Here is a 70,354-nt window from a genome sequence, read left to right on the forward strand (position 1 = left end):
TTCATTCCAGACCTTGTTGTCCATCTTCAGACTGCGCACCTTTGACAAGTTGCTGCCCAGAGCTCGATGCTGACCTGAAAATTGATAATGTTTTCAAACCCATATAGCTCTGCTAGTGAAGTTAGCATCGCAGCATTACACAACTTTTAGGTGGTTAAGATAGCTGGTCATCTGAAGACATATAATTCTCAAGTTCCTGAAGGTTCAAGGTCAGCTTCCTTTGACCAACTCCTCTTTAGGCGAGTTCGGTTATGACAGAACATGTGAAGTCAATGTGTCATGTAACTGTACCTGCACAGGCCTGACAGATGACAAGCAGCAGGTTGACTGATGCCCACTCAGGATTAGCTGAGCCGCAGTCGCCGCACACTTTGTTGTCGGGGTTTTCCCAAAGACGCAGCAACACGTTGCTATTGGACAACGCGCTGCGAATGCTTAAGGAGAGGCCATCCAACCAGACAGCGAGCTCCTTTGACGAATCAACAGACAGGCTACAGGAGGGGGCGGGACAAAGAGGGAGAAGAAGCAATAAGGACGAATATTCAGTGCTCAGATAACAAACAGTTGGTCAGGTGGACAGGCAGTCACACAAACATGTGGTCAGACAGACAGGTAGTCAAATTCCATGTATGTCTGACATACTATGGCAATAAACGTTTCCTGATTCCTGACACAGGTGGTCAGAGAGACAGGCACCTACTTGAAACTCTTGTAAGGAGTGATGAGGGAGAACGAGTGCTTTCCTGTACACTTCACCAGGGCCACATTCAGGGGTACAGAGAAGGAGGCAATGCCCAGCTGGAAGCCCTCCTTGTTGGGGTAAATCCATAGGTCGTGACCCCAGACGGCGGCATAGACCCGGCTCCTTGGGTCCTTGATGGTGATTGGTCCATGGAGTTCCGGGGGGGCAGGGCTTGGTTGCCCTCTGGTAGCTAGCAGAGATGTTACCCAACCTCCTTGAACCTCTGAGAAAAAAATGAAGAAGAATGTATTATTTCATCATCGGTAGACCCAAACTCTGTCTGGAACCTACAGTAGGTCTCACTAGAGACCAGGAGAGACAAGTGGAAACACAGTGCTGTAGCTTGTTACCACAGAGCCAGAGATGGTCCAGTAGTGTTTATTAGAGACCATTAGAAACAGAGGGCCTCATGTACTTATGCTTCTGTGCTCACTTCAAGCATACATTTTCCAATGTGCAAATAAAAAAATCGCAAGGTGAGTGAGTGGCCTAAGAAAAGCACTGATTACCCGATGAACTGCAGGTTTGGCAGTATCACAGCATACGCTTTCTGCCGGTTGCCTGTGTCGCTGAGGACGCTACGGTTTTAAATGTATGTACATAAGAGCCAGAGTGCTGTAGCTTGGTGCCAAAGACCAACAGAGTTCAGAAGAGACTAGTAGCAGTAGCTTACCCTCATTGTGAGCCATGAAGTCATAATTCTTCTTCTTGATGTGAACTGAGAATCTGCCTTTGTCCTGTTTCTTCACATTAGTGATGCTAGAGACATGAAAGAGGACCTCGGAGAAGTGGTCCTGATCCAGAGAAAAACACAGTCACTAGAATGACAGACAGACAGTTAAGCAGGCAGAGTGACTGACAGGTTTATAAAGAGAAGGGTTGACGGACATACCGTGCGTTTTTTCCAAAGAGAAATCAGCTGTCCATCCAACGTCGCCCATAAAACATTGTGTCTGTTAGAGATTAAATAAGTTGTCTGTTTATATTTTCATTTATATCTATAAGCCATCACCCATGAACCATCCATCATGCATCAACCATCATGCATTAACCCACAACCATCTAGGTGAGAGAAGTGAGCTGGGGGGAGTGGAAGAAAAGGTAGTTGGGTTGGATTATTGATGGATAATGGATCATCCTTCAATCAACCATCAACAAATTTACTAACAGGGTATCCAGCCCTATGAAACATAGATATACCAGGGTAAAAACACATCTACATAATAGCGCCTTGTGTGGACAGTAATCATGGGAAGTGTTATGTTCATAGAGTAAAGATAAAGCCCTCTGAGGCAAATTTGTAATTTGCGATTTTGGGCTATACAAAATAAAATGAATTGAATTAAAGATTAGTAATCTAGGACAGGCTTTTGTGAAGGCCTCAGGACAGAGAAACCCAAGGAGGACTTGAGTAGAGGACTCAAAATCTGGGGTCGTGCAAGATGGATGCTGCATGTATTATAGTGCAAAAAGAGCATATTAATTTTTTTCAAAACAACAAAAATAGGTTTTACGTTCCAAGTCCTTCGTGATTTTTTACTCTCAATTCAGCAAGGTTTGTCTGAGAGAAATGTATCACTAGATTCACCGCCTTCTTGTCTAGCAACTTGCTGTGTCGTTTTTTTTGTTAGCTTTTAGATACAACTGAGGGTTGAACTTTTGCACTGCCGATTGTAATAATTATATTTTCTAACTGTTGTAATACTTGTTATGTGTTGAGCATTTTCAAATAGATTAGTGGGAATTTTAGCGTAAACTCAAACACGGGGTGAAGCATTCATATTTTTGTTTGTGATGAGCAAACAATATTCCTCTTCAAAGTTAGGTTAAACCATCAACCATCCGTCATCTACCAGCTACTATCCATTATCTATAAACCAGCATCAATCTTGCATCAACCATCCATGATCTATAAACTTCAACCATCATGCATCCACCATTATCCATCCTCCCTGATGATAAAGTTACCTGAAACCCTTCCAGACATCCAACCAGCTAGCTCTGACTACAGCATTCGGAGAAGTTAACATTGCACCTCCTCCTTTCTTCCTGGACACTCGAATAGTTGCCGCTCTTTGGGACAAAGACAAGGTTTTTCCTCAAGAAAAATAAGCCATTCTGGGAAAGTGAGCTTAGATAGAGGAAGACATCGCACAACAAAGTGAGAAAGTATACTATTCACTTACAGTTTTCTGATGTCCTCCCGTCGACTACAACTATTACAACATGTCTTGCTTTAATAATTACATCAATGAGAACTCACACTGTCCTGCACTGCTTCATCAAGATATCAAAGCCACAAAGATAATATGTTGGTCTACCTCGGAGTCTTCTGTTTCAGGGGCTTTCCCGAATGGCCAGAAGAACGAGGAGGGGCTGGGACCGGCCGAGTGGGGACCAGACAACCTGAAGGACTGGACGAGAGACTAAAGGGTATCAACAATCAGGAAGTGCCAACACACCTAGTAGTAGCTAGTACAACTACTACCAATAATGGTAGCACATAGTACACTGCTTCCAATACTGGTTGTAGCAGTACTAATCACAACAAGTAGTAATACTACTAGCATTTACTGTGATATACATACTCTTTGGTATTTGGGTGGGAAGAGGGAGTGGGGCCAACCACAGTATCTTCCTCCTCATTGGAAGAGTCTGTGTCAGCTTCATCTTGGCTTGCCCAGCAGGCCAAAACTGTGACGTAGGGACTTTGTTCTTTGATGGTGTGAGGAGAACGTTTACAAACTGCCAACAGAATACACAAAAAAGAATGAGGCATGCTGGTGGTGTGAAGAGCAGGAGGAGAAACACAATAAGAGGTTTAAATGCGTGAGTACCATCCTCTGTCAGCTCAGCAGCTTGCTCCAGTGGAGGCAAGGGTACTCCTGCACCCTGCTCCAAGGCTGACATCACCAACTGTGACAACCCTGCAACATCTGGACAAAAGTAGAGATCAGGTTCTCAGCCAATTAGGAGAGAGCTCATTAGTTTTTTTTATCCAACGAGAGCTGTATTCCCCAGACATGTTTAAAGATATCCCATAGTTGTGTAAGCAGAAGTCACAACCACAGTTTTTAAACCACCTGCATTTCCCCACCCACAATAAAACATGATAGTAGCGTAGAACCTTTAGTTTGACGAGGTACAGAAATACAGTTCACAGAAACAACAATGCCTCCATATGATTGGTTGGTAGACGTACCTGTGTGAGCGTCTCCGTTGCTTAGCACTGAGGGGGTTTGGTATTTATCAGCTGAGGGTGACGGGGTCATGGAGCATACAGCAGGATTGCTGGCGATTCCCACTAAACTCGGGATGTTATCTAATGACCTCATAATGCCATCTAAGCTAACAGTGTTAGCAGCAGGTACAGGTGTAGAATTGGAAGCAGGGTTTAACTCAGCGGCAGGAGGGTTTTCCACAGCGCTAGCTGTCCCTGCTAAGCCATATTTGTGGGTACTGTTCACCATGTTTTCTAAAGAGGGAGGGGGTAATGGAGTTGGCGGAGTATCGTTTCCAGCCAACAACGGAATGCTGGTGGTGATAATGTCACTGACGCCAACCAAAGTCGGGAAGACGGCGCCACAATCTGACCCAACGCAAGTAAGAAGAGGGGGAGCTCCTTCACCTGAAAAGTACAAGTGACATCATCACCTGACCAATCACAGACGGCTTTGTGTCTTGCTGCAGTTCCTCTATCGTCCACTAGAGGATGACCAGACAGTAATGCTGTGTTCACACCAAAATTGATGGGAATTATCGCAACGCTTTACTGGCCCGACTAGTTGTAGTTATTTCGCGTCCCACTTAATTCGCAAGACACCGTCAGGGCAATTTTTCAACTGAAAAGCAATTTAATCGTAACTTTCGCTTTTGTGCGTCCGCGCCTTTCGTCCTCCGCACCGTGTCTCCGTGTCTATGCATTGACTTTGCATGGAATCTACTTGTGCGAATAATTAAATTTGCTATTGGTGTGAACGCAGCATTAAGCAGTACAGATTTTTTTCTTTAATGTATTGGTTTATTCGAATAGGCTACGGTAAACATTAATAAAACGTTGCTGTAAATGTGCCAGTTAGCCAAAAGGCTATTTTTCATCTGCAGTCCCAAGTGGCAGACGTTAGAAAATAAACCTAAAAACAAATGTTAAACAATATCAATGCTTTACAATGCACAAACAATGAAAAAGAATAAAACTGCTATACATTGTCAAGTAAAAACAAGACATGCATGAGTGAGTCACACCTTCACAATACAAAACTAATTGAACCTGTTTGAACCTTATGCTTTCTCATGTAATATATGAAACTCAAGACACCTCTTTAAACTATACCTTGACTAAAACACTAACAAACTGTAGCACTAACAAATCGTAGCACTTAAATTGTACTTATAATGGCACGTATGCATATCCATAAGGATTTGAATGTATTGTACATCTTTTACATTATTGATTCTGTACACATGACATCCATTGCAGTCTGTCCATCCCGGGAGAGGGATCCTCCTCTGACCTTCTCCCTAAGGTTTCTTCCCTTTTTCCCCATTAAGGGTTTTTTCATATTTTGGGGAGTTTTTCCTGTGCCGATGTGAGGGTTTCGGGACAGAGGATGTTGCATGTGTACAGACTGTAAAGCCCTCTGAGGCTAATTTGTAATTTGCGATTTTGGGCTATACAAAATATTTTCTTTTTTTAAAAAGACCATGGTGACTTAGATCTGGACTTTTTAAATAAATGAAAACATGCCTCGTATATTACTTCTGATCTCTCTCTCTCTCTAAATTATTAAGTGGATTAGCTAAGGAAGTTCATGTGAGCTGTACTCCCTGGGACTCCATCTGCACCAAGTAGAAGACAAACTGGTTCCAGATTATCCGTCTCCTGATTCTACCAACAACAACAAAAGCTACAAACCAGTTTGCCTGCTGTTACTCGACTAAAAATAAACTGAGCCCGCTTCAGGATGACCTCAAATCCAAATTAGTTGTGAAAGATGCTTCATTTAAAGAGAGGTTGATTCAAATTTAGAATAGAATTAGAATTAGAATTTAGTGAGTTCATTGTTCCTGAAGTGAATTAAATTTTTTTCTTACTTTTGAATTTATCTATCTGCATTTAATACGTTCAACCATACAAATAAAACTTGCCAAAAGGGAAGTCTCCAGGTAATCAATGTAAATTCTCTAAAAGCCATGGAAACACAACCGTGTGATTGTGGGTGTGTATGTGTGTACCTGTGCTCAGGTGAATCCCATTAGAGACAACTGCTTGCAGAGTTTCACCATTCATGTCTCTGAAACACAAACTTTGTGTTTCAATCTGACTGTCCATGTTAAGTTCATGGGTGTTTGTTGTTTATTTGTGCATCTGTAGAAATATAAAAGTGGGCTCACTTGTCCAGAGGGGAGGTGGAACTCAGAATGTCCTTCATGTAACAAGCTCGAGGCTTCGGAACAGGATGTGGAGGAGGAGTCATCTGAAAAAGAACCACAACAGTCTAAAGATGAGAGAACCTGACCAATCAGACACCAGTCACAAAATGAGGCACTAAAATAACCTTACGCATAGACGTTTGATTCATTTCCCTTCTTTACATGGTTTTGTTGTTGTTTACTGTTTCTCTCTTAACTTCTGGAATTCTAAATAGCTGTTAGTCAAGAAAATGTGAATCAAGCTTGTAGTCAATCGATTATCACACAGCAGCTAAAGAGCTGATATTTTAATAATAAACCCATGGAACTAGTAAGGATCCAGGTGTTGTTAGGATTATTGGCTGACCTTCTAAATAGGAACTCTGTACTTTAAAAAAATCAGCTTTATTCACTAAGATGTATACGTTAATAGTTCAATATTTAATTATTCAGTAAGATGTTTACATGTATAACTTTAACAGTACATTTAAAGTTATACAAGTAAATGTACTTGGTAACTTGCTTCTGGAGGTGAACCACTTCTTAAAGAGAACAATAACAATAAACCTCATGATTAGAAGTTTCAGATAAACAGCTCTTACCTTGTTGTTATTTCCGTACACCAGAGATCCTTGCTGCGGTCGCTCTGCTCTCCTCTGTTTGTCTCTCAGCTGTCTCACTGTTTACCTGTCTAGTTTTCTGACTGTTTACCTGGTCACTTGTCTGACTGTTGACCTGGCTGCCTTTTCACCTATCTACCTGTTAACCTGTCTGTTTCCTCACCTGTTTTTCTGGTTACCTGTTTGCATGTTGCCTCGTGACTGAGCTCTGAACCGTCAGATAAACTCTCTACAGGTGTGTGTCTTTCTATCTCTGTTAAGACCCGAGTGACGTGATTACTTCCTGTGCATTGAAGGGTTAAGTCACATGCAGACAACTAGAGCTGTGATTGGTCAGCAGGTACACACCTGTACAGGAAGATCAGGAAGCTAATCAGTTCTTTTTACTGCCTTGTTTTTACAGTGATACCTTCAACAGGTTCAACCTGCTGAAGGAATGTAGGTGTGTGTGTGTGTGTGTTTGAACTTTTGACATGTCCTGTCAAGTTATTGTTTCTCTAACCTTGAAAAAAAACTGATGCAGACTTTGGTCAAAAGCCTTTGTTATTGTAAAACTTTCAGCTTCTAAAGTTAATTTCACTACTACTACTTTTAGTAACTTTAAGTATTATATTTTACTGACATTTAAATCTTAAAACGCCAACACACTTTTTTTTGTTTCATAGCTAATCATGTTGCAGTTGGTTAGATGGAGAGAGCGAGGCGGTAGCTGAAGATGCAGAGCTTTTCGCATTGGAAACAAACTGCATGCAGAGGAACTCCTCCACGTGTTAAACAGGAGGGGGACAAGTGGCAAATGGACCACTTTAAGACTGATAGTGCCCGAAATATATTGCTGGCTGCTAGGCTACGTTCATCCCAAGATCTACTTGCAGAGGACCACCACTGTGTCCCTAAAAGACTTCTTCTTCTACATCTTATTAAATAGTTATTAGAATATAAATATCAGTCATATTCTTTATTATCAATGACATTTTTATTATTTATATTATTATAATTGTGGTTGTCGCTGCAGTGGTCCTGGCGTACACCTGGCTTATTATTTGGAATATTTGAATCATTTCTGTCAATTAATGTGAATGAAATTAATGTATTGTACATCTTTTACATCGTTCATTCCATACACATGACATCCATTGTAGTATGTCCATCCAGGGAGAGGAATGGACATACTGCCTATGTAGTAGTATGTCCATTCCAGTCCAACCCAGTCTCCCTGACCACCTGAGGGCAGCACGGTAACTGGACTCTTAAAACTGCCCTGAAAATCTTGTTATTCAGGGTGTCAAGTTGTTTACTAGCATTTACTTTGTTTGATCTATGATGATGAGTGCTTTATAAATAAAACGAATTTTTATTGTTATTATAATTATTATAAAAATTCCAAAGGAAACATGATAAAAACTGAAATCCGATGATGAAGAGGATGTTCTATCTCATCAATAAGAGAAAACAATGCTATGTTGTTCTATAATCATTGAACCACAATTATAATTATAGAACAACATAGCATTGGTTATTACCATGGAACCTACATTTAATAAGTGTAATAATAATGTGTGTAACTTCTGATTGTGTAACTTTTCTTACTTCCTGTTAGAATCTGGAACAAAGAGAAGTTAAAAAAGTGCTGATTGTCGAAAAAGGATATGTCTAACAAGTTCTTCCTCTTTCATTCGAAAGTTTCAGAGACAGAGTTACAAAATACAATTAACATATTTGACATTACACTGTATTACATCTCAGAGGTACATTTAGTCTATTTTTGTAATAGGTCTCAGAGGTCCATGTAGTACAATAGTCAATACCGTACTACCCCTCAGAGGTTTATGTATTGCATTATACTGTACTACGTCTCAGAGATAGATATATTTAATTATACTGTACTACGTCTCAGAGATAGATATATTTAATTATACTGAACTACATCTCAGGGGTACATATATTTCTTGATACTGTACTACTTTTTAGAGGTACTTGTTTTGTCTCACAGCTTTCTAACGTTCCCTTTTATCTCCAGATGTTTTGATGTTGCTTGGTGTATCATGGTTAAGGGTGCTGGAGTACGGGGAGGAGTCTGCTATTGGGGCGGCGAGGAGCGTGCGGGGGGGGGGGTAGTTATGTATCGTGTCCCTCAGAGGAAGTCTCCCTTCTTCATTGTGTCTTGAGACCTTGAGAAGAAGAGAGATGAAGCTCAGTTCTCTGCTGCTGTCGATCGCCCTCAGCTGCTGCTCTGCCAAAGGTCAGATATACGTTCAATATAAATATGTAACTCTCTATTATATATAACTGTATTAAAAATACATAACTCATCTGTATTATAGACATAGGACTATTTCTTATGAATATTTAAGTATTTATCATACGTATATAATCCTTATTGCAAATGTATACCTCTTTATTATACATAAATAACTTTATTATTAACATATAGCTCTTTATTATTATTATATAACTATATTACCAATATATACTATTTATTTTAAATACATAACTCTTTATTTTGAATATACAATTCTTTATTACAAATATTAAACCGTCATACTTCAACTCAGTGGAGGCTGGCCAATACAAAGCAATGGGGCGTCGCCCCACAAGCTGCGCCTTCCTTGAACCCCATAAAAACCAAAAGACAGGAAAAGATAAAAAATGAAAAATGGCAATATTTGTGTTTTTAAAACATGAAATGTACCAGTAATATTTGTAAAATATGATATCAGCGCAGAATAACTGCTTTTCCTGCATGTCCTGCTGTCTGTGCGTTCTGGCTGCATGAGTTTAAGGTTGCCCGCAGCAGGTGGGTCTAAGAAGCAACTCAGCGAATTGCTGATTAATTAAAAACAGTTGATGTACAGTTCAGCCAATAGGAACCCCGCAACTTGGGGCAACTGTTTTGACCCATGCTTTCACGTTCTCGTCTGGTATCGACAGGCGGATGACATTCTGTAGGAAGTAACGAGCATGGGTAATAAAAATAAGATTGTCAAAGTGTTATTTGCTACTTTTTTATTCTGTAGGAAATAATACCTTAGTTGAAAGAATTGCCTTAATTTATTCACATGCCCTACCTACTAGTCTAGTCACACTTCCACTACTAGTACCATTTATACAAGTCATACTTCTGCCACTTGTTCATCTGAGCTACTACTACGGCCGTTTATAGAAGGTCTAATACTACTCATTGCACTAGCCTTAATACTACTGCTAGTAATATGCCTAATATGACTACTACTACTGCTTATAGGCAGTGTTGTGCCTGAACGCGTTCATTGAACGATAGTTCATGAACTTGTTCATATTTTGGGTGAACGTGAACTGAACGTACTGTATTAATGCCCGATGAACGTCACTGTGCACTCGTTCATTCTGGTGTCTGAACGGCGCGTTCTTTCAGGTTAACGTTGTTCAAATAGGTTACCAGATTTCTATAGAAAACACACCGTAAACGCGCCTTAATAAGTAGCGGAAAAAACACCCGATCTGGCAGCACCAGCCACCAGCCACCAGCCACCAGCCACCAGCGTCGCACTGTGCATGCGTGTAGCAAAGAGGCGGCGTATAATAATTTAAATGAGTTTTATGAAGTTACTGACAAGGTTGGTGAGGATGGGAGGAATCTGACCTTTCTTTGCAAACATTTGCACCTTAATGATAACTGTCGTGTTTTCATTCCTTATTTAAAAAAGACCATTCAAGCAGCATGTGTTTGAGAATGTACTGTAGGGGTGAACGCTGCAGCTGCTGCTAGTGTGGAGTGAATGGAGAGCAACATTAAAGCAACAATGTCCCCTCAATGCTAATGTAAACCCTGGTTGGATAAGAATTCAAAACTGGATATGAAGATGAAATCTGATGCATAGCTTCAGTGTTAAAACTGATCAAATAATTGCTGTCTGTGGTTCTGGGCTGTGGCATTAATTTTGAAAAATAATAGCTTGCAGCAACATATCGGAAAAAAAGAACTGAACTAGAACAAAATTGTGAACTTAGTTCACATTTTTAAGTTTGAACTATGAACTGAACTAGTTCATTTTAAAATTTGTGAACTGAACTTTGAACTAGTTCATGTAGAAAGTGAACTTTCCCAACACTGCTTATAGGTATACTACCACCAGTACTACCATTACTACTAGGCTTAATACAACCACTCACAGCGGTGGATGTGAACATGTTGGCATGGTAACCAGTTCCCTGACCACTCCTACAGTCCTCAACAAAGAAGAAGTGAAACAAGGAAGTGGGAGAAAGACACACACACACACACACACACACACATGGTATGATGAGTTTGTGTCCCGTGGTAGAAATGTGTTTCCTGACCCCCCCTCTCCCCCCTTCCTACCCTCCTGCCTCCAACTGTTGTACTTTAAAGTGACTAAACTCTAAACTATTCAATCAATCAATCAAACTTGTATTTCAGACTCACGGTCCAGATAGTACAAAGCCTTAAATAGAATAAAATACATACAATTCAAAATAGATGTGGTAGTTGGAACTGGTAGCCTGTAGTACCAAACTTTATGTTTGATGATTTCATTTCCAGAGATACTCCCCCAGCACTGCGCCATCTCGGTCACTTCAGTAATAACCTCATTGCATGAGTCTCTAAAGCCTTGCTTTTTTATTACTATCTTAATGTAGTTGGACTAGATATCAATGATGAAGAAAATAATAAAAAAATAATTTTAAATATTAACTTAAACATAACTTAATAAAATATTAGAAACATTTAAGTCATTGTTGTGAAACAAAACACAAATGCTTAACGTTTTATTTAGATCGTTATAGAAAAAAAGGTAACCCCTGCAAAGAAGAATAGATAAACTCACGCATCAAGACCTTCCACTTCCTGCCGCACAATGTGACAATCGTCAAGGTAAGAACAGACTCTTCCCTCTTGTGTTTAGGAATCATATCTAGCAATATTAAGTTGAGTGTTTATATATCTATAACTAGATAGATTACATTACATTACATTACATTACATGTTATTTAGCTGACGCTTTTATCCAAAGCGACTTACATTGCATTATAACCCATGCATTACATTTTTGCCTGGGGAGCAATTAGGGGTTAGGTGTCTTGCTCAGGGACACTTCGACATGGCAGATGCATGTTATAGAGGAATGTAAAATCACCTATGATCATCAACTATGAGAGCCTGTAAAATTTCTGGCTAAGCTATTCTAGAATTACTTTCAATAAATAAAGTAAATAAAATTAATCGAATGCAGTATTCAAGTTGCTGATATCATTCCTTGCAATTTGCTATTACTAGCTATCAACTAGCTACTATATTATAATTTTTTATACAACATTCATTATTATTTCTTTTTTATTTAGGTGCATAGGTAATCTTCGTAGTCAAGGTTTCGGAACAAATAACAGAGAAACACAGAAAGCTCTCTGGCATTACTCAAAGTATGGAAGTCTGAGTTTGACAACTGTAGCACCATCGTACTACAGTGCTACAGTAATACAGTATGTTGATGATCCGGAGTCAGCCAACCAAAGGCTGTATATGTGCAGGGTCAAACGTTCATTGAAGTTTATGGTTAATAGTTTGTGGAAGAAAATGTCCAATAATTCAAGGGGGTAAATGGTCTACAGCTCATGGAACTTAATGGTAAATAGTTCATAGAAGTTTATTCAAGTTAATGCTTAACAGTATACGGAGGTTATTAGTAAATTAAGAATGGAAGTTCTCTTAATAGTTCATTGAAGTTAATGATCAATATTTCATTGAAGTTAATGGTTAATAGTTCATGGAAGTAAAAGTTAGATAGTTCATGGGTGTTATTGGTCAATAGTTCATGAAAGGAAATGGAAAACAGTTCATGGTGAAGTTCATTATATTCATTCTAAGTTAATTATATATTATTTTATATCATTTGAGCCTCTGGCTTGTTTCTAAAGTTAGATTCATAACAGAAAAATCACTGTATGTTTTGAATTTTTGACTTGAATAAAGAAATATTCTGATTGTTCTTTGGTGTTTATTAATCATTTTTATGCTGTTCAAAAACTATAATTCAACATTGCTATCAGGATTAGCTATTTCAAAAGATAACAACTTGGTTGACTTAAAAAGATAAGTTAATACAACAAGATGCTTAGTTGAGCTAAAGGATGTTTACATCTTGTAAGTGAACATATGTTAACATAAGTGTTAAATAAAGTGTATACTTTATTTAACACTATATTCGTGTTTGTACAACTCAAGAAGTCAATACAAGTTTGTTGAGTAAACTACTTGTTTTAAGTTGTCTCAACTACAATTAAGGTTTTTACATTTTGAAATGTTTTACAGGTATCAATAAAAACTAAAATACCGTAGTCACCTCAACTATTCATTCTAAGTTAAAGGAACTAAATTTCTTAATTTACCTAACTTAACATTTTCATTTACTGATTATTTTAATCAGAACTAAGCTCAATATTTTTTAAAGTGAGTCTATAACACATGCTTAAAAGAATAAATACATGGTTGCAGTGTCACACATTGGTTTAGACACCTGTCAATCAAAGTAAACACACATCTCTGTTGTGTAAGAAGTTCTAACTTCAGAGAAGTTCTAACTTCAGTCTTCACTGCAGGTGATCACCATGACAACCCGCCCGCTGCTATGATGATGGGCGCCGCCCAGTCTACCGACCAAGCTAATGTCAGCCCCGCCCCCCGGCTGTCGGAGCTGGTTCAGGATCAACAGTTGGACACGCTGTGGAGGAAGGAGGTCCTGGACCTGCTCACACAACTGGTCCTGGTCCAAAAGGAGATGGCCCAGCAGCAGGTCCAAGTGGTGCAGCTGCTCAACGTGCTGGGAACTCAGGTGCATTTACTTCAGTTTAGTTTAAATTGAGACCGATTTTAGTTTACTTTATAATTGCTTGAGATAGAGAGTACTTCATCTCAGGTCTAGTTTAGTAGAATTTGGATAAAGTTTAGTATGTTTAGTAAGTTTTGATAAGGTATAGTTTAATAGAGTTGAGATGAATTTGAATTTTTCTCACGTCTAGTTAAGTTTAATTTAGTTTAGTTTGATTTATCTCCGGTTTAGTTAAGTAAAGTTTAGTATACCAGAATTTAGTAGAGTTTAGTTAAGTAGATCTAAGATGAGGTTAAGTAATGTAGTTTAGTTAAGTATAGTTTATCTTAGCATAGCACAGTATAGTTAAATAGAGTTCAGATAATGCTAAGTGAGTTCAAAGTGAAGTTTGAAGTAGATTGTAGATAGTTGAATTAAGTAGCGTATAGATGAAGTTTAGTTTAGACACATTTTTAAGATTATGTTGCCTCTACCTTGATGCTGTCTTTAACATTAAACTAACATCTTTTTCTCAGGGCTCTCAGCAGATCCTGGACCTGCAGAAAATGGCTCGTCTTCAGAGTCTGCTGGTTGAGAACCATCAAGCTTTACTTCTGCAAACGTCTCGCATCTCTACTCAACTGCAGGAGATCAACAGGAGACCTGCCTCCTGCCAATGAAATGCGCTGGTTCTTGACTTGCAGGCAATGGGATCCTCAGGTTCTCCACTAGCAGCCAATGGGATTCTCTAGTTCTTTACAGCTCCTCTGCTTATGCACTCTAATCATTACTAATGATTTACAGTATGATGATAGATACGAACTTTAACGAAACATTTAATCAAAACTAATTACAACATCTAAGAATAAAATAATTGATTTCAATGTTTCATTAAATAAAAGTGAACATGTGTATTCTCTTTGTCTTTTCACCTGTTAGGGACATCAGAGGACCCTGACAGACAGGCTGGCAATCAGCTTCTTTTTTTATGATGTGTTAGTTATGTTCTGTTGGTTCCATTAATAAATTAAATCTGGTTTGATTATATTTATGGTGGTTATTTGTCTGTCTACTGGAGTACATCAAGTTCTGTGATGGATCTCTGAGACCCACGGGCCTATTCTGGTTCTGTACAGCCTCCTGTGGTACTGTTTGGTGTTAGTCGCTGTGAGTGTGCTAAGAGGCTAAAGAAGACATGATGCTAGGCAGGTGATACAAGGTTGTTTGATCATATATTATTATGAAAGCTCAAAAAAAAAAGACTAACTCTCAATCGGGTATGAAGGTAAACACCCTCCCGTCTGTTTTTAGGTGGTGCTCAGGTGTGCAGCTAGTAATTGTAACCACACCCACCATCACAGGTTTTGTAATCAGTGCTGCAGAGATAGACTGATTTACCATTTGTTTGTTTCAGACGATCCAGATCCTCCGTCCATCCGCCTAAACTCCGCCTTCCTGGCAAACCAAACGGAGGTGCGTCTGACAGCCGGCTCTGCCTTCAATCTCAGCTGTCATGGCAAGCGTTCGATGCGTTTGACCAGCACTTCGTTCCGTTTGTCCTACCGGGACAGACCACAGGACCCAGTGGTGGTCAGCAGGTCGGACCCCAGACACACCGGGACCTACTACTGTAGATACATCAACCAGAACCTGGAACACCTAGACACTTGGATACACCTCTATGTCACAAGTAAGAGTAGCTGTGTCCACTCCCCAAACTAGTCCTGGATACACACTTATGGGCCAGAATGACCTGGAAATAGTGTTAGTGGCTGCCATGTTAAGAGCTGTTTGAATTCCCTAAATGCTAAGGAAATAGCTCCTTTAGCATACGAAAGGAAAGCAGATAATTCTGATTGCGGAACAATTCCTTGCGGCGGCAATATTTAAATAGTTACGCATCATTTGGCCGTTCACAAGAACTAATGATCATGACATAGAAATGCAGATCACGTGAATAATGGTTTAACTCATGATTAGTTGCAGCTTTGATAATAAAGTAATACCAGTAATAGCTGGTTGTTTATGTCGTCTGAATGACTCAACACTGTAACAACTCATGAAGGCATCTAAGATGCTTCTTTGTAGCCGCTACAGACTGACGTCACCAACATGCGTCTCCGTCCATCAACTATGTAGCTTAGTGGAAGCGGAGTCAGATTCCCTAAACAGCGTGGTTGTCTTTTCCTAACTCCTCATGAATTCTCCTAACCATCTTTCCTTGACCCGATTATGTTTTCCACAGAGGTCAAGGAATAGTGGTTAGGAATAGACGTTAGGAGGTCATTTTTATTAAACTATTCGAATCCAGCCAAGGAGTAGGAGGACTAGACTTAAGTCTTAGCAACTCAATTGTCATGGACCCCTGCTACTATCAATTGTTTTTTCAGCATTAGTCATCATCTGTTAAAAATTACCTTGGAATCACACAATGTTTGTCTCTCTCGCAGACTCAGCCGACCCTTCCAGCGTGTTTGTCACACCTTTCATCCTTAGTCCCTCTGTTGAGGAGGGCAAGGACTTCCTCTTCAGGTGTCTGCTCACCGACCCGTCCGTCACGAACCTGACACTGCAATCAGCAGGCAGTGAAGGGAAAAACGGCTGGGGCCTGCCTCGGGGAATGAATGTGACCTTTGACCTTAGGAGAGGAGCTCTGATTCGAGACCTCCACAGGTCGTTCAGTGGACGCTACGTTTGTTTGGGCTGGAGGGACCAAAAGCAGTTCAGGTCCAAACCTGTCGATCTGTTTGTGATCCCAAGTAAGACCTTTCTATCAGCCTCCCTCTGATCCCCTTTTATATATGTCCCCAATAACTTGTCCGTCTTTCTTTCTGTCTGCAGAGCTCCGTCACCCTCCCACACTGTCTGTCAGTCAGCATCAAACGGTCCGCCTGGAAGGAGAGAGATTTGAGGTCACCTGTGTGACCAGCAACCCCTCCCACTTCTACAACCTCACTTGGACAGACCCAAACACAAAGGTCAGGGGTCTCCTGCTCATCTCTAAACGCGTCACACTATCTGTCTTGATGTTCATTGGTTCCTTCCAGATTCTGAACGTAAGCCTCAGCCGTTGCTATGGCAACGGCCGCCTCCACATCAATAGCACGGTGACAGTGTCTGCTGTCAGCCAGACGCACAGCGGGACCTACACCTGCACTGCTGTCAACGAGGCCGGGCTCGCCATGGCCACCGCTCAGCTTAAAGTTCTGGGTAATGTAAGATATTTTTGGCGTGTTCAAGGATTGGAAGCCCGGTCGGGGATAATTTAGCACAAATCAGCCAAAACAACTTCTCTCGTTCTGGTAAATTTATTCATCAGATCACAGGTCAAGTAAAAGCGCTGCGTTTGCAAAGGCAGGAGCAGTTCAGGCAGCACGCAGGCTGTAGGAACAACTAACTAACATCAGCAAAAACATCATGTTTTATAACCCAAAAGACAAAGAAAAAGTTTCTATTGGCCCTAAGCTGGAATGTAGGAGGATCTGTCACCCCCCTGCATCCAAAGATCTGGTCACATTCAATGTGCAGACCACCTTGCCTAACGTAAACAATGAACACAGTATGAGTGTTGTATGAAGTGTGGTGTGGCCCTCCCCCCTTATCTTACACATCTGCTGCTAGTTGACCCGCAGACCTTGCTTCCTAAATCAGGACAGAAACAGTTCCCATATATGTAACACAAAAGCCTCTGTCTATAAGTATGTTATCTAGTTCTTAACGACATTAGTTAGAGCATCCCTCCTTCCTCCAGATGTCTGGCCTTGCTAACACATCCTGTTCGCCCCCCGACCTTGAATTCTTCAGCAGAACAGGAAAACAATTTTCTATCTTAAAACTAAGAAAAAAGCTTTTGATTATCAATCCCCCTTTTTACATAATTCATTATGTAAACCAAAAAGAAAATCAAAAGAAACTACTAAACTAAATCTAATCTAATAATCTATATCAGTAGGTAATGGGTGAATGCAGCAGTTATGGAAATCCCTAAACATTAAAAAACACTAGAACCTATATCAGTGTAGAGGGTGTATGCAGCAGTTGTGGAAATCCCTAAACATTAAAAATCACTAGAACCTATATCAGTGTAGAGGGTGTATGCAGCAGTTGTGGAAATTTCTACACATCATAAGAAATACTAGAAAATCTCTATCACATCTAAACCGAGTATAATAGACACAGAAATACATCCTAGCCCCAAAAAACTATCACACCACCTACGTGTATACGACCACTATATGATGTGTGCAACAGTTAGCAGATCACGCAGACAGGAATGTTGAACCTAAAAGGGTCTCTTCTTCAGGTCCCTCGAAGTCGGTTCTCCTCATTCCTATCTCCTCTCCAATCTCCTCCGGACCTAACAATTGGATCCTTTCATGTATCAAAGCCATCTGGTATGGCAGGGGCATTTTAGAATCTATAGCCGTGGTGATGACCTTGAGACTTAGTTGTTTGATACAGGGGATGCAGTAGCATCCACAAAGGACAAATACCACTATTGCGATTACTAAAGTCAGAAAAACTGACAGGAAGAAGCCCTTCCAGTGTCCGAAGTGTCTACTAAACCAATCTCCGATAGCGCTGTCTATGCCAGAGTGTTCAGCTAACTCGACAGACATGGCTCTTAGTCCATGTAATGCTCTAGTAAAGGATCCATCTGGGGCGGTGTTATTGGGGATAAAAGTGCAGCACGCTTGGCCAAACATCGCACACACTCCTCCTTTTTCAGCTAATAACATGTCCAAAGCCATTCGGTTCTGGTAAGTCATCAATGAGGTGGCCGATAGTTGGCTGTGCACCCCGTCCAGAGCATCTCTAGTCATATTAGTGAGGCGCTGGATATTGAAATGTACATAATTTAGTCGATCTACGTTTTTGTTTACAGTTACAAAAGGGGCCAATGACTCCCATCCGGCCACTATTTGATTCGTTAATTTGTATTGATCAGGTACCCCTCTCGGCACCCCAATAGCATCGAAATAAATTGGGGATCCTTCTGTTAGGCTAAATTCTCTTTTACTGCGACTGAGTGAGTTACGCCTTTTTGCCTCGTTATTCAATGTTTCAGCGGTCATTGGAATTATTTTAAGCGGAACGATGAGAGAAACTGAGGTGCATTTCCCCTGCCACTCAGTTGACAGTACATTAAATAATCGCCTTCCGCCGCAGTACCAGTAGATATCAGAGCGGGCTAGGGTCAATTTGGTCATATTGGTCCAGGTGGTTACATCAATTGTCACATTGCACCATGAATCAGTTAAAGAACCTACGTCTAGTCCCCCTTTTAGATGCTTAGTGAAACAGATATAATCGCCAATTATGGGAGTGAACATGGGAGGGATCGCTTGTGGTGGTGATCCTGGATAAATAGTTACCCACGACTTGCAACCTTCACTTGGATTCTCTTTAGTGTGTAATTCTATCAGGCAGTCAATGTTATCGGCCTGGCTAAGAACCGAGGGCACTGTCCACAGGCTGGGTCTCGCACCTGCACAGGCCACACAGTCAGCGGAGTCCATCTGCTGGGACGCAGTTGTGATCCAGTCCACCCAGTAATTTGTCTGGGAGAACCCCGTCTCTGCAGAAAGTTTGTCATGGATTACAGCTAGATCTTTTGTTATATTTTGGCCTTTTGGGTTTTCGGTGACTTCTTCAGTCTCAGCAATAGCGGGTTTCCCCTGAATGTCAGGTGTGACGTATTTGAATTTAATCAGAGCCAATGGATCTTTATGAGCTACATCTACTCCTATAACCATGTACCACTGAGTAGGATCACTCTTCTCTTGCGCCATACTGTAATAGGTGCCCACTTCTCGTGGTGCAAATGGTGACTCTATTAATCCGCTCACAGAGATCATTAAAGGATTGTACCCCTTATCACTAGCCCCCGATTGATCTCGAATCAGGGTAATTGCTTTTTGTAAATCCACCCCCGGAGTTCTACTACCCCATTGTGTCTTAAAAGAAGGCGATGAATAGCCATATGGGCCTGTGTTCCATCCTACCATGTCCCAGGTTGTACACCAATGATCTATGAGCCTCCCCCAGGGGAACAGACACATGTATACATCATATCCCCTCCACTTCTGTTCATCTGGTCCACATCCAATCAGTGAGCATAGATCTACTCGGAACACTTGGGTTCTGTAGGTCTTTTTCAATTCTAATGTCACAACCCCGTCCTCCATGCGGTGTGTACCCACGGCTCTAACCCTCCTATGAAGTCCCCTGCTAGTTTGGTCTTCTGCTTTTAACTGAGGCACGGTCAGATTGTTAACATTTTGTTCTAGGTTCTTCAGCTGTAATTCCCACCAGAGATAAGGCAGAAACACTACCAGAGCGATGAAAAGGAGCACTAGTCCTGTGTGAGCCCTAGTACATCCTAGAGGAGTCCTCATGATCTCGGAGCTTGATTAATTTTTAGGATGCTTCTAAATGGATGTCAATTATTATTACGGCAATGTTTATTAAAGAGATGCTTTCTTCCACCTCAAGGGATTATTTCCTTATGGGAAACCGGAAAACGACTCCCCCTTTTAACAACGAAAAACGGAGTAGCGGCTCCTTAGTTTACGGATACCAACATTCTGAGTCTCATTTACTCTATATTCCTTGATCTTAACCGATATCTGGGCTCGTCTTCCTCCTCGGGCTCTTCTTCTGGAGGGACAATGGGTTTGACACAATCCGACTGTACTTCTTTTGACAGCAGGGACAAGTCTCTCCTGACTTCGGCCAGGGTCCTTTCTGTTGGCGGGAGAGAGCGAGTACAGTGCGTTTTGTGTATCCAATTACTTAATTTGTCCTCTTTTAACCACACCTTCACACAGTGTGTGGTTACTTCTGCAACCTTGTATGGACCTTCCCAGCGGGGATCAGTCCAACTGAATCTGGCTACTTTCCGTAGTACCCAGTCATCCACCTCCACCGGTGCACACTCTCCTTCTTCTTCTCCAGAAAGGATCTCTGTCACCTGTTGAGAGACACTCATCACAGTATTATTCAATATTCTCATGTAGTCAGATATTTCCACATGTTGGTACTGCAATGGGCTGACAGTGGTAGGCAATGTGGTTGTTAATGGACAAGGCATCTTTCTTCCTGTTAATACCTCATGGGGGCTTATCCCCAACTTAGAGTTAGGACATGATCTTATCCCATACAGCACTATTGGCAGGGCTGCCACCCACGTCAGCTTCGTTTCAGCACAGACTTTAGCCAAACCCTCTTTTATGGTTCTGTTAGCTCTCTCAACTAGCCCTTGAGACTGAGGATGATAAACTGCCCCGAATTTATGTTTGATCCCAAACGTTTCCTCTATTTCATGTAGTTCAGCGTTGGAGAAGTGGGAACCATTATCCGATCGTATAACTTCTGGAATGCCAAATCTGGGTATTAGTTCTCTGGTCAGCCATTTTACCACATCTGCTGCTCTTTCTGATTTTGTGGGGATCGCCTCCACCCACCTAGAAAAAGGATCAACGCATACCAACAAATACCTCTTGCCCTCAACTCGATTCTTCATTCCCATGTCTGTGAAATCAATTACCACCTCTTTCCATGGTGCCATAGGGGCAGGGAAACTTCCAAGTCCAGCCTTCAACGCCGCCTTCGGGTTGTGTTTACAACAGATCTCACATGTTTGGACATAATATTTAGCTATGTCGGTCAGGAACGGATGCCACCACTGTTGGGAGATTAACGTTATCATACGTCCACTGGCACCATGTCCACGACTATGGGCCTCCTGGCACAACATATTCAACAATACTGCCGGGGCCACTACCTTCCCCTCGTGGCTTCTCCACAAACCTTCACTGTCTTTGCTGGCTCCCTTGTTTAGCCAGGCTTGCTTCTCTGTAGGTGCAGCTTGTTCCTGTAACTTCACAACATGTTGCAAGTCTAGCTTAGCACTTTCTGGATCCTCCGTTTTTTGCATCATTTGGTTTCTCGACGTGTATCCTGCTGTGCGCTTAGCCGCCTGGTCTGCAGCATTATTACCTCTAGCTAACTCCGAGGCTTCTGTCTGATGTCCCCTGCATTTCATGACTGCTACCTGCTTTGGTTTCTTTAGTGCATGGTATAAATCTAGTAGTGGCTGCAGGTGTTTGACAGGAGTTCCATTACTAGTTACAAAACCTTTTCTCCTCCAGTGGCATAAATCGATGTGGACTGCTTGTATAGTGTAGGCAGAGTCAGAATAGATATTCACTCTTTTGCCTTCTGCTGCTTTGCACGCCTCAGTCAGAGCCATCAACTCTGCGGTTTGTGCTGAAGCAGGCTGAGGAACTATGCCTGTTTTGATTGTTTCCCATCCCCTGTTGGATCTGTGTACTACAGCATATGAAGCAACAAGTTCTCTGTCTGGTGTCTGGTGACTATGGCCGTCGCAGTAGTAAGTGTCATCAGGGTCAGTCAGCGGCTCCTTTTCTAGCGTCGCATGAAGTCTCATTTCCTGGTCTGCTATTTCTGCACACACATGCTCCTCCCCATTTCCCATCTGAGCTGCCATGTTCCTGGTTGTGGCCTCATAATGTATGTGTGTTTTGGTCAATAGGCTTTGCAGAGCTGATTGTCTTGCCGCGGAGAGTGTGAATGCGTTTGACTGTAAGAATGCAACTATTCCATGTGATGTGTGCACGATAGTCTGGTGTTCCATTGTTATATGGGCCGTTTTAATCAATGCTCTTCCAATAGCAGCTATGTGTCTGACACACGTGGGATGCCCTATTTCCACGTTATCCAGCTTACCACTATAGTACATCAAAACCTTACGATCTGTGTTATCCCCCCCCTTTTGAAACAGAACGGAATTCACAAATCCGTTCTTTTCATCAACATCCAGATGAAAGGGTTTTGAGTAGTCAGGGGGGTGCAACGTGGCTGCGCTGGCCATGGCCTGCTTAGTGGCGATAAATGCAGCCTCTGCCTCCTGAGTCCACTCCAAAGGCTTTGAGTAGTTTCTATAGCCTGCACCCAATATCAACGCCCTCAAGGGGGCCACCTGCACCGAGAAATCAGGTATAAAATTCTTGCTCCATGTTACAAGCCCTAAGAATTTCATCATTTCCCTAACCGTCGTGGGCCGAGGATGTTGTAAAATGGACGATTTTTGCGTTTCAGTCATAGCTTGCCCTGATGGGGACACAATTCTCCCCAGAAAAGTCACCTTCTGTCTCCCGATCTGCAATTTCGATTTAGACACTTTGAAGCCGTTCCTCTGTAACCACTGCAGCACTGTTCTGGTGGCGGACATAATTGTTTCTGAGCTAGGCCCTGCTAGCAGGATGTCATCCACATATTGTAGTAAAACCACTCCTTCTGGTAGTTCTAAATCGGCCAAGATTGTCTTCAGAACATGGTTAAAAATTGATGGAGAGTCTACATAACCCTGTGGTAACCGCGTATAAGTATATTGGCGCCCCTTATACGTAAATGCAAACATCTGTCTCGAGCCCACAGCCAGAGGGACACAGAAAAAAGCATTTGCCAGGTCAATGCAGGTGAACCATCTTTTATCAGGGCCTATTGCATTTAACATTGTATAAGGATTCGGAGTGTCATAGTGAGTCGGTACTACAACTTTGTTTATGAGCCTCAAATCATGCACCATTCTATAGTCAGGCTTCCCAGGTTTAGGGACCGGATTAATCGGGGTATTCCAGGGGGACCCCGTCCTCTCCAATACACCTGCCTGCAGCAACCCTTCAATTGTTCTTTCTATCCCTGCCGTTTGTTCCTCCCTTAAGGGGTACTGGGGACGGTAAATTGGGACCGTTCCGGGTTTTAATTCAATTACCACTGGGGCCATTGGAATCAATCCCACATCAGCTCCCCCTTTTGTCCAGAATGTATCAGGAAAATCATCTAGCATGAGCTGTGTGTTCTCATGGTCAGTATTTTCCCTACCATGTGTGCGGCTTAGTAGGTGTTTCTCTGGTATTAGTTTTACTTCTGAGGTATGTGCAATACGATACATGTCATTAGCCTGAGAGTAATGTAAGTTAATATTTTGGGTGGGCACCCAGTCCGTGGCATCAACCCCTGCTTTAACCATCGGCCCCATGTTCTTAGCTTCTCCTCCGCTTTGGATGAGCAAGGTGATGTGAGGAGCAGAGGTCTCTTGTAGCGCATACAGAACTTGTAACTCAGAGGTAAGTTCCACCGCAGCTGCCACACCTTGTTTCCCCACATAAATCTCTCGGACCTTCACAGCAGGATGTCCATGGACCTCGCTTTCAAACTCAAGTCCACTCCACAGGGTGTCATAGTTCTCATCAGGAGACAGCGAATAGTTCATCGTGCAATGAGGAGGATCCACAGGTGGTTCATTCTGGTGTAATACCTTGAACCATGGGCCCCAACGGTGGACAGTCTCATGCAGAACAGTTTGATCATAATCCTCCACTCTCCCCCACCAGACCTCTGCCTCGTCATTCAGCGTCTGTTGAACTTCAGCTTGCAGCAACTGGTGGCCATAAGAGTGGGGTGTGGCACATCGTTGTCGTGTCCCATCCGGGAATGTTACAGTGATACATCCCTTCGTCATTTGCATGACAATATTTTGGGAACACAAAATGTCTCTTCCCACCAGGTTAATCGGGCAGGCAGTGGAAATCAAAAAGGATTGGTCAAAACAGAGCGATTTCCATTTGCACGGGACTTGAATAGAAAGTGGCCACTCCTCTGATTGACCCGAAAATCCGATAACTGGCACAGTATTCCTTGATGGTGGCAGTGGCGTGTTTATTGTGGAATACCTAGCACCCGAGTCCAGCATACATCTGTAATCTCTTCCGTTGATTGTCAGAGACACCATGGGTTCTGGAAACAGGTTACCGTCAGCCGTCGGATCTGGGCACCCCTATGGCATTTGCTGATGACCTGGGGCCTGATGCCGCAGGCTATTACTCTGTTTTTGTGTATGTGGTGCTTGTGGTGGATAGATATCATAAGGGTATTGAGCTGAGTTGGACTGAGGCCTCTGACCCTGAGGTGCTTGGGGGCATGCTTCAGACCAATGTCCGGGCTGCCCACAGATAAAACAATTTCCCTGTCGTTTGAAGCGCCCTCCATTAGTTAAAGCTCGGCCACGATTTCCCCCTCCCCACTGTCTTCTCGATTGCCTAAAGTCACCGTACAGTGGGGCCCCCATCATGTGTTGTGGTTGTGGGGCATAAGGCTGGGGATAGTAAGCCTGTGGAGGAGTGTACGCAGCCTGTTGTGGCTGCTGGTAGTCTGGTGCACATGGGAAAGGAGGGGGGTCTGGATAAGGGCCATATTGAGGTGGCCCCTCCCCCTGAGCTGGTGCTGTTGTTTGGGACATCTGTTTGGCTTCAATCTTGCCCTGGTTCACCTTTTCTCTGCCTTCCTTCAGCTGTGTTTTTGCCAATTGTAACTGGATATTATATAATTCACCCTTTTCCTTATCATATTTTTCTTTGCTCCGGTCCACATAGTGTCTAATCTGTGAGGACCAAGCATCAAAGCTCATGTCAGACAACCCCACTATTCCTCTAAGCTGGGTCTTTATTGTCTCCGAGACAGATGACTCTATGGCGCCGCGAAAAAGAAGCTCAGTTCTGTGATCTTCCATGGCATCTTCCCCTAACTTGTTGTCCCATAATTCTCTGACTCTCCTTAAGTAACTGTTTCCACCCTCACTGTCGTGTGGGGGAACATATGTGAGTTCAGTAGTAGCCACCTTCACAGGATATTGGAGTCTGAGCTTTGGCCAGAGCACTGACACCCAGTCTGCCAGAGGCTCCCCGTCAGGGAGGTCAGAGGTCCCAGCTTCCCCCTCCAACTTCTGGAGTTCAGCCAGTGAGGCACAAGCCACAAAAATTCTTCTAAGATCCCCCAGGCCGGGAACACTACCCGCACACTGAGCAAGGAACCCACGAATCCACGCTGCACCACCCTTCTCTATTTTAGGTAATTTAAGCTTCATCATGCTTATGTCTGACAATGCAAGTGGCGCATATGTTGTTTTTTGACTTCCGTCTCTACAAATAGCTGTTAACAGTGGCAATTGATGAGAGGTCGGCGCATTCCGTCTGATTTTTAGCTTAGGTTTCAAATCGTTGCATTGATGCACATTCGCTCCGGCTGCATTCCCCTGATAATATCGGTTCCTATTACCTCTTAAACCCCCTGTCTCATGACGCTCCATCGGAGTAGATGACTGTGGCTTTTGTGATTCTAATGCTGCTTCATGCTCCTGAAATTCCTCGTCCCAATCATCTTCCTCTGACTCAACCTGCCTCCCCTTCTCATCCTGTCCACGCCGGGTGATTGATTGCCGCTCAGCCCGAGCTATGACTTCTAGCAGAGTTTCCTCTCCTGCAACCCGACGTCCGTCTACATTAAATGAGGTCATAGGTCGGTGCTCTTGCCGCTTTCTTATGACTGTTGAATGACCCTGTGTTGTGTTAGGATCACTCCTATCGTCTGGCTCCAGCTGGGGCCTGTCCTCCAAATATTGTACCGTCTCTGAGAGAAAAGCAGAAACCTTGTCTGCCCCTTCATCCTCTTCATGTGGGTATGGAGTCACTTGTAACAAACCTTTCTGAACTACCAAAACCTGAGATTCTCCTGGATTAGTAGCTTTCCCTTGCCTCAGTGGCATCTGGTGTGTTTCATTTAACAACCGATTAGCCTCTGCATATGGGCCTGTGGTGTAGGGAGGAGGTGCACTAGGTTTACAAACAGTCTCTTGCTCCTTTTTCTCTCCTGCTTTGGTTTGCGGCAACTGCATTGCCGTCTTACTCACAAATACCGCATTTATTTCTCCCAGAAAAGTTCTACAGTCCACTAAGAACTCATCTGCCTTTTCTGCACTTTTCTTCTCTTTTCTACAAAATTTCCCTTTAACAGCAAGGAGCGCATGCGCTTGGTCTTTTCCTCTTCTCGCCATCCTAAGATGGATCTGCAGCTGCTCGCCTGTTGGTTGAGAATCTGTCTCCCTTCCAAACATTCCTCTTTCCTGCATCTGTGCAACCCACTTCACATATTTTTTTGTTACGCTTTTCCTATCTTTTTCTAGGGTTTTATCCATATGTCTCTTGTAAGTCTTAAATAGGGCGAAACCCAGAGTGCCTTCTTTACACCCCTCCCATATCGTTATGGTTTCCTCCATTTTCATCACAGGTTATTTTATTTGTTCACACGTGGCTTTTGAACACAAGAGAAAGGACGCAATGCCCAATACTGTGAACCCAATCAAGAAACTTCTACTGTATTAGAGGAATACAGCGCTCGATTGTTGAGGCTTATAACACCAGTTCACCTGTATTGTTTTATTTCTCTCGTGTTTATACCACCATCATTTAACTATGATTTTCCCTTTTACCCTTTAATACATATCCCCACAGATGTGTAATCCGGTCAAACACTTTTCACTGTCAGATTCTCAGTCCTTTTCAAGTCCTGATCCACACAGCTTCCAGGTTTGGTAAAACACCAGGAGTTACACCAACCACCCACACATTTCCCAGTATGAAAAATAACAAATCTTTCCCTGTGTCCTTATTTCGTCATCTAATATTCTAACCTGCCAGTCCCCATATCACACTAATGGGGCTGCAGGACCAGAGGTACCTTTCAACTTGGGTTTTCTTCTGACTAATGATTAACATAAATTTAAAAAAACCCTGCTCTAATCTAAACTGCCAGTCCACGACATACATACGTGCAACTGCAATCACCAAAGGGACCGTTTCAACTCTGGATTTCTACCGACTAAGAGTCGACCTCAGGGAACTCAAGTGAGCCCCGTCATTCCTTTTTAAACTCTATATAATTACCTAAAGTTCCCTACCCGCTGGGTCCCTACTCTTACACTGAATCGCCAGTCTTTACTGCATGCGAACGTAACGATCTGCGATCACCAGAGGGACGCAAACTTCAACTCTGGATTTCTAATGACTGAGGGTCGACCTTCGATAGCTCAAATGAGCACCGTCGTTCCTTTTTAAACCCCCTTATTTTTAATTAACTAAATCCCTACCCGCTGAGTCCCTACACTTACACTGAATCGCCAGTCTTTACTGCATGCGAACGTAACGATCTGCGATCACCAGAGGGACGCAAACTTCAACTCTGGATTTCTAATGAGTTGACTTCAGGCAAACTCCTTATATATATAAAACTAAAATCCCTACCCTATGGACACTCATTTACCTTCCCTAATGTTGAATTCAGTGTGAGTATGTGCTTATACTTTACATGTGATCAACAGAAAATTTCCAAATTTAGTTTTAAAATTTAGTGGTCTTATAACGACCTTTTTCAGTCAATGGACAGAGACGAATTCTGCAGTTGACAACAATTTTTTAGATGTGTCCAATCACAGACATTCTATTCATTTAGAACAAAAGGTTGTCTGCTCACCTCTTTCCGCTGTGGGCGCCCTTGTTGTCAACGCTGAACCACGCCGTCGTTCCTTCAGCTTGGTCCGGAAAACGGACACCCCCGTCTCTCTTTGTCCAGGTCAGCCAATCACGTCGGGACGTCACCAAAATTGTAAGATATTTTTGGCGTGTTCAAGGATTGGAAGCCCGGTCGGGGATAATTTAGCACAAATCAGCCAAAACAACTTCTCTCGTTCTGGTAAATTTATTCATCAGATCACAGGTCAAGTAAAAGCGCTGCGTTTGCAAAGGCAGGAGCAGTTCAGGCAGCACGCAGGCTGTAGGAACAACTAACTAACATCAGCAAAAACATCATGTTTTATAACCCAAAAGACAAAGAAAAAGTTTCTATTGGCCCTAAGCTGGAATGTAGGAGGATCTGTCACCCCCCTGCATCCAAAGATCTGGTCACATTCAATGTGCAGACCACCTTGCCTAACGTAAACAATGAACACAGTATGAGTGTTGTATGAAGTGTGGTGTGGCCCTCCCCCCTTATCTTACACATCTGCTGCTAGTTGACCCGCAGACCTTGCTTCCTAAATCAGGACAGAAACAGTTCCCATATATGTAACACAAAAGCCTCTGTCTATAAGTATGTTATCTAGTTCTTAACGACATTAGTTAGAGCATCCCTCCTTCCTCCAGATGTCTGGCCTTGCTAACACATCCTGTTCGCCCCCCGACCTTGAATTCTTCAGCAGAACAGGAAAACAATTTTCTATCTTAAAACTAAGAAAAAAGCTTTTGATTATCAGTAATAACACAAGGATGAGAATGTGATTTTCTCACAACACCCAGATCCAAAGATCTTATTTAACTATATTTAACTACAGGTTTTTTAAATATGTTTGTGTTGTTATAACTGAATAAATAGTATTTATCATGCTTGTGTTCATAATAAAAGAGGGACAGAGATAATGTTCACAGTTCAAACTGGTCCTTGTTAAATTTAGTAAAATACCGAAAAAAAACTAAAAATTAAGATTTAGTTTTGGATTTATTTCAATTTATTGTACCAATATGCCAGTTTCAGAGAACAATTGAGAAACAACAAGATATCCTGTGGGCATAAGAAAAGAAACAATAGATACATAAGGAAGAAGAAAATAATCTGTTGGAACAGATTAAAACTACAGCCATGTAATAAATCGATCCAGAAGCTGCGATGAAAAAATACAGTGAAAAGAGAATGATATTAACTCTCTCCTCTTCTTCCTCCTCCTCCTGATCCTTCTCCCCAGACGGTCCCTACCTGAGGATCTACCTGCAGCTAAGTGAATCTGACACTCACACCAGAGGGCTTACCAAGGCCCTAGCTGCTAATGTTAGCAGCATGCTACAAGCAGAGCTAAAAGCTAACATTAGCATCCATCAGCTGGGTGTGAAGGGGGATAGCAGTAGCAACGTTAGCGGCACCAGCAAGCTGGAGGTGCATGAAGGTCGAGATGTGACATTGACATTCGTGATCGAAGCGTATCCTCCAATCAGGAGCAAGCACTGGACAACAACAACAGGCGTCAATAAGGACAACAACAACATGATGTACCGGGAGAGCTACACCGCCAACGGCTACAGGTTTGCATGCTAACAGAGACAGGCCCGCCCCACCAGTAGGTTCGCCACCCGTCCCTTAAAATACGGAATCGTCCTGTATTTGAGCATGAAATAGCGACCGTACAAAAGGTGGCAACCCTACTCACCAGTGAGGAGGTGCAAATGTGATGGTGTATTTGCTACAGGTCGGAGGCAAGCTTGTTGCTGAGGAGAGTTCGTCAGGAGGATCGAGGTCAATACTCGTTCCACTTTGACAACTCCTTCTTTGATGGATCGCAGAACATCGATCTCCGTATCTACAGTAGGAAGCATTTTCTCTTCTTCTTGTTCCTGCTCTTCTTCGGCTTTTTCTTATTCTTCCTCCCTGAACCTCTTCTTTCTCCTTGTCCTCTTTCCCTTCCTATTCCTATTTTTCCTATTCCTATTTTACAGGTACTAAAACTTTTATCTGTAAGTGATTTTCACCAGAAATATGTTTTTTGCATTAACTTTGTTGTTATTCCTATTTTGTGTTTACGTCACTTCTTGTCTGGTGAGGTTAGCCCCGCCCCTTATTGAAACCCTCTGTGCCTGATCACCTCATATAGTGTTTCAGTAGTTATGTTAATCCAAATAGTTTCTTCAGATTCTCCAGAAGCAGTTGTCAGTCTGGAGAACGACACGCTGACCTGCAGCAGTTCGGGATACCCATTACCCACAATCCTCTGGTTCACCTGCCCCGGTTTGAAGGATACGTATGTACCAACCAGCCGCACACATATTACATTTTCAACCCTTTTTTTTACATTTTGCTTGGGGAGCAGTTAGGGGTTGGGTGTGTTGCTCAGGGACACTTCGACATGGAGCATGGAGCAGTCACAGTTCAAGCCACCGACCTTGCGGTTCCCAGCACACCCTGTCTGCTCCATGCGCCACCGCCGCCACACGTTATTGATTCTGCATAAATAGAAGAGAAACATTCGAAGCAGTTCATGTGTTCTACTGAGTATTTATATACCAATATATGGATGAAGGGTTTTGATTCATGTCAAGTACCAATATTCATCCTTTCTATGTGTATTCCTAATATATCAAATAAAGATTCAGATAAGCATAATAAATTAGAAGCCAACAATGATCAAATAAAGAAGCACTAAACATTTCACTCTTCTACTCTTCTGAAGGTGTGGAGTCATCACCAACTATCAGATTACTCCTGCTAATGTGACCTCACAGGAAGAGGAAGTGAGGTCACACCTGACCCTCCCTCTGTCCCATGGGGATTTCACCGTGGAGTGTGTAGCCTTCAACCACGTGGGAGAGTCTCGAGAGCGCTTTCACCATCGTAGGTGTCTCAGGGGAAACTTATCAGAAGAAGATCGATGCGATGATAAATGCGCTTCTGGGTTTCAGGCTCGGCAGGAGAAGATCAACGGTTCTTCTCTCCAGCTCTGATTGGGGCTCTGAGTGCCACTTTGCTCCTCCTCCTCCTCCTATTGGTCGTGTTCTACAAGTGGAGACAGGTGTGTTTGTTAGTCAATCCCAGGCAACATTGGGAAAGAGATGGGGTACACCATGGAATGGTTAGGCGAAGTGAGATAAAGGGAAGACTTACAGACAGGGAAACATAACACTATATACATATAAGTATATTTGAAAGTGTCCTAATGGGTTTTAACTTTACTCAGCGGTTCCACAATCGCTGAATATTTGCTTGTTTTTATCAATTTGTCTTTTGGATAATGATCCTGACACCCGTCTAGTAAAAAGTTATCAAAATCAAGAGGTTTTGTGCAACTACCTGCGCGTGGCCTGGCATCCATTTTGGTCAATTTCGCATGAAAGTTAAAGCAGTTATCGGTGCCTAGGCAAACTCAAAACCCTTGAAAGGTTCTGTCATTGTCTTGGCTAATGACATTAAAGAGCTGATGTGGAGTTTTGGCTCAAAAGTGGTAAACTGCCTCCATAGCGCCCCCTGGCAGTTTAACGAAGCATGTATGAATATATTTGGACACAACAGGAAGACTTTAAAAACAGTCTCCTAGGACAGTGGTTCTCAACTTGTCTGGCTCCGGGTCCCACCTTTACCCCTTAATGACGAGCCGCGACCCAATTCGATCAGTCGACGGGCGGGGGGGTGCGCTAGCGGTGTCGCCGGGGGGGGGAGGTGCTTCCGCGTTCTAATTGCCGCGCTGACTGAAAACATGGACGGACGAGCTGCATTAGAGAAAGTCCCTTCAAAATAAAATCCCAGGATGAAATTTTTTTTTTTTACTTATTTTTGGCCCGCGACCCACTACAAACGGGTCCGCGACCCACTAGTGGGCCGGGACCCACCAGTTGAGAAACACTGTCCTAGGACCATGCTCTAAAAAAGTCTGATAATATATTTTTTGTGTGAATATTTGCTCTATTTTTTGCACTTACTATACGCTATACTTTAACAAACTCTTGGGACTTCATCACAGCCACTTCAAATTTTGCCTCAACAATCCAATGGCCTTGGTATTTAAAAGTCTTGTAATTGGTTGAAAATGAGGGATTCGCTAACCCCTGTGCATTGGAATGTTTTTGTAAACTACACAATACTTCTCTGTGGAGCAGAAGTTGTGTGATTATCTCCCATTATATATTTTAGTGACTTTCTTAGTGGTTTAGTACTGTAGCCTAGTGGTACGGTGTTTTGAATCCCACATCACTCTATTTTTTTCTTTTTGACCGAGTGTCTACTTCTACTCAATCCAATGGTTTTTACTTCACATGAGTTGAGAATTCTCCCTAGAGGAGCAGCACACTTTTCTCCGCAGCAGAAGATATGTGTAATCAGCTCTTATTCTCTGCCATGACTCTATGGAGTACATCTTAAATGATTTAAACTCTTTCTGGATTTGTCCCAGTACAGCAAGGTCATAGTGTAGTGGGTTTATCTGGGATTATTGGTGGAGGTCCTGGGTTCAAATCCCAACACGGACTAATGCACGTCAGGCAGCCAACCAGACACGCAAGTGGAGTCCCGTTCATTGCTGCTGGCAGCTTTAATTATTATTGATATCAACACCATAAATAAACAAAGAGATAGAGCAGAGATATTGATCCTCATTATTCTTGAGATAAATATTTTCAATTATTATGTCAGGATTGGGAATTAGGACTCAAACGCAGACTTGTCACTTTTCCTAAACAAAAACACTTTGGCGAGAGCGAAAAACCCAGGGATATACATGTAGCGACTCACCAATAATAATGAAGAACTATCAATGAGAAGAGGGACACACCTGGTAAGGTGCAGGTGATTGGACACAGGTGGAAACAATCAGGGACACTGCAGACAGTCACACTCATAGAGGAAAACACCAGGAAGTGAAGTCACGCCAGAGACACAAGAGGCAGGAAACTACAAAAGGAAACAGGACTTGAACCCACACTGTGACAAATTAGTTTGATAAGAATATGTCAACGGGAGATCTGTCAGTTCACACAATAGAATACTGTGTATTCAAATAATCAAAACCATATGACGACATCATCAAAAATGTGATGATGTCATCAAACAATATGTATGGCGATGTCATCCAGCAATGTAACATTTTTAATGAAAGAAAAATCTAACAAATTGAATATGCTTTGTTTCACCGGATGCACTTATTTTAGGTTTATTGATGAATATCTCATCAGATTTTGTTGCATATCTGATCAAATTATGTATTATAACTGATCAACACAGATAATGACCCTAACCTGTAATTGCTTTTTGGTTTTCATCAGATTATAACACCATAATAAAGTGTTATAAGAAATTCGTTAGAATTCAATTTTGAGTGTGACACTAAATAAAAAATAGATGTGAAAATATTTGCAGTGAAAAGATAGATTGACGACAGCCAATTTGAATCGTGAATAGTGACTTTATTTTATGACTTTAAAACCACCAAAAATGCTCATCTTTGAAATGTTTAAGGAATATGAAGTTTCACAATTTTGTAAACATCTCTTATCTTCAAGAACTAAAATCCGTTACTTTTGTCACAAAAGTTTCACATTTTTCCACTTTCCTTTAGAAACCCAAATATGAAATTCGCTGGAAGATTATTGAGTGCACGGACGGGAACAGCTACACCTTTATCGACCCCAGCCAGCTGCCCTACGAACAGAAGTGGGAGTTTCCCCGAGACAAACTCCGCCTCGGTACGTTTACCAATATTTTACCTATTATACTCGATTGTGATCAGAATAGAAATCCATTATTAATGAGGTGAAAGATTGATCATTAAGTTTGATCATGAATAGTCATGAATAGTCTTTCGAACCAACCTCAGCTGAGAAGATAAACTTTGCCCTCCTCTCTGTCTGTCAGGTGCTGTCGTGGGTTCGGGGGCGTTTGGAAAGGTCGTTGAGGCGACCGCCTACGGTCTTGGAACCGGCGATGCCACACGTGTCGCAGTGAAGATGCTCAAACGTCAGTCCTCAAATCTTCACCTTCATTATTGATGAAACATTGTTGTGTTGATTAACATATAATCCATACACACACAGCGAGCGCTCACTCAGAGGAACGAGAAGCTCTGATGTCAGAGCTGAAGATCCTCGGCCACCTTGGTTACCACGACAACATTGTCAACCTGCTGGGAGCCTGCACTCAAGGAGGTCCGCTGATCTGAAAATTATAAGAGATAACTGATAAACCCATCAGGTGAACCCTCTGACCTTTGACCCCCCCACCCTCAGGTCCCATGTTGATGATCACAGAGTACTGCAGCCATGGGGACCTGCTCAACTTTCTGCGAGCTCATGCTCAGGACTTCATGGCGTCTGTTTTGAGTGTGGATAAAGTGGAGGAGGAGGTCCTCTATAAAAACATGGCCACCCAAAACCCTCGACTGAGGAGGTCAGAATCAATATGTCTATCAATCGCTTAGTTGATATTATTATTGTGGTTGTGATCAAAAGGTTTCACTTTTTCTATCAATGAATGTGAAAAAAAGATCCTTTACATTTTCGATGGTTCTGTGTTTTCCCTTATCACCTGTGATGATGTCACTGTGTGTGTGCTTGTCTGTGTGTAGTGACAGCGGGATATCATGCTGTTCAGATTATCAGGAGATGCAGCAGGGTAAGAGCCCAGGTAAAATTTACTTTACTTTACCTGTAGTTTTTGTCTCTGTTGGCCATCTTCTGTCTGACTGACTGTCAGACTCTCTCTGTCATGTGTGTCTGGTTTGACTTTCTATCTAATCATCTGTCTGTCTGTCAGCCTGTTGGACTGACTGTCGCATTGTCTCTCTTTCAGGTTTGTCTGTTGAAGACCTCATGAGGTTTTCCCACCAAGTGGCTCAGGGCCTGGACTTCTTGTCCACCAGGAATGTAAGAACCCAAAAGACACATTTTGCCTTTCTAGACTTGTTATGACCATCAACTTCATAAAGCAGACTAAATGTCCTCACTAAAATCGGTCTGTCTGTCTTCCTGCCTGTTCGCCACCCAGTGTATCCACAGAGACGTAGCAGCTAGAAACGTCTTGCTGACAGACCGTCGGGTGGCAAAGATCTGTGACTTCGGTTTGGCGAGAGATATCCGCAATGACGACAGTTACATTGTACAGGGAAACGTCAGTGTTCGAACTCTGCTTCACCTGTTAAAACAAAGAGAAATACACACAACTAACCATCAAAACATTTTTTATGTATTAATCATGTTTCTGGCCGGAGCATATGTCTTTTATTTTGAAATGTTGCTGTATTTGTTTTGAAAAGGCCCGTCTCCCGGTGAAGTGGATGGCTCCTGAAAGCATCTTTCAGTGCGTCTACACCGTCCAGAGTGACGTCTGGTCTTACGGAGTCTTACTGTGGGAGACCTTCTCCCTAGGTAACCACTGGATACTAAGATCCAGATACTTGTGGTCGTCGGGTACCTCTGAGCAGCTGTTGCTTTGGCAACCCCTTCATATACACTTCTCACCCAGTAGCTTCTGAATGTGACTTTTTCTGATGGCTCATTTAAACACTACGTACATTTACCATTTGCACACAAGGATGGATACTTATGAAGTATATACTGGAAAGTACAAACTATGCATGGGCACTATAAAGTACATTTTAAGCATGTTCACTATAAAGTACATACCAAGTACAGGCACTATGCAGTACATCCAAAATATGGGTACTATGAAATAGGTAGAACACATGGACTATACAGTACATGCCAAGTACGTACACTATACGTACTAAGTATGGCATTGTAAGTCACATAATAAATTTGGAAGTATGTGTTTACTAGTTTATACTTAATGGTGTCGATTGTTAAGACTCAAGATATTTATTGTCATGTATACAAAATTACTCTGTAAAATGAAATTGTTATATATGTCCTCCTTCCACAATTACACTTAAAGGAGAAAAATGCATAAATATATACAGATGCATGAAGCTCAATGTTGCAAATATTGAAAGTAGAGTTAAAGTACACAAACACATAAGGCTCATCCCAAAAAAGCTGGTCTTCATCAGAATCAATCACAATGTATGTTGGGTATATTTCTGTCAGGCTTGATCCTGACTTCCTCTGACATCAGAAACACCTGGTCCATGATTACTTCACCAGAGCGAGGAAGTCACAATTTTTAAGAGCATTTTTCCTCTCCATCTGCATGACCCAATGAATAATGGGAAAACGGCTGATCAGAAAGCTGATTGGCTCTTAAGATTTGACAAAAAAACTGTTTAATAGAATGTCCTTTTTTTCCTGTGTTATTGTAATATTTATTGCTCAAGAGTGTGAAGCCCTCTGATTGGCAAACAGCAATGCTCACCTGTGACTGTGTCTCTCTACCTGTACAGGTAAGAGTCCGTATCCAAACATCGCCGTGGATACCAACTTCTACAAGATGATCCAAGATGGCCGCCACATGGATAAGCCAGACTTTGCTCCAGCAGAGATGTGAGCGAGCCGATATTTAATTCAAGAAAGTCATTTTGAATCTATTGAAAATAATCGTTGCTTTGTTCTCTCAGGTATCAGCTGATGACGCTCTGCTGGAGCTTGGAGCCCACAGACAGACCGACCTTTAAGACGATTGGTCAGCTCATTAACAGGCTCCTCCCCTGCACCATTGCCTCATCGCTGCATCACGGGGAGCAGGTGAGACACCTGTAAACTGGGCCCTCAGCTTCGTCTGGCGGTGCCTGAACATCTCGTCTTTCTTGTCCACAGTTAACCTACAGAAACATAAAGGAGTGCAGAGAAGAAGAAGAGGAGGAGGAGGAGGAGGAGGAGAAGGAGGTCAGAGGAGGAAACACACTGAAGAGAGGAGAAGAGTGCGGCCAGAGAAGTGATTTAACCCTCTGCTGGTGCTAAGCAACAGTTCACCTGTATTAATCTGCTCTGACTGTGCCTTTTTTGCTCCTCAGATTACCATGACGGAAACGAAGCTGATAATGACAAGAAGGAGTCGATGATGATGAACATCTACCAGCTGTCATGATAATCTCGTCCAATAAAAACTCAGTGTCTTTGAAGATGTTCAAAAGGAAACTTTATTAACAAATGTCCTGACTATAAATGTTTGTTCTATATCAGTAAAGCAACCAAATCTATTAAGGTGAAAAAAGAGATTCAACCATTTATCACTATATTCTTTGTCTACGTTTCTGTTTTTTTGTTCAATCTTTGCCTTAAAAAACTTGTGATTAAACCAATCTATAATTATATAAATATGTGGTGCAATGTCATCAATGCTGCAGGTACGTCCAGGGGGCCGTTTCAAGTGGGAGGTTTAACAAACTCTGAGTCAAACCCTAAACTCGTAGACCTCACAGGGGGGCGGTGTCAGTTTTTACCATGATTATATGATTCATTTTATTTTACCTTGTATAGCACAGTATAGAAAATTTGCCTCAGGGGGCTTTACAGTCTCAATACGTGTGACATCCTCTGTCCAGAAACTCTCACATCGACATGGGAAAAACTCCCCCAAAAAAATAAGAGTAAAGATAAGACACCTATAGAGAGACAGAGGAGGATCCTCCCCTGGGGTGGACAGGCTGCGATGACGTATAGTATGAACAACGTAAAAGATGTACAATACATTCAATTCATCCCACAGAAATGATTCAAATCCACATATTCTCTCCTCATATGCATTCATCATCATCTCCTGCTCATCGGGCGGGGAGAAAAAATACTCAGTCAATATAAATGTAAAAAATGTGTTCTACGAGATTCTGAAGTAGTAATTGTTATATTACTATTAATGTGTTTATTGTGTGTAAATACTGTATACATACAGTAAAAACATCTACATATTACTCATCATCATAGTCTATTAACCGTTTCTATTGTTATAAAACATCTTAGCAATACTCAAGATCCCCAAAAATAATATTAGACAGCTGAGTGCAGGGTTGCAGAGCTATATTCAAGTAGTTCACGTGACAGGTGCTTGCACGGGGTGGAGCCACATGAAAGTAGATCCATTGACAGGTGTGTGCAGGGGGCGGAGCTACATAAAAGTCGATCTCCTGACATGTTTACTGCTGCTGGACTTCACACTCGGATAAACAAGACGCACAGCAGGAAGTAGTTCATGAAGGTGAGCTGATTAATCATAATCAATATTTGATCAAAACATTTCTTTGTGATTGACATTCATATGTTTAATTTTAGAACTGTTGACCGATGACTGAGTGTTGTTCTACAGCCTCTTCAATATCCCTTTTTTATTCTAACAAATAACGAATGCATTTAGAACAGCATTTATCAGAATGTTAATATCAAATTCAATACTTAAATATCATGATTATTGAATGATATGTTCATCTCAAAAGTGTTTTTCTGGTTTAAAGTGTTACCGTTTATGTTTTGTTATCTTATTAGTGTGTCAGCAGTTTAACTCAAGATAAGAGTTGGAGAACTATTGGTCAGTTTGTTAAGAGGTAAGAAGCGAGAAGAGCAGCAGCTAATACAGGTGAGTCTGTTTGTTAACCAGAAGCTAACAGTTGATTGATTGATCGATTGATTGATCAGGTGTTACGGTCGTCACTATGAAGAGAGCTCCGTCCTCTCTGGAGTTCAGCCTCGCCGGCGTGTCTTTACTGCTACTCGCCTGCTGCGTCGGACTGATTGTAGTTTCGTGGTTTAGCCTCAAGCTGGAAGGTAAACATAGTTCCGGATAAACTAATTGGGTGTCAGGAGACATTATTAATCATGATATTGATGTTGTTGTTGTATGTGTTTTGAGGTTCCGTGACAACGACAGTGCTGACCGGTCGAATGTTGATCACAGAGGGAGCTGTTTTCTCAGATGAACTGAAAAACTCCAGCAGTCTGAGGTTTAAATCTTTGGCTTACGATGTCCAACAGCAGGTGAGAGCCTTTATTTTGAAAAAAAGGTAATTTTTATTGTGAAAGACAGCAAAGAAAAAACCTTTAGTGTTGATCACTATTCATGTGTTATAATGAGATGTTACCCAATTTAACAGTCTGTTACTGTCGTGATTTTACAGTGTACACTCTACGTATGAATACAACTCTTGTTACAGTTATATCCGAATATGATCATCATCTCTTTAAGTTCTTTTTAAAGTCACCTGATCCCTGTCTTCTGATTGGTCAACAGGTATCGAAGGCGTTCACTCACAGTGATCTCGCACTGGTTTTCAAGTCGTGTGAGGTTTTGTACTTCAGGTCAGATATCTGATCAATAATCAAATGACTGATTAGTTTCATTCCAAAAGGGCTGGTCCTCTCCTCTTTATATTGATTATCAATCGTAGCCATGGAAATGTATATAGTATAGTATATAGTGTAGAAATACATATTGATATATCAATATATGAGGCTATAGCTATGAGGACATTTAGATATGAGGACATTTAGATATAGATCATATACATGGAATGTATTTGGTTCATAGCCATGGGAATATATATCAAACCGATTCAACAAATTAAAGTTTGGATGAATCTGTCCATTGGCTGATTTTTTAAATATTCCTTTATGTGTTTTTCTGCAGCCTGGGAAGTGTGGTGGTGAACTTTGACCTTTCATTCAACCAGCTGATTGATGTGAAGGACGCAGAGCAGCAGCTGTGGGCTGGGCTTCAGGAGAGTGGAGCCGTAGAATTGGTGATTGACAGGGACAGCATCTGGATCACAGGTCAGTTGCAGGTCACGGGAACAGTGAGGCCGATGTGAGGTCACAGGAGAACTGTGGGGTCACTGTGGGGTCACTTCTAGGTGACAATGGGAACTGTGAGGTTGCAATGAGCTCACTGAGGTGTTATTACAGTTTTTCTCAGTCCCTTTAGTGCATTTCTCAGATTAGAATTGAAATTCTCAAATCTACCTGTTCAAGCTTCACATCTTTGGGTCCCTTGTGCAAACCAAAATGCAGTTTCTCATTCCTTTGAGCAAGTTGCAAATGCTTTGGTAAATCCATGCAGATGACTGCACAATTCTTTGCTGTTTATTATCAATTGCTTATGTCAAGTTGATCAAAATGTATTATCTGTTGAATAATCTCACCCACCACAACATTTAGGCATTAGTTCATCACATAGGTCTTTACATGCAAAATTGTTGGACAGGTTATAATAATATTCCAAGAATATATCTATACATTTCTCCCAGATGAATCTTGACTTTCTCTAATGAAGGTGCATCTCATGAACCATCAACTTGCAAGTATATATATGGCCGCAGCACAGCACAATGTTAAAATGTCTGACAATGGAAGGACAAGGATTTGGACAGAGTCAACAGCCAGAGAGAAGAGGAAGAGGAGTTGGGAGGCAAAACAGAGGAAGAGGCGGATAGAGTCTGAGGACATATGCGTGTTGATGAGATAAGAGCCACACTTGTGAACACATTATGGGCCAAACAATCCACAGCGTCTTGTCCTCCTTTAAACATCTCATCCCTGAACATCAGAGGGTCACATTGGACATGTCAAAGTACGTAATAGTTTGGGTCCATCGCTCCATCATCAGTGGTTTGCTGATGGAGATCCTCTCACTCTCCTAAACCCCAAGGACCTGTTCTCAGTAGCGATGGAACGTATATGACCACAAGCCACATACCCCCCCCCCAACCCCCCCATGCAGCGTGTGATGACATCACAGCAGAGGCGGTATGAGACACTGTAAAAGATTCTTTCCACGCTGCATCGCCAGAGAAGATGAGAACGTGAGGCCCAACGGACAGGAGCATCAGGATGTGTAGGGAGACTAGTTCCTACCGCGCTGCATGTACAGCTTCATTGCATTTTAACCCATGGTCTACATTTTCCCTGGGGAGCACAGAACAGAACCTCCAGAGGACACTGTTCTACTGACAGCATGACTAAGCAATTTGACTTTCTGATCCATACAGAATGACACAAGAACTTGTCATTTTGATTACTTTTGAGAGATGAACTAAGGATTTTGAGAAAGACTGACTTCTCCTGGTAATGCATTGAGTTTTTCGATTTGTTGAGAAATGCATGTACTGTTTTCCAATTGTCTAGGATGATACAAGAAATGTACCAAAGAAACTGAGAAAAACGGTAAAACATATCAATATAGTGGATCAATAGTTCAATTCAATTTTTTTGTTGTATAACCCAAAATTGCAAATAACAAATTTGCCTCAGAGGGCTTTACAATCTTTACACATCTGACATTCTCAGGAAACACTCCCCCCCAAAAAATGACAACCCTTCCATGGGGAAAAAAGGGAAGAAACCTTAGTGAGAACGTTGGAGGAGGATCCCTCAATGAGGATGGACAGACTACAATGGATGTCATGTGTACAGAATAAACAACGTAAAAGATGTACAATAGTTCAGTTCAGTTCATATGACAGCGATGATTCAAACAATTGTGAGTAGTAGGCCAGGTGTACGGCAGGACCACTGCATGGACAACCACCATCAGATAGAACCACCATCACATACAATCTCCATCAGATTGAACCTCGATCAGATAGAACTATCATTAGATAGAACCTCTATCACATAGAACCACTATCAGATGGAACCACCGTCAGGTAGAACCACCAGCACATAGAACCAACATCCACAGAAGGCTGTGGGGAGGGAATATGCAAAGATTTTAAGAAAGCAGTAAGAGTAACGTTATTAAAATTACAATGATGCTGATGATTGCTGTAGTAGGTGTCAGCAGGGCCAAGTCAGTAGGCAGGAACAGGGTCCAGATTGAACCATGATCAATGGAAACCTGTGAGGCAAGAAATCACAAATATTCTGTGGAAGAAACAAAGTTAGTGAAGCGCATTAATGTTTACAGTAATAGAAATGGGAATATCAATGGTGTTAGAAGGTGTCCGTGGGCCAGGCAGGAGTCAGGACCAGGGTTCAAACGGAAACACCATCTACGGAGACCTGCCAAGCGAGAAAGCAAAAAAAACTGAGGGGAAGAAGCTGAATTAATGAGACATTAAATTCTTGGTTTCTCTGGTTTCTGTCAAAGTCATATTTCAATTTGTTTATTGTAGAGAAACAAACCGAGACAACGGCTGAAACAACAAGTATCTCCCCTCCAACAGGTGAGAAGGCTATATTTAAACTGTTCAAACTCTACCTGAAATGTCCTGTATTTCAAAAAAAAATAAGAAATTGAGCTGTATTTTAATTCTTTAAAAAAGCTCACTCAAAATGTTCTTCATTTACAACATCTTAATGAAAAACTTTAAACTTGTTTAACAGCTGCAAGAACAAGTGTTTTGCCTTCAACAGGTGAGAACCTCTATATAATCTCTAATTAAAGTTGCTATTTCTCTTTTAACTTTCTATTTTAACTGTGCAAACTGTCTTTAAATTGTATTATTATTTAAAATTTATTAAAAATGTATTATAAATCAATTAATTTTATTTACTTTAAATAGCAGCTACAGCCTCAACAGGTAATAAAACACTTGCATCTATACTATTTAAACTTTAGTTAAACTATTTCAACCCTTGAAACCCTAACTTTATATATTATATATAAATATTATATTTTCATATTAATCTCATCTAACAGAACTGTGTCCTCCTGATCACACAACGTGTGCCAATCAATCAATGTGTGTCCTGATCGATCGGCTCTGTGACGGAGTCCAAGACTGTCCAGATGCTTCAGATGAGGACGCAACTCTGTGTGGTTAGTGATGATGTCAGTGATAACTCAATGGTGTAGATCATGTCAGTGATGATGACACTGGTGATGTCAGTGTTGATGATGTCAGTTATAATGTAAGAGGATAGTGGTGATGATATACAAAATGATAATGTCACATTTCATTCATGTTAAATTATTCCCCGTTCAGTCGAAGTGGGTAGTATCTGGCCTGAACCAGAGATGAGTTTGACACCCCTGATATATTATATATAATCCTGATCTGCATTTCTATCAGATACTGTACTTCTCTCTGCGCCTCATCTCATCATAGTAAAACCATGTAATGTACTGGTGCATATATTACATTTATATTACATTTATTATATAGTACATATATAATGTCTTCAATGTATCATATATTTTTGTTGTAGTACTTCTGTATATCTATAACTCAAAATCGATTACATATTTAACTATCGCTCTGTCCCTGTCTCTGTTTCCCTGTCTCTTTGTCGGTCTGTCTCTCTAGCAACCGCGTGTGATGGGCAGTTTGTTCTCAGCGGTCTGAATGGTTCTTTTTGTTCATCAAATGTCTCCATAACGCACAACACCAAAGGTTTCTGTCGCTGGATCGTCAGGTACAAAACACGATATACACACTGTGCACACCAATGCACACACTGCACGTATGGTATAAAAACACATTTTCAGAATCAAGTAGTCGCTTGTTGATTTTTAAACTTTCTGTCTAATTATGAATCTTGTTTTTCAGGTTAAATCCAGGATTATCTGTTGAGATCAAATTTCATCACTTTGAAGCAGAAGAAAATATTAACGTTCTGAAACTCTACGAAAACATTGGAGCAGAAAAACAGCTGAGAGGTAATCATACACTGACACACACAAACACTATAAAATGCACTCACACTTGATAGGTATACACAGACACACAGACACATGCAACTGTGTCTATCTGTCTCTGTGTATTACAGTTCTCATTTGCTATGGTACATTTGTCAAATCATCCTCGACATTTCCTCAAAATCTTTAGTTTGTTTCTCAAAAGTAAATATCTGTGTCAATTAACATGTCCGTGCCATCAGAATGACAAGTCCTAATGCGTTATGTGGGAGATCTGCTGTGATGTCATCACACGCTGCATACATGCAGCCAGAGGGGTCATCTGTGTGTGAATCTTTTTTGTGTGTAATATTAGTATGTTGTTATACAGTAACAGATAGTCACACATCATTCCACTCACAGGGTTTCCCCTTTATCCCCACAAAAATTAAATGTACAAATAGACAGCATTTCCAGAGTTATTACCCTTTTTATCATGGGTGTGCCATTTTTAGAGTAGAGGCCAAAAAAGAGGCCAAATAGAGCTAAATGTTTTGGGGGTGAGACTATTCAACAGAGACCCATTATGATACAGTTTGATCAACATCACATGAGCACTTGATAATGTAGGAAACAGCAGAGATTTGTACATAACAATTTACATGGATGTACCAAAGCATTTGCAACTTGTTTGAAGAAAACGAGGAACTGCTTTTTTGATGTGCACACAATGACACAATGATGTGAACAGGTAGTTTTGAGAATTTAAATTCTAATCTGAGAAATGTAAGCGACTGAGAAAAAACTGTAAGCACCTGACCAAAAAGTCTTTAATGTGATTGGCAGCTGAGCTCTCAGGCTCCACCCCCCCACAGACTGTGTGGCTTCTGACCGACCAATCAACTGTAGAGTTTATCTCTGATGACGTCAACAATCTCTCCGGGTTCAAAGCCTCATACAGAGCCGCTAACCTCTCCAACCTCTCTAGTAACACTTATAAATAAATTAAAATGTGTTTATACAACTGTGATGTGTGGTACTGTACCCAACCTTTGTCTGCGTGTACGTGTCATCAGACCAGGAGAAGCTGACCTGTACTTTTGAGCGGGGCATGTGTTTCTGGAGGCAGCAGCAGGACGAGGATGATGGAGACTGGATCCGAACCAGCATTTCCACCTTTCCTCCACTGAGCGGGCCGAGTGTTGACCACACGCTAAACAACAGCTCCGGTGAGAGTTTACGATAATGTCAGGAAACACTGATGTCATGAGCAATGCTGTCATGGGACGAAGGTGTCATGAAACAATAATGTCAAGTTGCGATGATAGACATGGGACCAAAGTCTTATGAAGCGAAAGTGTCATTGAACGATGGTGGCGATGGAACAAGGATCTTATGGGATGATGGTCTCAAGGAACGATGATGTCATGGGATAATGGTGACACGGAACAATGATAACATAAAACAATGGTGTCTTGAAACAATGGTGTCATATGACAATGATGGCAGGTAATAATAGTGTCATGGAACGTTGGTGTAATGGAACAATGATTTCATGGGACGATGGTGACACAGAACGATGATGACATGAAACAATGGGGTCATTGAATAATGTGTTCATGGAACGATAGTGTCATTGAGTGATGGTGTCAGTGGAACGATGTCATGGAACGAAGATGACATGAAACAATGATAACATGAAACGATGTTGTCATGGAAAGATGATTTCATGAAACAATGGAGTCATTAATGCACATGTGCATGATGCCTATATAACATTTATTTACATTTGTGCGTATTTATATATATATATATATTAGTGCTGGGCACATTAACACATTATAAATGCGTTAACGTGCAATCCGGAAGTATCTCATTACTGAAGTATATGAGTCTGAAGTACTACGAGTCTGAAGTACTACGAGCCTGAATTACTACTTCCCAGAAGTAGTACGAGCCTGAAGCACCACTTAAAGTGTTACACAGCACTGTCAGCCCACTGCGAAGTGCCGGAGAACTGCAGACAAACCAACACAAGAATGAAGCCTCCTGAGAATCGCACTAAATCCCCAATATAAACGGTAACGGCGTTACAACTAAGCACCAACTGTTGCTCTCACTGACAACGTGCAGGTTCATGATGCGTTGACACCAAAAGCAAAGCGAATTATTTGTGCGGGTAGATTCCATGCAAAGTCAATGCACAGACTGTCTGGTTGCGAATGAGGTAAATTGAATTCTCTGAATGGGAAAGACGGGAAAAAGTGAAAAAAGAGCAAAGTGAATAAATTGCCCGATGTTGTCGCGAAAGCCAATCGGCATTTGAGATGCTCCGCTCGTCATCACCGCCGTCCTGCTGTCACAGCGTGAATACACTTCATGAAACAGCCGCTCACTGGAGACACACAGCCAGCTGAGACTGAACGCCTGTAAGTCAGTTTGTGTCTAACCAAGAGACACCGGCACCGAGACAACACAACAGGTCATCAGACCGGCTGCTGGTCAGCCTAAAGCCGGCATGCTGTGTGCGGCGACAGTTGATGTCTTGAACCCAAACACAACACCGTTTGCAGTTCCGATGTTTGTATAATTCACACAACAAATAAAGAGCAGAAATAGTGGTTATTTATTTATTGCCATGGATCGGATACAATAACGGATATAAGCCACGTCCCCTTTCAGGCGCGAATGCAGTGAAAAAAGTTTATGCGTTTTCAGAGAAACGCAGTCGGCCGCAAGAGCCCCTTGCCCCTTTTCAACCACCTTGCGTGCTTGCGTCCATCGCCTAATTTTTCTAGACTTGCGTCAAAGACTATGCAAGCTCATACAGCCCACAAGGCTGCGATTGGTCTGCTAACTACATCCTTTCCGGAGTCTCACATTTCTGATTTCATAGCATAATTCCGCCATTATTAAAACAATTTTTTTTTACGAGAGAATAAATCTGTTTGAAGAGTTTTGTCAGAAGAAATCCGTAAATATGACCACTGATACAACCCGTCATTGGCAGACTATAAGGGCGTTCGGATGGCCTCCAATTCATGGAGGGAGAGCTTCGTAAACGTTGGTTTGCTGGTCGAGGGGTGGACAAGTTGTGGAGGAGAATACGGGACAAATATGAGGCAATGAAAAGCAGCAGTAGCGAGAGTCTCTCATAAATAATTGAACAAACCAACGACTTCCACACACAAAGACCTCTCTCTCTAGGTAGTATTCAACAAAAACGTTACTCCACCTAGTGTTCTGGAGGTGAATGGCTTTGCAACCAGAACCATGAATTGAAACGAGTCCGTCATCACAAGACGCAACACAGGCACAAACGCAGACGCATGCATGGCAAAGATTCACTTTGCGTTTGGTGTGAACGCAGCATTACACAGCAGTCAGAACCTAAATGACCTGTCTTAGAAACTGGCTCGGTGCAGAGGAGTAATACTTTGTTAAGTTGGAAAGATGGATAAAAAAGTAGACGTTAAAAGTGAATTTAGTCATTGTGTAACGGCTCAACCTGCATTACTGAAAATGTTTTTTTTTTCTTTGCCTAAGATTCAAAGGAAATCCAGTCTTTAGAGACTAGAAAGTTATTTTTTTGCCACTTTTACCTCATTTTAACAGGGACCCTTGCTACTGAAATTACGCTACCAAGTTTTCTCTGGTACCTGTTCAGAAAAGAAAAACATTTATATCCTTATTTTTGCAGTTTCTCAAAAGCATGGAATACAAATGTTTTTAATGTATAGTTGAATTTTGCACACAATGTGATTAATCGCTGTTAATCACAGAAAATCCATTTATATATATACATACATAAACATATATATATATATATATATAAGGTTTACAAATATAATAACACACTAACACAACCTTAACAATTTCTGCTTAATAATGCATAATTCATGAAAGTACCACAGAATATGATCGTTGCACCCTTATTGACAGGGTTCTACATGGTCACTCCTCTAAGTCCCGGCCAATGGCTTAAGAGCTTCAGGATGCACAGCCTTCGTCTCTCTGCTCAACCTCAGCTCATGTGTCTGAGCTTCTGGTAAACGAATATGTTATAGATTTATAGTAGAGCAGGGCCCTGTTTCTCGTACGTAGTCCAACTAAGTTGATCAAAGGTCCCATTATCCAGCTCAAATTAACGAGATGATTTACATCAGGTTATCTCGGTTCCCTGAAGGCGGATCCACGCTCAAACTGTCGTTGTTTTTCAAAGTGTTGCTATGGTGATTCACCCAAACCTGCTTCGGGGAACCGAAAAGCCTGATCTATGTCATCTCATCCTGAAAATGATCCCGCTAACTCAGTTAGCCACGTACGAGGAACAAAACCCAGCAGTGGATGATAATAGAATGATAACAATAACAATAATAATAGTAATAATAACAATGATAATAATATTAATAACGGTACTAATGATAGAGTATTAATAATACTGATACCAATGATGATGATAATAATAACAATAACCATCATAACAATAAAAAATAGAGAAATAACAATGATAGTTTGTCTAGTGTTTTCAGATCATATTGACTTAAGGAAGCATCTTTAAGATGAATAATTGACTGTCCAGGTACCACATGTTCGGAGAGGACGTCCACCGTCTCAGGGTATTGTTGTCTGGACCTCCTGTAATTGTGGTGATGCAAAAAGATGGTAACTATGGTGACAACTGGAACTACGGCCAGGTGACCCTCAACCTGACAACAGAGACAGTGGTGGGTGACATTTTTTAATTCTTTATTATATAGTCGGGTCAGGTGATCAAAAATAATCACTCACTCAATCAGCTTTGCAGGTTGTGTTTGAAGGGCTCAAAAAAGGAGGGCTGAGGAACGACATTGCTATAGATGACATCACACTGACCTCTAATCCTTGTGGTCCAGGCCCCCCAGAACCAACCAATGTACCTCCTCCAACAACCGCCCCCCCAATACCAGGTAAAACATAGACCACTCACCTATACAGCATGCAATGTAAGTCGCTGTGGATATGAACATCATCTAAATGATATGTACGGTAATGTAATCCAAGAAAGACAAGGTCAGCGGTCTTACACAGGTAAGAAAATGACCAGGCCCATACATAGATAGGGCGCAGACCACACCCCTATGTAGGTAGTACACATTACACACCCCTATATAGGTAAGAGAAAGACCACGCCCCTAAACAAGCAGTACGCTGATCACTCTACCATACAAATAAGACACAGACCACGCTCCTATACTGCTAGGACACCAACAGGGCCTCTATACTAGTAATAATAATAATAATCAAGATCACACCCCTATACCACACACGATGACCCTACACAGATACTATAATAGTAAGACACAGACCATTCCACAAAACATTAAAGAAGAAGATGTGATTGGTTCCCTCTGCTCTGCCTCTGCTTTGACTGGTCCAGCTGACTGTGGAGGACCCTTTGACCTCTGGGAGCCAAACTCTACCTTCAGCTCACCAAATTATCCACAGTCCTACGGGGACATGGCTCATTGTGAGTACAAATGTTTTTTTTAACAAGGTTCATTGACAACCATGAAAACCTCTGAAACAGTAAAACACCTGTTCAGACGAGGGGTCCGTTTGAAGAAGCGAGTTTAGTGTAAACTCAGTTTGTTCACCATGAGAGGAGGGAAACTCTGGATTGTCTGTTTCATAAAGGGAGGTAACTAAAGCTCAGGGTCAGTCGCTATGGTAACTTAGCATGTGAAGCTCACCTGGTCGGGAGCAGGTGTTCTTCTTTCACAGGCTCATCCCCCTGACAGCAGCCAGCCAATGAGACAACATGCTTTCATTTCCTCATTCATTCATACTTATGCATATTTTAGCAGTTTCCGGACGATAGCCCTGAACCCAAACGCACAACTCACTCGACAAGGTTCCAAAAAAGATCAAAGTGTCAGAATGGGATGCTGGTGCAGGCGGAAGGAAGGACTCAAACGCAGGAGTTCCAGACGTGCTATTTTTTCCAAAACATAAGACTCATCAAACAGACGAACGTGCACCAACGGCAACTGATGTAGACAATGACGCGACAAGGGACAACAGGCACACAGGGCTTAAATACACAAGGGAGGTGCAGGTGATTGGACACAGGTGGAAGCAATCAGGCAATCACAGGACAGGAAGTGAAGCTCACCCAGAGACACGAGACACAAGAAAGCTACAAAATAAGACAAGCAGACCCAAACCGTGACACAAAAATTATTGAAACAAAAAAGGGCAAGAGCCGCTGAAATGAAAATCCCTCGTGGGCGAGGAAAAACCTATACTAAATCTAGGAACAAAAATACATCTATAACATAAACAGTGGGCTGAGAACGAGGAGTCAAACAGAAAGCAGCAGAAATGAAAGCACACTGTCTCATTGGCTGACTGCTGTCAGAGGGAGGAGCCTGTGAAAGAAGCTCATTTATTGAAGAACACCTGCTCCCGACCAGGTTAGATTCACAGGCTCAGTTGCCGTAGAGACTGAATAACAGGTTTAGGTACCTCCCTTGCTGAAACAGACAAACCAGAGTTTCCCTCATCTCAGAGTGAACAAACTCTGAGTTTACACTAACCACGCTTCTTTAAACGGACCCCATATGTTTTCAAACCCACTTCCCATTACCCACGATGTCTGCTGCTGCAGGTGTGTGGACTCTGCACACCCTCGAGGGTCGAAACATACAGCTCAACTTCCTCGACTTTGATGTTGAATCAACCTATGACATTGTTGAGGTGCGAAATGGGGCGGGGCCAAACTCCTACCTACTTGGTAAGGTTATGTCTTACCCATGATCCTTTGCAGTTTCCCCAGGAGTATTCATGTGCACTTGACCGCTTTGCTTCAGGTATCAATGTGTTTGTAACTTGTTCCAGCTGTCCTCACTGGGGGCACAGGCCCGGCCCACGAGTTGTTCTCAACAACCAATCAGATGACAGTCCGGTTCTTTACAGACATCTCAGGTAGCGGCCGGGGATTCAGAGCCAACTTCACCTCGGGGATCAACCTGGGGTCACCAGGTGAGCTCAGGGTTAGAAGTAATTTGCTGTAAATACCACTCACATTTCTCACAGTATTATTGAATTGGTTTGTGGTTAGCTGCGTGTGCAGTCAGTCAGTTCCAGTGTTGGACAGGACATTGTATCCATGGTAACGCTAAATGTGACGGTGAGGTCGACTGTCCCGACGGCTCTGATGAGGCAGAGTGCGGTGAGTCCACACAGGGGTCCCGATGATCAATACCTGGGATTAATCAGTTTACCTGTATGGTTCCTATTAAATCAATGTATGTATGTGTGTGTGTGTGTGTGTTTCAGTTGTGTGGCAGGTGAACAGTTCGAGACGTCTCCAGTTTCAACTTATTTCCTCACTGCTCACAGTATGTGCTGACACCTGGAACCCTCACCTATCTGTCTTCACCTGTCAGTACCTGGGATACAGGTAACTTTCACCTGTCTGTCTTCACCTGTCAGTACCTGTGATACAGGTAACTTTCACCTGTCTGTCTTCACCTGTCAGTACCTGGGATACAGGTAACATTCACCTATCTGTCTTCACCTGTCAGTACCTGTGATACAGGTAACTTTCACCTGTCTGTCTTCACCTGCCAGTACCTGGGATACAGGTTACTCACATCTGTTGGTCTTCTCTGATAAAGAGAAGCATAGTTTCTATTTATTGATCCTGACTCTGTGCAGTTCGGGTGAATCCAGACTCCTGCCAGCTCAGCCTGAAGATCCACCATTTGCAACCATCCAGATCTCAAGCAACGGGTCACTAGAAACCAGTACCAGGTACTGAAGACAAGAACGTGGACCTGAACTAGACCAATCCAAACCAAAACCGTGACCTAACCCACAACCAGACCGCAAGGAATAAACCATAAACAGATCTATGGAGCCTAATCCGGGTCAAGAGTTTTGATCATATGAAAACCTGAAAGTTTAAGTTTTGTTGTTGATCATTGAAAAATAAAACAATGTATTCAAAATAAAAATAAGTGGACTAAAAGTATTTTGGGGTTGAATATAGTTTTGACTCAGTTTGTTTTATTTGACACTTTTTTTCCATTTATATATTTTGATATTGGCTGCATTATATTTTTCAGTTTATGTTTTCAGATTCAAAACTTATATTTTCAAGTTTCAGATCTTTTTTTAACATTCAGACGTTTGACCCTAATATGGCGTAGGGCAGTGGTTCTCAACTGGTCTGGCTCCGGGACCCACCATCACCCCTTAATGACGCCAACTGAAAACATGGACGGACGAGCCGGCAAAAAAACCGACACTCCGCTGCATTAGAAAAAGTCCCTTCAAAATAAAATCACATGGAATTTTTTTAATTTTTATTTTCCCATGCAACGGCCCGCGACCCACTAAAAACGGTTGAGAACCACTGGCGTAGGGGCATCAACTGAGAGGGGAAACTTTCCAAACTTTTGACCTGGATTTGGCTCCATACAGATCCAGCAGAAAAAGTGAGAACACCTGAGTTTAATGAATAGAATGTAATAGACTGTTTTGTTTTTACAGTGAAACCTGCATCAGTGGGGAAGTGATCTCTCTCACCTGTGACAATCGACGTGAGTAAACAAAGCGGTTTAACAACACACCTTTACTAGACCGTTAAACCAGGGGTCAGTTTCAAGTAGGAGATTTAACGAAATGACTGGAAATGATTCCAGTCTTCAGCATCTATATTGCTCGTACAGGACGGGAGAGTGGTGAACTAATCCAGTCATCTCATCACGTGACATTAGGGCGGGGGAAAATCTTCTTGTAAATAAATGATTCCAGTCTTCAGCATCTATAGCGCTCGTACAGGACGTCATTGCAATGTAAAAACGGGTCTTTGTGATCTTGGAGAACCTATAAAACGGTAATCTAACTGATGTCGCTCCTTCATCAATGAGGAGCAGTTTCCACATATGAACAAAATAAGATCCTGTTACGTTAAAGACTAAAGTGTCTTCTGGAACATGGACGTCCTTTTCTGGACAATCCTGTTGATGAAGAAGAAGTTTTACTTCACAGGGTGTTAAATGTCGGGAGAAAATATTGAGCCCCGACTAGATATATTGTCATTTGCAGATAACTACTTGTTTGAAAGCTATCGTTTTTCTTCACAGTCCATCCAGTATGTCGATAACCTCACCCGTATTTCAAGCCTGTGTGTAGTGTACATTAAATATTAAGCGTTGACCCTGTCTTTTGCTGCAGTAGTGTGTTGCTTTGTTTCTAATCACGGTTCAAACTCCGTACGCTTGCATTAATATTTCCAGCTCAACAGGGGGGACGTATGCCGACTGATTTTTTGTGGTGGTTGCCATGGTAACTCATATCATGGCTCCATTCATGCTGCCTTCAGTGCACACGCTCAACTCTGAGTCAAACTACTCCGAGTTGATTGACTCTAAACAGCTGTTCTGAACCCAAAACTTTTGGGTTGAGTTTGTTAAACCTTCTACTTGAAATGGACCCCTGATCTCATGAACACTGATTGTTAGAACAACACACACTTGTACTCATGAATATCGATCTTTTTAGCTTGTGGTATTCAGGTCGTGACTAATGAGTCGAAGGACATGGACGAATCAGCAAAGAGGAAACCAGGTGAAGGAAATCACTGCTGTCAGTTATGATCTGACCTGTTAATCGGATCCTGACTGTAGTTTGGTTTACACCTGCTAGGTGAGGTGTGGGTGGTCGGGGGGGTGGACGCTGTGAAGGGGGCGTGGCCATGGATTGTGTCTCTACAGTGGAGGGGTCGTCATGTGTGCGGAGCCTCAGTACTCGGACGTGATTGGCTCCTGACCGCTGCTCATTGTGTCTATGGGTGAGGGAACACAAATACTTTATAAATATTCTGAGGGTCAGTATATATCTACCTATAACAGTTGTTTATAACTCAGCTCTTCCGAGTACATTTTCTGGTCTGTGAATTTAACACATTTAATTAAAATCTCAAATTTAAGCCTAAAGTTCTATTTGAAGGAAAAAAGTATATCCACCATATAAAGAAATGTACAAATTCTCTTTGTTATATTTAACATCCAACAAAAATATTTCCTTTTCCTTCCGTTGTCCATATCTGATTTCATTGTCTAGAGACGTTAATAAATAAAGATATTATATTGATTAAATTGAGCAGGAATGTCAAATATTGAAGCATTCATGTAAAGTATAGTACGTGTAAGGACTGTCAATAGATTCAATTAAATTAACTAATTGAATTGAATTAATTAATCGCGATTGCTGTTGTATTTTTGTTTTTCTTCTAAAGACTAAATCTTCAAGTAATGAGTAATCACTTTAGAAAATGTTTATTTTAGACACTGTTCTTAAATTGTTAATGTTATTTTAAACACAAATCTACACACATTTGAACACCTCAGAGGCAGAATTCCACCTGATGGAACATGTTGAACTGGCAGCTCTTCCTGCTGTCCTCGTGCACTTTGCTCTCAACTCTCCATCATTTGACGTGTTTGAAGTGCCATCAATGTCCCCACATTTAGCCAGGAGAATTTCCTAATCACTGTCTTTTAGGGACACAGTGGTGGTCCTCTGCAGACTGTGTGCCGCACAGGGTAGATGTTGAGATCCAATTACCCTAGCTTAACAGCTAGCTTGGCCTAGCGGTGCTTTAAGTGGTCCGTTTGCCACTCGCCCCCCTTCTGTTTGACACGTGGAGAAGTTCGTCTGCACACTTCTCCACTGTATGTCGCACCTCTGTGTGTTTTACTTCCAATGCAAAAAGCTCTCTCCATCTTTTAACTACTGTCTTACTCTCTTGTGTCTAACTGACTGCAAGACCACAAGTAAATAAACAATTGTAAAACGCGTTATAATACTTCATTGCAATAATCTTAGCCACATTCAACGCATTGATTAACACATTCATGTTGACAGTCCTAGTATATATACAGTAATTTTATATTATCTAGGTTCTGCTGACCTTCTCCTTTAATTGAGCTAAGAAAAAATAGGAACAGAAATTCAGACCTACACAATAAAGATAAGATCTAGTTATATATTTCATTTTCATTGCGTATGATATCATCTCATAGTAATTTGTACTTCTTGTGTATGTTGATAAACTACTGATGATTGTGATGTTTTCCTCAGGAAGAACCTCCACCTTCAGTCCTGGTCGGCTGTTTTCGGTCTTCACTCTCAAAGTGACGTGAACTCTTTGGAGGTTCAGACGAGACAAGTTGATCGCATCCGGATCCACAGACATTACAACAAAGAGACTAAGCAGGCAGACATCGCTATGATGCACCTTCAGCAGCCAATCAGCTTCTCTCGTGCGTAACAGCAAACATCAGCCGGGTCAACTCTGGGTTCATGAGTAACAATAATAATACATATAATTATATTCAAAATAATGATAAAGATTTTAAATAGATGTCTTCTGCAGGGTTCGTCCAGCCACTGTGTTTACCTGATGAAGGTCAAGAGTTCACAGCTGGAACCAGATGTTTGATTGCAGGCTGGGGTCGAACCTCTGAGCAGGGTGAGAGACTTATAAGTACTATGAGTAATACACACTACCTGTACTTTACTATTTACAATGCATAATAGACCCTATTTGCAGCATACTACACATAATACACATAATGTATAATTTACTAAACTCTACATAATACCAAATATATATGTACTGTAATAAACTATCCACGATAGACACTAAGTATACTGTATTCTATACTAAAGACTATATACTACAAGAGACTATACTGTATATATACTATACATTATACAGTATATGTCCCTCTCACCGCCTGTCTGTCGTTTTTTTATCTCTTTACCAGGTGATCTCCCTGATGTTCTCCAGGAGACAAATGTTCCTCTGCTGGTCCAGGATCAGTGTCAGCTTCAGTTACCTGAATACAACATCACCTCCAGCATGCTGTGTGCCGGATACCCAGGGGGGGGGGTAGACTCCTGTCAGGTACATAACAACTTCCCTCTATATTACAGTCTGGTATTTCACTACCTGGACTCATGTGAACTCTACAGTCCGCTTACATTCACTATTACACCCTGGCTAACAAATGTCAGGTTCGTCACCACCGAGGCGAGGGATGGGTGTCGTTCGGGGGGTTTCGATACCGGTGCTAAACGGTGCTTGAACCAATATTTTGTTTTTTTAAAAGCACAACACAGTCATTTACGACAAAGAAGAGAGGTTTTTTGTATTGCCAAGGCAAATTCTTTTCTAACAATCGAACAATAAATTAATGCTTACAAAACAATAATAAATAAATTTAAAAAACACTTGGCTTTAAACTACAGCTTTGACCTTTTCACATTCCAACTATAAACATTATATTAATGGTTTACAGTTTACAGTGAAAAGACTCTGTTTCCCCTGGAAGTGTATTTATTATTTCATTGAAATTGGGGGAATATTAATCATTTCATTTAAGATTTATGCTCATTGTGCCAGAACTATAAATATGTAACTTTGAAAAGCATTTGATTGACTCCTTGTTTCTCTCGATGTATTGACGCCATGCTTGCAGCAGGTGCCACACAGACGAGCTACCTGAGGCACGAGAGCGTATAGTTTTCTACCGCGTGACAGAATTTATGTTTGTATATTCAGTTAATGCTTTACTGCGTAAAATTAAGACAAAAAGAATCAAACGATCTGCTGTGGAGTAACATGTCTGCAGCTACATGGCTCAATACGGCTCAATGAAAGACCAAAAGATCACCGCTACAACCTTGGTTTAATAGTCCGACGGGGGGGGGGGGGGGCGCATGCTCTGTGTCCGCTGGTCAGCATGCTCACCTGTGTAGGCGCATGTGTCTGTGTGTGTCCATCAGGGCAGTAGTGCCATGCGCAGCAAAAACACTTCCAGACTTAAATAACGAAGGGAAACACTAACTTAAATAATTATAAATAGAAGGTAGTTGGTGTTGTGTTTTAAAAATAAAGTAACTTCGAACAGACGAACGAACAGAAGACATTTTGGAAAAGTTACAATCAAAAGCATTTAATAAAAGAAAAGGTGTTGTGCTAAAAATAACTCAACAGGCCACAGGGCAGCCCATTGATTACCCATAGTGCCTGTCTGCTGCTTCTACCAATGAATTCCTAGAACAATGGGTCCTACAGATCAGTAAAGGGATGAAAGGCAGTTTGTCTCCTGGTAAACTCAATGTAACTTGGATTTTGAATGTGTCTCGGTGAATGTCAGTTGTGCTTTAAGGTATTACATACATTCATTTGACGTGTTGGTTACATTACATTGAGTACAATCATAGCTGTGCATTGCTATTATTCTATTGTTTTGAGTTTCAAAATGACAGTGGTATTTTGGTCTAATTTATGAACAGGATCATCAGTTTTCTGTAGCTAAACAAGCGGTGGGCTGCTGCGAGAATGGAGTGTGTAAATAAAGTTTTTCAATCGGCCGAGGCACAGAAAGCTAGCACCAAAACCAGCGTTTTTCAGTACGGTACGTACCGGTCGTATAGGAACCAGTACCAATATGGCATCGGTTCTCGGTACACAACCCTAACCAAGACTCACCTGCACTGTAGAGTCCACCCACCTTCCCTCATGTACCCAGGGTACCTAGGGAATCATACTCGGATATGGTGGGTCTCGACTGACTCACCTGGATTCCACCTTCATTTCATTGTTATACACTGGGTATTGAGTGTCAGGTTTTTCACCACCTGAACACACCTGGACTGTACAGTCCACACACCTTCCCTTATATGTCCAGGTTACACAGGGTGGGAATCCTGTGACCTCAACTTGATCTATTTGCTGTCTTTCCTTCTGTCTATCAACAACATGATTGCCTGTGGTCATATTGGGTCATGAATCCTAAATCGTTCTTCCTCCAAAGGTCCGCCCTTTTTTTGTTGTTGTGGTTGGTACATGAAGTTGTTGTAAGTAAACATGTTTGTTTCAGGGCGACTCTGGAGGTCCTTTGATATGGGAGGACAACGGACACTGGACTCTGATTGGTGAGAGACACACACACACACACACACACACAGTATGATGCCGATGTGTTATAGTTGGTTCCCTGACAGGGGTGATATCATTTGGAGTCGGCTGTGGACGTCCTCAGAGACCAGGAGTCTACACACGAGTCTCTGCCTTCAGCTCCTGGATCGCCCAGACTAGACGCTCCTCCTCTTCTTCCTCATCTTCCTGTTGCTAATCCTCATCTTCATCTTTCTCTTCTTTTCTTCCTCCTCCTTTAAGGAGATGGATAGATTTTCAGGGTAAAGCTTTTATTTAAATTCACTAGAGGTATTGATGATAATATTTAACATAATAAGTATTTCAAAAATTTAAATCATTTGTTGAAAGAATATTTGTAATTTTGTAAATTTATAAATTTAAAAGACTTTTAGAGATGATATTAAATTATCTTTAGAAAGAAGACGTATTAATAGAAATCAAAATCAATGCAGTATCATTAAATTGTTACATTAAGTAGTTTGTATCCCAATAATAATGAATGATCATTTTAAAGCTGTAAATAAATTTGATTGTATAAAATAAACAACATTTATTTTCTTATTCCTAATGGTCTTCCCCCATCAAAGAGAGGTGAGGGAACTGAGTTCCAGTACAGGTTAAAGCTGGGGTCCCCACACTTTCATGGTCATGGCGATCTTACTGGTTTTTACCTTACTGGAGTCAGCCGGGGTTGCTTTGGAATGAAATGAAATGTGTCCGTTAGTAAGCAATGATCGCTCCTTACCATTAGCATTACTTTCGGTCATCTCCCGTGCTAGACCACGCATGCGACTGGTACTATACATACATACAATGGTCGATAGCGACCTATACCACATTTGGGTTAAAGCACATGAAGGGTTGTTAAACCATCAACAATAATTTCGATGATATTCTAATACCATTTATGAAAGTATGTACAATTTTCCTGTCACACGACTGACTCACATTGAGGAGAATCACCCAGAAAGTTACATAACTTACCTCATCTTCTGAGGACCTGAAGAAGTTCAATCAGAGAGTAAAAATAAAAAGAATAAAACTACATTTTTTATAACATGTGGCAACAAAGTGCTTTCTGATTTGTATTTACACCATCTAAAGCCCTCACAGACTCCCACACTTATCAGGTGAGTATTGTAAGTGGAGAGAGCTGTTGGAATTCTCTAATGCTATATATATATATATATATATATGTTTACCAGTCTATGTTACGGACCCCTCGATAAGGTGACGGCTCGTTCAGCCGAGGGGTCAGCCACATAAAGAAACGCGATAGGCAGGAAGCGATGCAAAGTTCTTTTTATAGTTTTCCAACCTCCAGCCTCTCCGTTTTACACATTAATATATCACAATAGTAGCTCGAACACAAAACACTGGTCTCCTGGTGTTGAGGCCGGGGCCTGGCGCTCTCGCAGGTCTCCTCCTTCTCCCGGCGCTCAGTCGCTCTCCCCTCTATATGCTCCGCCTGAGCCATCACCGCAACCGCTCTCAGCTGCGCAGGGGCAGAGCCTGCACTCAGAAAGGCCAAACCAATTAATAAGCACAAAACAAACTCAGAAGGCTGTGGCCGTAACAGTCTACTGCAGGAAAGTTACTAAGTTAAGTTGACAGAAAGCAATAAGACTACAGTTGCGCACTGGCCGAGCAAAGCTGGGGCGATGAAGAAAGAGCGTTTTTGCTCTTTTTGGAGGATATCTTATTGTGAAAGGCCAGAATTGGGTTCATGGATATGATGTGGTTTTACCAAATAGATGGCTAAAAACAGTCTGGGTTTGGAAACCGTTATTTAACATGGTATATAACTATACCTAGGCTGAGTGTTCATAACTTTTTATCTGTTGGCAGAGACTGTTGTTTGTTTACCAGTAACGTTAAATTTGTTAAGGGCAGAGTTTAGATTCATAACTTCATGTTTCAGGCTTGTTATTGTCTATTGTGCTTTAAAACTAACCATTTTTAATTAAAGGACATTAGGAGAGTCATCAAGACTATAAACCTACATTTCTGTTGTTGAGAAATTGAGTTTGATTTGATTGAAGTTGACTAAGGTTTGCTACAATTTACTTAGAGAAATTGAAGAAGATTTACAATCCTTTCAACTGTAAATTAGAAAAACTCTAGCCTCCTTGATCACGACTAGATATCAAACTAACACCATGTCAAGAACTAATGAGGTCACATATCTACAGAATGTTTTCTCATTGATCACTATATTATATAAATAAAATACTATGAGGTGAATCACTATTAATGTAGAGACACAGAAGAGGTTCAGATACATTCAGAACATTACTCTATTTTTTTAGAACATAACATAATTATTAATATGTATGTTTGCATTGTCATAACTACACCTCTGTCGTTTATAACAAACCAAACCGTTTATAAATCGGTTGAGAATCGTGAGTTATGGTTATTTAAAAGGTGTATGTATCACTACCAACACAATGTTATGAGTTAGCGAGCTGACCCTACCAAGATGGCCGCCACGTGTAGACGTTCGACTCCGTTGGCCAGCAACGCGGACAAGACGTCTAGCCTTTATTTTCTATGTTTATATACATCTAAAGTCTTAGGTATTGAGAAAGGGCCTGGGATTGGGCCTTTCACGTCCTGCCAGGTCCAATCCTCGGATGTCTAGCTGAAAACAGAGATAAAATGAAAGCAAGACACTTCAGTTCTGTTTAATTCACAATGACATTGATGAAGACATTCATTTAACACTGTCTGAGGGATACAACAGGAAACAGTTAATGTCTCACACATATGTTTAAAGATATAATCAGATATCAAGATAGTCATCTTGGCAACACACACTATTGTGTACATTGTACTGCATGTGAAGACGTTACAACCGCAGTTCAAATGACTTCATCAACGATATTGTAAATAAAACCCGACGTGTCCACAGTGGTGGTTTAGGAGGGAGCTATCTTGCACCCATCTCATCTCTGACAATAATCGCACATGCGCAGTAGCGAATGGACAGGATTCATGGATTGTAGAGCGGCAGGCAGGCTAACCGGCGTTAGCACGAGAAAGTACAGGTAAAATACATGTTTTATCTTCTGCTAACCGTCACACTGATGACATCACATGGATATGTGACGTACCAACCGGTTTACAACATTGTTACGGCCGGGAGCTGCCTGCTAGCCTAACTGATAGCAGCTAACGTTAGCTAAGTGTTGGCGGTTAGCTGGCCGTAAACTTCGTCATGAAAGCTTTCAATGTTTTCCTTTTTCATACCAAATTGTGAGTTCAGAGGTGGGTTGGCCCACATGTGTATGTTGAAGTAAAGTACTAACCTGTGTATAACGCAGGTACAAGTACACACACACACACACACACATCTATTCATGTATGTCATTTATGGGACGGGTAAAGTAGGAGTGTGGTTGTTTACCTGTACATGTTCATATGTATAATGTTATAAATCTCTGTTTATGTATTTTACCACGGCTTGTTTTTGTTTGATACTAGTTGGCCATTTATCTTTCCATGAAATGGAATAATAATATGTCTGTTGTAGAGGCTATGGTGGGTTAGGGTTATTCTGCATAACATGCAGAGACAAGTTTAAATGTTCATCATGCGTCACAGAGCTTCAACATGAGCAGCCAAGGAGCCGCAAAACCAAGAGAGAAGGAGCAGGAGGAGAGCTTCTACGACTGCCAGGAGACCCTGGAGCCTTCCAGCCAAAGGGAGGAGGAGAACATTTACAAAAGTCACCGACTGACTGACAGAAGAGACAACACAGACGGGGCAGGAAGAAGTCAGGAGGAGGAGGAGGAGGAGGAGCAGAGCATAACGCTGCAGGAGGAGGAGGAGGAGGAGAAGAAGGAGCAGCAGAGCATAACGCTGCAGGAGGAGGAGGAGGAGGAGCGGGGCGACAGGTCACAGGAGGAGGAAGATTCACAGACGAAGGATGAGAGCAGCCAAGAGGTGGAGTTTGATGATGACTACCTGAAGGAGGCGGAGACGGAGCTGACGGAGAAGGAAAAAGAGGTGACAGGCGTTAATCAGTAAATTGACATCACACTCTAATTAACCAGGTAACATCATTTAAACACCAGAAGGACAGAGGATGCTGGATGATTTGCAGATTGTAAAACTGGGCTTTTATTCAATCCGCTCTATGAGGGAGTGAGCACTTGTTGGCTTCTTTGCCAACTCATCCTACACCCTCCTCAGTGGGGTGATGGTGGGGGCCAGATCATGTGACGCAGCCCGCCGTTACTCCCCTTCTTAGTCAAAGAGCCCTTACAGAGCCTGCTTCCTTTCGGGGGGGAATCACAGATATAGAACACCGTCCGCTCACCTTTACGCGTCTTACAAAGACAGAGTCCAGATAAGGGTTTAATGTCTATTCCTTTTTGTTTCTGGGCCCAAGCAGGTCTTTTCTATTTCTTATTCTTCTTAGTGGTGCTTTTTTGCAGCCATTGGGCCTTGAAGGCCTGATCCAGTCTCCTCTGAACAGGTGATGTTGAGATGTGCCTCAAAACTCTGAGAAGCAGTAAATTACTCCTCGCTGAATCAGAGCTTTCTGAGGCTGGTAACTAATGAACTTCACCTCTGCAGCTGAGGTACCTTTTGGTCTTCCTGTCCTGGGGGGTCCTCATGCGAGCCACCTGCATCACAGCGTTAAAACAGTTCTTGAAATGTTCCGGATTGACTGACCTTCCTGTTTGAGAGTCATGATGATTCCTCTTTGTTTAGTCAAGTGGTTGACGGTATAGAACTGTGCACAACACAACTGATGCTCTCAAATACATTGAGAAGTTGTTAATGGATAACCATGCAGGTGACTCCCTTATATATTTATATATTGAATTTTAATTGAATAAACTAAAACCACATCCTTTACCTTGTGAAAGAGGCGTTTAGTTGCTGCTGAAATCACAGACATTGAAACCGTTCAAACCTTTTTTTCTTTCAGAGTCGACGGAAAGAAAGTTTATCCCTGAAGGAAAAGGGCAACAGCCAGTTTAAGGCTGGAGGTGAGTGACATCATGCTCACGTTTTCCTGATGAACCAGCAAGAACCAGTACAAACCAGTACTTTTCTCTGCAGACTGGCTGGAGGCGGAGCGGAGCTACACCGACGCCCTGGTTTCATGTCCGGTTTGTTTCAGCCGGGAGCGAGCGGTGGTGTTCTCCAACAGAGCAGCTGCTCGACTCCACCTGGTAACGAGCTACACGCTAACCTCACGCTAACTCACAGGTGCACAACATGCTGATTCAGAGGCTAACATCGGTCTCTTCCTGTCAGGGTTTGAAGGAAAAGGCGATCTCTGACTGCAGCAGAGGTGAGTGATGACATCACCGTTGAGGTTCATCGATCTCTGTTCTTATTGGTTGCCTATGGTTGCTATAGCAATAGAGCTGAATCCAGACTACGTGCGGGCGTTGCTGAGGAGGGGAGAGCTCTACGAGCAGACTGAGAAGCTGGATGAAGCTCTTGAAGACTACAAGAAGGTTCTGAACCTGGACCCGACCCAGACCAGCGCCAGTCAGGCCTGCATGGTGAGGAGAAGGAGGAGCCTGGGGAAAGAAACGACTGACTCTTAGTCGATGAACAACATGTAAACTGTCTCTGTCTTTTTGTCTTTACTCGTCTGTCTCTCAGAGGCTGCCTCAGCAGATCCATGAGAGAAACGAGAAGTTGAAGGAGGAGATGATGAGTACGTACCAGCTCATTAGCTAATCCATTAGACTTGTGTTTGTATTTTTCACAATAAAAGCCTCCAGTGAACCGCTGACCTCTCATGTAGGCAAACTGAAGGACCTGGGGAACCTGGTCCTGAGACCGTTTGGACTTTCCACCAACAATTTCCAGGTGAACCAGGACACAGACACCGGCTCCTACTCCATCAACTTCGTCCAGAACAACAACAGATGACATCCCTCAGGGCAGTGATGACATCACAGAGGACCCTGGTTGTTCTCTGGGATCCATAGTAACTGCAGGACCAATTGCTGTGACGTTGTTCTTACAGGATCCTTAAAAATAATAAAGATCATGAGAAAGCTGTTTAAATAAATTTTTTATTTAATTTGAGTCGTAGTCTTTGTAGTCAAATGTCAAACCTAAAAAAATAATTTACTTGTTTTACATCTTTATACATACATTTATTTTGTATATATTTATATATATACATTCACATGTGTTCAAGTAAATGTCTATCTAATAAAATTATTATGTCATAAATCTATGTATTTAAATTAATATAACACAATATAACAGGCCAGAACCACAAGAATAAAGAACGTATAATTTCTTCTATAAAGCCAAGCTACAAAGTGCTATAATAAAGGATTATAGACATTGTAGATGTGTACTTCAGCTGGAGAGGTTTTCTGCTGTCCTGTTGTCTTTGTGGAGCTCATTCCACCATTTATGAGCCAAGACGTCAAGCAGTCGGGATGTTGAGTCTTTAGCTCTTTGTGAGGGAGCAGCAAGCAGGTTGATGCAGAATAGAGAAACAGGAGGAGTTATAATAATGAAGGTGTGAGATAACCAAAGCTGTGCAGCATGTATCTACAGAAATGGGTGGGTGCCATGATGTTGGCAGTAAGGGATCCAGGTTCCCATCAGTCAGGTTGGGTTAGGATGGAGCTGTCGATGGTAGCAGGTTGCTGCTGGGAGACTTTCCCCTGGTTAACCTTCAGGTGGTGGACCTCAAACAGGCAGGCAGTCGAGCTGCTACCTGTGTCAGGTTGGGCAAAACACAGGATTAGTTGGGTCTCATCAGCATAGCTATGGTAGGAGAAGCCATGTGAGTGGGCTAATGGAGAACATGGTGCACAGAGAGAAGAACTGGGGACCCCAGTTGTTTCAGACACAGAACGTCTCCAAGTACCTCGGTATCTGCAGTCATTGAGGTAAGGTGAGAGAAGGTAGAGAGCAGAACCTGAGACACCAAGTTCCTCAAGGGAGGAAATACTGATCTGGTGGTTCACTGTGTCGAATGCATCAGAAGCAGAGCTTTGGTAGTGTAGAGTTGCTCAGAAACAGCAAGGAGGGCAGTCTCTCTGTGGCCTGAAGCTTGACTGGTGTGGGTCAACAAGGCTGTTATGGTGGAGATAGACTGAAGGTTGGTTAAAGATAAAAAAGAGACAGGCCTGTAGTTGTTCATTTTAGACACACAGGCTGGGTTTCTTCAGGAGAGAGTTCACTCTTGCTTCCTTCAGAGAATTAGGAAAACAACCAGTTGACAAGGAAGCATTGATAAGGTGAGAGAAGGAAGACGGTCAGGAGCAACAGACTGGAAAATGAGACAGGACGGCGTCAAGGGGGCAGTTGGCCGGGTGGAGGTCACCAAGGTGAGGACTTGGTTTGGAAACAAGGGGGTTAAAGATGAAAATGAAGTGTATGGAAATGTAGTCAGAGAGGGAGGAATAGGGAATGAGAAGGACTGAATAAGAGAAGAATAAATAATACAATAAGTAAGGATACAAGATATGTATATATAAACAAAGGGGGCGGTAATGCGGCGGTAGAAAGAGAAGAAGAAGAAACAGTCCCGCACATGCGCAGTTTGTGTACCTGGGCAGCGCTGTTAAAGATGGCCGCGCCCGTAGACCTGGAGCTGAAGAAGGTAAAATATAACATTAGCACTTAATTTACCAAATAATCACCTGCTTTCTCTCACGTGCTCTCTGTGGTTACGCTGCGGCGCGTCGAACCTACCGCACAGCCGTTTTATATGTGGCCATTTAAAGCACCACAGCTAAACACTAAGCTAACTGTTAGCATAGCCACGTTAAGTACACATTTAATAGGGGAAAATAAGAAAGATAATTAGATGTGTGATAAGAGAGGACTGATATGAAATGGATGTTTTATTTATTCCTCAGGAATAAATTACCTTAATTCAGCATTTCATTACAACATCTTTGAATGGCACATGAATCTATTGCGAAAAGAAAAAAATGTATCATTGAATCATCTTTCATCAGAGTAATACGTGTCCGTAGAGCTGTAGGTGAACGTTGCCCAGGTGTTCTTCCTCCCAGTGATACCTCTCTCTTGTAGGCCTTCTCTGAGCTGCAGGTGAAGATGATCGACACGCAGCAGAAGGTGAAGTTGGCCGACCTGCAGATCGATCAGCTGACTCGAGTCCAGAAACTAGCGAAGGTAACTCACAAAGAGATGTCCACGCTGTCGGACGACACGCCGCTCTACGAGGGAGTCGGACGCATGTGAGTCTCCATGGTAACCAGGTTCAGGTCCACAGGTGACAAGCGACGCTCAGGTGTGTCGATGATGGATGTTTGCATGAGGTTATTATTGAAGTTATCATTTTAGCCATTTCCAGACCAACAAAAATGTTGTTTTTAATTCTTTGTTTTTGTTTCTTATTTTATTTCTTACTGTAAATGTTGTCCACCAACATTGATCATGCAGTAATGCATTTTATGATTTGTATTTCAATGTTTTTTGACTTGGCCCCAGGAAGAATAGTCTTTTACGGTGTAAACTACTGGTGAACTTTAATAAACTGAAAACTACAATCAAAGAGAAATAGTTTAGGAGTGTGGTGGGAAGTGCAGACTGAAGATTACACTGTGCACAGTTATTAGGCAAGTTGTATTTTTGAGGATTCTTTTTATTATTGAACAACTACAGTGCTCTCAGTCAATCCAAAATAATGCATGTTTATTTTAATATTTAAGAGTTTCTGTTAAAATGAGAATAATAAACAACAAAAGAATCAGTGACTTATAAAACAACCCTTCTTTTCAGTAACGGTGAAGCCTGATATTCATTGGTCAGTTGGTCAGTTTCTTGATCTGTTGACGATCAACGTTACAGAGGTCCACTGTTTTCCTTCTCTGTATATTTCTATTTTAAGAAGGCTCCACAAGTTCTCCATAGGGTTTTGGTCCGGTGAGGAAGGGGGCCATGTCATTATTTTTTCACCTTTACTGTCCACGCACTGCAGTATTTTGTCTTCTTTCAGGATAACCACGATTTTAAAGCAACTTTTCCTGTACCACTGCTTAAAGAAAGTGTCTTCTAAAAAGTGGCATCGGTTTGGGAGTTGATTTTTAGTTAATAACAGGCCGTACCAGAACCCCACGTCTGAGTGGAGCTCTGAGCCCGTTACTGATCCGGCCCTCACGTTTCTTAACGACTAATTGCAACAAATGTTTAATTGTTCTGTGATCGCACCCCAACATCTTGTGCTGCTTCCCTCTGAAGGACTTTTTAAAAATGTTTGTGTACGGTGTGGGAGCTCGGGCTCCGGACAGAGGCCCGTGACACCAGGGTGGAGGGGTTTAAATACACTTTTATTGTTGAGTACTGCTTCATACAACGCGCCGGCGTCCAGCTCGCTTGTTCTCCCGTCTCTCTCGCTCGCCGCCTCACTGCGTTGCATCTCGGGGAGAGCACACACATCCGTCAATTATCGCCAGCTGGTTGTAACTGCCCTCACCTGGCACGGCTCCCCGAGCCACTCCCCCTCTCTCCCCCCTGCAGCCGAGCCGAAAACCACAGTTTGACTTTTCAGTCTTAAGATTTCTTTCTGGGCCCTTTTTGCCTGAGAAAATGAAGGTGTTGATCTCCTTAGGCCACACTTCCCTCATTACACAAATACACGTCACCGGATTTTCTTCAATCCAATTTAAACAGCTTGGAGTTGAGAAATATGCATCTGAGTTTGTATCTCTATGTGGAAATGCACTTATTGTAAGTTGCTTTGGATAAAAGCGTCAGCTAAATGACATGTAATGTAATGTAAACAAATGGTGATATGGTCAAAATGCTCACTTGCCTAATAAGCTCATTTATTTTGACTGCAATATCAGGGGATAGATGCACAATGTTATATCCTGTGAAATGATTGGAAGCTTCTCTGGATTTCAGGTTCATTCTTCAGTCAAAAGAGGAAATAAATGATCAGTTGACGGAAAAACAGAAGACTGCTCAAGAGAAGATTAAAGAGCTAGAGGTACTTATACATGCTAATGTATATACTATAAATACACAATGATCTGTGTGTATAAATGTGTCTAGAAAAACTACACAACATATACTAATATACCCCATAAATGCAAGTGTTTCACCCCGTCCTGTGAGGCCTGAATAATACATTTTTTTTCAGCAAAAAAAGGTGTACCTTGAACGCAGCGTGAAAGAAGCTGAAGACAACATCCGTGAGATGCTGCTTTCCAGGAGAGCTCAGTGACATGGTCAATATGCAATAAACAATAAGATGCCTCATCACGTGTTTATTTCTGTTATGTATCATTAAAATGTTGAACCAGTCTGTTGTGTTATTACAGAGTGAGACCTCTTTTGGGAACTGTAAACCTCAGTGGAATGAGACCTTTAATAACTGTAAACATGAACCTAGTGAGACCTCCTTTAATAACTAAACATGAGCAGAGTGAGACCTCCTTTAATAACTGTAAACGTGATCAGAGTGAGACCTCCTTTAATAACTAAACATGAGCAGAGTGAGACCTCCTTTAATAACTGTAAACGTGATCAGAGTGAGACCTCCTTTAATAACTAAACATGAGCAGAGTGAGACCTCCTTTAATAACTGTAAACATGAGCAGAGTGAGACCTCCTTTAATAACTGTAAACATGAGCAGAGTGAGACCTCCTTTAGTAAGTGTAAACATGAGCAGAGTGAGACCTCCTTTAGTAAGTGTAAACATGAGCAGAGTGAGACCTCCTTTACATGTCATTTAATTCAATTCAATTCATTTTATTTTGTATAGCCCAAAATCGCAAATTACAAATTTGCCTCAGAGGGCTTTACAGTCTGTACACATGCAACATCCTCTGTCCCGAAACCCTCACATCGGCACAGGAAAAACTCCCCAAAATATGAAAAAACCCTTCAATGGGGAAAAAAGGGAAGAAACCTTAGGGAGAAGGTCAGAGGAGGGATCCCTCTCCCGGGATGGACAGACTGCAATGGATGTCATGTGTACAGAATCAACAATGTAAAAGATGTACAATACATTCAAATCCTCTAACAGAAATGATACAAGTAATTGCAAGTAGCAGAAGAGGTGTACGGCAGGACCACTGCAGGGACAACCTCCATCAGATAGAACCACCATCCACAGAGGCTTCTGTGGGGAGGGAGAGCAGAAAGATGTTGGTTTTTGATGACAGTAATATGAATCATATTTAAAGTAATGATGATGGCAGCAGCAGGTGTCAGCAGAGCCATGAGCCAGCAGTCAGAACCGGGGTCCGCACGAGACTATGATCCACGGAGACCTGCTAGGCGAGAAAGCACAAAAAACTTCCGGAAAGAAGCTTAATTAGTGATGTACATTAATAAAGCATGGATGATTGTGGGAGGAGAGAGTGAGAGTGAGAGAGGGGCTCGGTGTGTCCTAAGAAGTCCCCCGGCAGTCTAAGCCTAGAGCAGCTTAACTAAGGGCTGGTCCAGGCTAACCTGAGCCAGCCCTAACTATAAGCAATATCAAAGAGGAACGTTTTAAGCTTTATCTTAAATGAACTGACCGAGTCTGCCCCCCGGACTGAAAGTGGAAGCTGGTTCCACAAAAGAGGAGCTTGATAACTGAAGGCTCTGGCCCCCATCCTACTTTTTAAAACTCTAGGAACCACAAGTAGCCCAGCATCTACGGAGCACAGATGCCTTGTAGGGCAACACGGTGTAACAAGCTCTTTAAGATAAGACGGTGCCTCACCAGCAAGTGCCTTGTAGGTGAGGAGAAGTACCTTAAATTCTATTCTTGATTTAACAGGAAGCCAGTGCAGAGAAGTTAATACAGGAGTTATATGATCCCATTTCTTACTTCTTGTTAATACATGTGCTGCAGCATTCTGAATCAGCTGGAGAGGTTTAAGCGATTTACCTGACCATTTTATCCAAAGCTACCTAAATTGCATTTTAACCCATGGTTTACATGTTTTGCCTGGGGAGCAGTTAGGTGTCTTGCTCAGGGAGACTTCGACATGGCACATGGAGCATCTGGGATTCGAACCACCCAGCGCACCACGCTACTCCTTGCGCCGCTTACTTTTAGTAAGTGTAACCATGAGCAGAGTGAGACCTTTAATATCTGTAAACCTGAGCAGAGTGAGACCTCCTTCAGTAAATGTAAGCATATTTGATGGTTCTTAATGTTATTTATCCTGGCCTGAAGATGTGTTTCCTGTACACGTTCCTCATTTTCTGTTGAGTTATGTATTTGTCAACTTATCAATGCAGATCAACTCTCAAATGTAGTTCCTTTTTAGGATTTTCCCATTGGAATGACATTGTTACAATGATCCTTGTGATGGGGTTGATCACAACGTGTCTTTAATAGTTAATTACCTCTTTGTTACAATAAGTTTCTAAATGGGAGGGATACACATTTCAAGCCAATCCATTAAGATTTAATTTAATGTAGGAAAGACTATTGAGATATGTTTTAATAATGAACAAGTCACGCTTGAGTAGAAAGCGTGACAATCAACCCCGTAATACACTTCTTGAAGTAGCAATCAATCGCGAAAGAAACATGTGATTATTAACAATAAATATTGTAACCTTCGGCCAGCACCACTGTGTGTGTGTGTGTGTGTGTGTGTGTGTGTGTGTGTGTGTGTGTACACCCTAACCCTATGTAATTGGGTTCCCTATGTTCCCAGCAGTCTGTCAGAACACAGGACCGTTTTAACTTGCTCTAGATGTTGATTATACAATTTTAGGGAGATGGGTGCAATCTTACGCCTTTTTGAGAAACAAATAACTTGTGTTTTGGCTACAGACAACTTGAATCCCCATTTACTGACCCATTCCTCCACCTCAGCTATTGCAGCTTGCATTTGACATATGAAACATTGCTCCGTCATCCGCGTACATAGACTTTCCTCTGCTCTCCTCAACCTGAGAAAATATATCATT

The 70,354-nt window shown here is 41.9% G+C and overlaps 5 protein-coding genes across 8 annotated transcripts in view; 4 read left to right on the forward strand and 1 right to left on the reverse strand.

The window, feature by feature from the left end:
- The window catches only part of LOC119215912 (arf-GAP with Rho-GAP domain, ANK repeat and PH domain-containing protein 1), a 15,086-nt gene extending 8,022 nt beyond the window's left edge, over nt 1-7,064 (reverse strand). Inside the window, exons 1-14 of one of the 2 annotated variants that reach the window (XM_062558018.1) lie at nt 6,914-7,064; nt 6,757-6,881; nt 6,137-6,219; nt 5,978-6,036; nt 3,945-4,370; nt 3,580-3,678; nt 3,331-3,487; nt 3,064-3,168; nt 2,711-2,815; nt 1,635-1,695; nt 1,416-1,536; nt 701-965; nt 292-491; nt 1-74 (exon numbers count right to left, since the gene is read on the reverse strand). The exon at nt 1-74 is cut by the window's left edge and continues 12 nt beyond it. In XM_062558018.1, the coding sequence (XP_062414002.1) occupies nt 1-74; nt 292-491; nt 701-965; nt 1,416-1,536; nt 1,635-1,695; nt 2,711-2,815; nt 3,064-3,168; nt 3,331-3,487; nt 3,580-3,678; nt 3,945-4,370; nt 5,978-6,036; nt 6,137-6,219 (1,755 nt within the window). In that variant the 5' untranslated portion in view covers nt 6,757-6,881; nt 6,914-7,064. Of the gene's footprint in view, nt 75-291; nt 492-700; nt 966-1,415; nt 1,537-1,634; nt 1,696-2,710; nt 2,816-3,063; nt 3,169-3,330; nt 3,488-3,579; nt 3,679-3,944; nt 4,371-5,977; nt 6,037-6,136; nt 6,220-6,756 lie in introns of both variants that reach the window. The other variant, XM_037468464.2, reaches the window with a different exon arrangement.
- Nucleotides 7,065-8,910: 1,846 nt separating this feature from the next.
- Nucleotides 8,911-37,228, forward strand: csf1rb (colony stimulating factor 1 receptor, b). 3 transcript variants are annotated; one of them, XM_062558019.1, is made up of 23 exons: nt 8,911-9,016; nt 13,372-13,604; nt 14,117-15,270; nt 16,031-16,339; nt 16,422-16,558; nt 16,628-16,790; nt 29,236-29,569; nt 29,734-29,849; nt 30,174-30,282; nt 30,712-30,872; nt 30,941-31,050; nt 33,586-33,712; nt 33,882-33,983; nt 34,061-34,171; nt 34,253-34,412; nt 34,591-34,649; nt 34,815-34,888; nt 35,010-35,132; nt 35,278-35,389; nt 36,361-36,460; nt 36,535-36,661; nt 36,734-36,851; nt 36,931-37,228. In XM_062558019.1, the coding sequence occupies exons 3-23, from the start codon at nt 15,108-15,110 to the stop codon at nt 37,002-37,004; spliced, it is 2,889 nt and encodes a 962-aa protein (XP_062414003.1). In that variant the 5' UTR covers nt 8,911-9,016; nt 13,372-13,604; nt 14,117-15,107; the 3' UTR covers nt 37,005-37,228. The 3 variants fall into 3 exon arrangements, with proteins under 3 accessions (XP_062414003.1, XP_037323624.2, XP_037323625.2); XM_037467727.2 differs by lacking the exon at nt 13,372-13,604 and having other exon boundaries at nt 8,917-9,016; nt 14,995-15,270; XM_037467728.2 differs by lacking the exon at nt 13,372-13,604 and having other exon boundaries at nt 8,917-9,016; nt 14,995-15,270; nt 34,591-34,637.
- An 842-nt stretch (nt 37,229-38,070) lies between these two features.
- tmprss15 (transmembrane serine protease 15) lies at nt 38,071-58,087 on the forward strand. The gene is made up of 29 exons (XM_037468386.2): nt 38,071-38,111; nt 38,396-38,454; nt 38,546-38,674; nt 38,760-38,884; nt 39,138-39,205; nt 39,534-39,676; nt 42,016-42,066; nt 42,543-42,662; nt 43,150-43,258; nt 43,393-43,502; nt 44,307-44,447; nt 44,537-44,689; nt 47,403-47,508; nt 48,043-48,187; nt 48,268-48,409; nt 48,880-48,969; nt 50,110-50,235; nt 50,340-50,483; nt 50,563-50,673; nt 50,781-50,904; nt 51,162-51,257; nt 51,999-52,048; nt 53,013-53,078; nt 53,157-53,301; nt 54,594-54,775; nt 54,889-54,984; nt 55,283-55,422; nt 57,404-57,458; nt 57,528-58,087. The coding sequence occupies exons 3-29, from the start codon at nt 38,563-38,565 to the stop codon at nt 57,656-57,658; spliced, it is 3,081 nt and encodes a 1,026-aa protein (XP_037324283.2). The 5' UTR covers nt 38,071-38,111; nt 38,396-38,454; nt 38,546-38,562; the 3' UTR covers nt 57,659-58,087.
- Nucleotides 58,088-60,397: 2,310 nt separating this feature from the next.
- Nucleotides 60,398-63,518, forward strand: ttc1 (tetratricopeptide repeat domain 1). The gene is made up of 8 exons (XM_037468496.2): nt 60,398-60,512; nt 61,069-61,473; nt 62,405-62,465; nt 62,539-62,651; nt 62,737-62,773; nt 62,842-62,990; nt 63,094-63,148; nt 63,239-63,518. Exons 2-8 carry the CDS (start codon nt 61,078-61,080, stop codon nt 63,364-63,366), a joined length of 939 nt encoding a protein of 312 aa, XP_037324393.2. The 5' UTR covers nt 60,398-60,512; nt 61,069-61,077; the 3' UTR covers nt 63,367-63,518.
- A 1,436-nt stretch (nt 63,519-64,954) lies between these two features.
- On the forward strand, nt 64,955-67,739 carry pfdn1 (prefoldin subunit 1). The gene is made up of 4 exons (XM_037468491.2): nt 64,955-65,065; nt 65,503-65,669; nt 67,339-67,423; nt 67,577-67,739. Exons 1-4 carry the CDS (start codon nt 64,997-64,999, stop codon nt 67,658-67,660), a joined length of 405 nt encoding a protein of 134 aa, XP_037324388.1. The 5' UTR covers nt 64,955-64,996; the 3' UTR covers nt 67,661-67,739.
- Nucleotides 67,740-70,354: the final 2,615 nt, after the last annotated feature.

This window comes from Pungitius pungitius, chromosome 16, assembly GCF_949316345.1.
Source record: "Pungitius pungitius chromosome 16, fPunPun2.1, whole genome shotgun sequence".
Classification (NCBI taxonomy): Eukaryota; Metazoa; Chordata; class Actinopteri; order Perciformes; family Gasterosteidae; genus Pungitius; species Pungitius pungitius.

Excerpts from the sequence above, each read along its gene's own strand:
- csf1rb (XM_037467727.2), top strand. The coding sequence starts at position 8,962 with ATGAAGCTCAGTTCTCTGCTGCTGTCGATCGCCCTCAGCTGCTGCTCT. Across the intron at positions 15,271-16,030 it reads GATACACCTCTATGTCACAA|ACTCAGCCGACCCTTCCAGC; the intron begins GTAAGAGTAGCT and ends TCTCTCTCGCAG. Across the intron at positions 35,133-35,277 it reads GTTACATTGTACAGGGAAAC|GCCCGTCTCCCGGTGAAGTG; the intron begins GTCAGTGTTCGA and ends TGTTTTGAAAAG.
- pfdn1 (XM_037468491.2), top strand. The coding sequence starts at position 64,997 with ATGCGCAGTTTGTGTACCTGGGCAGCGCTGTTAAAGATGGCCGCGCCC. Across the intron at positions 65,670-67,338 it reads TACGAGGGAGTCGGACGCAT|GTTCATTCTTCAGTCAAAAG; the intron begins GTGAGTCTCCAT and ends TCTGGATTTCAG. Across the intron at positions 67,424-67,576 it reads AGAAGATTAAAGAGCTAGAG|CAAAAAAAGGTGTACCTTGA; the intron begins GTACTTATACAT and ends ATTTTTTTTCAG.
- ttc1 (XM_037468496.2), top strand. The coding sequence starts at position 61,078 with ATGAGCAGCCAAGGAGCCGCAAAACCAAGAGAGAAGGAGCAGGAGGAG. Across the intron at positions 62,652-62,736 it reads CAGCTGCTCGACTCCACCTG|GGTTTGAAGGAAAAGGCGAT; the intron begins GTAACGAGCTAC and ends TCTTCCTGTCAG. Across the intron at positions 63,149-63,238 it reads GTTGAAGGAGGAGATGATGA|GCAAACTGAAGGACCTGGGG; the intron begins GTACGTACCAGC and ends CCTCTCATGTAG.
- tmprss15 (XM_037468386.2), top strand. The coding sequence starts at position 38,563 with ATGAAGAGAGCTCCGTCCTCTCTGGAGTTCAGCCTCGCCGGCGTGTCT. Across the intron at positions 44,448-44,536 it reads TAACCTCTCCAACCTCTCTA|ACCAGGAGAAGCTGACCTGT; the intron begins GTAACACTTATA and ends ACGTGTCATCAG. Across the intron at positions 48,970-50,109 it reads CTACGGGGACATGGCTCATT|GTGTGTGGACTCTGCACACC; the intron begins GTGAGTACAAAT and ends CTGCTGCTGCAG.